This window comes from Pleurodeles waltl, chromosome 3_1, assembly GCF_031143425.1.
Source record: "Pleurodeles waltl isolate 20211129_DDA chromosome 3_1, aPleWal1.hap1.20221129, whole genome shotgun sequence".
NCBI classification, from domain to species: Eukaryota; Metazoa; Chordata; class Amphibia; order Caudata; family Salamandridae; genus Pleurodeles; species Pleurodeles waltl.
This window is the reverse complement of record NC_090440.1, coordinates 537,966,923-538,039,011: the sequence shown is the minus strand read 5'-3', so window position 1 is coordinate 538,039,011 and position 72,089 is coordinate 537,966,923.

The following is a 72,089-nucleotide window of genomic DNA, read 5'->3' as shown; positions in this document are numbered from 1 at the left end:
GGTCCCACAATAAAATTAAGAAAGTGGCCGTTTCCTGAGACATTTTTATGTTCTGTTGTTTGTTTTGGTCCCTGTTTATGTTTTGTGTTGTTGCGTGACAATTTGTGTTCCTCACCCTTTCTGCTCCACTCCAACGTGGGTTTACGTAGGAGTGTGTTAGCAGTGGCCCGATGATGAAGCATGCCACAGTTAGCGAGTGAGGGCAGTTCTTCTCCACACTGGTGGTCACCCACCCTTGGGGGGTAGATGCACTGGTTTTTCTTGTCCTTTAGTGATAATGGTTGATATACTGGGAGGTTGGACAAGGAAGTTTTACCTCTCACACCTCTTTAGATGTTTTGTTGACATGGTATGCAACCTAGCTATGTTACCATATTAAGCAATTACCCTTGAGCTGGATCATGCTGTGTTCCCTGAGCTGGCATTAAGGGGCACCCACTAACTGACACCCACCACCAGGTTCCCATGCCACCTACCAATCACAGTTGTAATGCACACTGTACTCACCCCCTTGTGGCTGCTGTGATGCCCTCAAGCACCCATCCAGCTCTGGGTAGGCCACTGCCAGTCTACAGGCCATCAGCTGGGGCAGGTTCCGACGGGCACCCCGCCCTCTTTGGGAGGCCATCCCCAGCTAGGCCTCTTCGGTCTTCCGGGCCCAGCTTCTCAGGTCCTCTCACCTCTTCCTACAGTGGGTGCTCCGCCTGCTGTAGAGCCCCAGGGTCCGCACGTCCTTGGTGATGGCACGCCACAATCCCTTCTTCTGATGGGCGCTGACCTGCAGAGGAAACACAGACACGAAGACACCATTACACATACAATCCAGCCTGTCACACATATGGCCCACAAATCCCCTTCCATCCCCATTGGCGCACACATTACTCAGCGCCCACCATGTACACTACCACCAGACATACGACCCCCCCAAATGACTCAATGCTTGCACACGCATCTACATGCAGCCCTGTCACACGCCTTGTGTCCAAGGTGTACTCACCTATTGGTCTAGAGGCCCATGCAGCTGTTCATACTGGGGTAGGACCACATCCATCAAACGCTCCAACTCTTCTGATGTGAAGGCATGGGCCCTTTCCCCGGTCACATGGGCCATGGTAGAATCCAGACACAGGTCACAGCAGCACACGTAGTGTGGGTGTTGTCCTGTGGAAAGTCAGGAATGGAGTGAGGTTATGGACAGAAAATGGCGGTCACGTCCGCAGCGGTGTACACCGTCACCGCCGCCAGTAATCCTCATTGGCCACTGTAGTCCATAAAGCCCTATGTTATCCAATGATGATTCGCAACGCTGGCAGAGTTACCTCACTTCCATCTGTCCCTACATACAGGACAGGCAGTCGACATTTTATGGTGGTGGACAGTATTCAGATAATCAAGAACTGCGTCATTTCCATTGTTTGAACATAGGTTGCCATTCCCAATGTCCCACCACGTTCCTGCTCTATGTACACTGAGGTGGTGAATCCATTGTTTAAATTGTGACCGCCTACTGACTCTTGTGTCCCTTAGATACCTACCACTGTGGAGGAATCGGAGGACGAGATAAGCCCCCGTGTATAGACCCCTTGTTGACTTGGCTACACCGAAGGAGAGGCATATAATACTGACCTATAGACTGGACAAGGCCACTATCACAGAGCTATGTGCTCAAGTGGAGCCTGATCTGATATCAGCTATCCATCATCCCACTGGGATCCCCCTTCTAGTGCAGGTTCTATCAGTGCTCCATTTCCTGGCAACTGGTTCATTCCAAGTGACAGTGGGCTTGGCAGCAGGAATGTCACAGCCAATGTTCTCAATCGTGCTGGCAAGGGTTTTGTCTGCTCTGGTGAAACACATGTGCAGCTACATTGCTTTCCCCCAGGTGGAAGATTTGGCCATTGTGAAGGCAGAATTCTATGCAAAGGGACATATACCCAACATAAGTGGGGCGATTGGCGCTACGCATGTTGCGTTTGTCTCCCCCCACCAGAATGAACAGGTGTTCAGGAATCAGAAGAGTTTCCACTTACTCAATGCCCAAATGGTGTGCCTTGCTGACCAATACATCTCTCGCTGCCAAGTATCCTAGGTGGGTGCATGACGCCTTGGTCCTGAGGAATAGCAGCGTTCCACATGTGATAGCACAACTACAGAGGCACCGGGTGTGGCTAATTGGTGAAGCTGAGTCCCCACCCAATATATGTCAGTGTATGCCTTCTGGTGTTGACCGCATACCATTGTGTAAGGCTAATGTTTGTCCCTCAATACTTGCAGGTGACTCTGCCTACCCAAACCTATTGTGGCTCCTGACCCCTGTGAGGAATGCCAGGACAGGGGCTGAGAATCGTTATAATGATGCACATGGGCGAACTGTAGGAAGTTGGCTCTGTATGTACTATTTCAAAGTAAGAAATAGCATGCACAGAGTCCAAGGGTTCCCCTTAGAGGTAAGATAGTGGCAAAAAGAGATAATTCTAATACTCTATTTTGTGGTAGTGTGGCCGAGCAGTAGGCTGATCAGAGGGTAGTGTTAAGCATTTGTTGTACATACACACAGGCAATAAGTGAGGAACACACACTCAAAGACAATTCCAGGCCAATAGGTTTTTGTATAGAAAAATATATTTTCTTCGTTTATTTTAAGAACCACAGGTTCAAGATTTACAATCAATACTTCAAATGAAAGGTACTTCACTTAGGTATCATAGGAACTTTGAATCAGCAAAATAGTATGTACAATTGTGGCAAAAATGGCAATAAGCTATTTTAAAAAAAGACAGTGCAAATTTCAACAGTTCCTGGGGGAGGTAAGAATTTGTTAGTTTTGCAGGTAAGTAAACCACCTACAGGGTTCAAAGTTGGGTCCAAGGTACCCCACTGTTGGGGGTTCAGAGCAACCCCAAAGTTACCACACCAGCAGCTCAGGGCCGGTCAGGTGCAGAGTTAAAAGTGGTGCCCAAAACGCATAGGCTTCAATGGAGAAGGGGGTGCCCCGGTTCCAGTCTGCCAGCAGGTAAGTACCCGTGACTTCGGAGGGCAGACCAGGGGGTTTTTGTAGGGCACCGAGGGGGACACAGATCAGCACAGAAAGTACACCCTCAGCGGCACGGGGGCGGCCGGGTGCAGTGTGCAAACAGGCGTCGGGTTCGCAATAGGTTTGAATGGGAGACCCAGGGGTCTCTTCAGAGAATCAGGCAGGCAAGGGGGGGCTCCTTGGGGTGGCCACCACCTGGGCGAGGGAGAGGGCCACCTGGGGGTCGCTTCTGCACTGGAGGTCGGATCCTTCAGGTCCTGGGGGCTGCGGTGCAGTGTCTTTACCAGGCGTCAGGGGGAGCCTCTGGATTCCCTCTGCAGGCGTTGCGGGGGGGGTCAGGGGTGGTCAACTCTGGCTACTCACAGGGTAGTAGTCACCGGGGAGTCCTCCCTGTAGTGTTGGTTCTCCACAGGTCGAGCCGGGGGCGTTGGGTGCAGAGTGGAAAGTCTCATGCTTCCGGCGGGAAACGTGTGGTCTTTAAAAGTTGCTTCTTTGTTGCAAAGTCGCAGTTTCTTTGGAGCAGGGCCGCTGTCCTCTGGAGTTCTTGGTCCTTTTAGATGCAGGGTAGTCCTCTGAGGCTTCAGAGGTCGCTGGACCCTGGGGAACGCGTCGCTGTTGCAGTTTTCTCAAAGTGGGGAGACAGGCCGGTAGGGCTGGGGCCAAAGCAGTTGGTGTCTCCATCTTCTTTGCAGGGCTTCAGGTCAGCAGTCCTTCTTCGTCTTAGGTTGCAGGAATCTAGTTTCCTAGGTTCTGGGGAGCCCCTAAATACTGAATTTAGGAGTGTGTTTAGATCTGGGAGGGCAGTAGCCAATGGCTACTGTCCTTGAGGGTGGCTACACCCTCTCTGTGCCTCCTCCCTGAGGAGAGGGGGGCACATCCCTATTCCTATTGGGGGAATCCTCCAAAATCAAGATGGAGGATTTCTAAAGGCAGGAATCACCTCAGCTCACGACACCTTAGGGGCTATCCTGACTCGTGGGTGACTCCTCCTTGTTTTTCTCATTATCTCCCCTGGACTTGCCGCCAAAAGTGGGGGCTGTGTCCAGGGGGCAGGCATCTCCACTAGCTGGAGTGCCCTGGGGCATTGCAACACGAAGCCTGAGCCTTTGAGGCTCACTGCTAGGTGTTACAGTTCCTGCAGGGGGAGGTGTGAAGCACCTCCACCCAGAGCAGGCTTTGTTTCTGTTCTCAAAGAGCAAAAAAGCTCTAACCACATGGGGTCAGAAACTCGTCTCTCAGCAGCAGGCTGGCACAGACCAGTCAGTCCTGCACTGAACAATTGGGTAAAATACATCGGGCATCTCTAAGATGCCCTCTGTGTGCATTTTTTAATAAATCCAACACTGGCATCAGTGTGGGTTTATTATTCTGAGAAGTTTGATACCAAACTTCCCAGTATTCAGTGTAGCCATTATGGAGCTGTGGAGTTCGTTTTTGACAGACTCCCAGACCATATACTCTTATGGCTACCCTGCACTTACAATGTCTAAGGTTTTGCTTAGACACTGTAGGCGCACAGTGCTCATGCACCTATGCCCTCACCTGTGGTAGAGTGCACCCTGCTTTGGGGCTGTAAGGCCTGCTAGAGGGGTGACTTACCTATGCCACAGGCAGTGTGAGGTTGGCATGGCACTCTGAGGGGAGTGCCATGTCGACGTAGTCATTTTCTCCCCACCAGCACACACAAGCTGGCAAGCAGTGTGTCTGTGCTGAGTGAGGGGTCCCTAGGGTGGCCTAAGACATGCTGCAGCCCTTAGAGACCTTCCCTGGCATCAGGGCCCTTGGTATCAGGGGTACCAGTTACAAGGGACCTACCTGGGTTCCAGGGTTGTGCCAATTGTGGAGACAATGGTATGTTTTAGGCGAAAGAACACTGGTGCTGGGGCCTGGTTAGCAGGGTCCCAGCACACTTCTCAGTCAAGTCAGCATCAGTATCAGGCAAAAAGTGGGGGGTAACTGCAACAAGGAGCCATTTCCTTACACAAGACCCCCCAGCCCACAGGCCAGGAGACTCAGCCAAAGCTGGGAGAGTCTTCCTAGTCTGTCAGGCGAGGAAGAGTAGAGGAAATAGGCTGGTTTGTTGCAGGGCCTGCTCTGCCTTACATCCTCCTGTTCAGGTCATTCCCTCTGGGAAACTGACCCACTTCCATAGTGATAGGACCTAGTCTGAATTGCCTCTTGTCTGTGCTTTTAATGTCTTCACCCATTCTCTCTATTTTGGGGTTAGAGGTATCCACCTCTTCTAATCTTATCTTATCCAGGGTCACCCCTAGTTTACCCAAAGAGGTTACCCAGAGCTGGAGTAACCCCACCATGACCAACATGGCCAGGGTGCCTAACTTGCTATTTGGCATGGAGTCAGACCACCATGCCAAGGATAGTGCAGCCATAAAGGCTAACACCCAGCAGAGGCCACTGACAGCTGTCAGTGCCCAGAACCACACCTTTAGCTCTTCACCTGCAAGGGAAGGAGCTAAGTTACAGACTTCTTTGGGTTCAGGGTACCTGTCTGCTGTGTAAGAGTGGGGTTTACTACATCTTGTAGTAAACACCCTTCCTCCACTTTTTCTTCTGTTTACTGAGGAGCCACCCACTCAGGTTTAACAGTTGCCTGACTAGCCAGGACTTCTTGTGGGCCAGGTTGGGCTTTACCAGTGCCATTTTTGGAGTTCTCCCCTACTGGAGCAGAATCTCCTTGGCTTGCTGGAACCTTGGCTAAAGGTTGTCCACCTTTCCTACTCTTTTTTCCTTTCTTTTTCTTTTGGGGCCTACCTACAGTTACTGCAGGGGTAGCGCCCTCAGAATCCTTGGGAGAGGACTGGCACTGGACCAGTTCCTCTCTTGGGCTCTGACTAACCTCTGGGTAGTCATTTCCAAGGAGACAATCAAGGGGGAGGTCTGTACTGACTACCACCCTTCTCCAGCTAAAAGTCCTGCCCACTTCTATGGGCACAAAGGCCACAGGCCTATCAGTGTCCCTGTCTGGGCTAACTCTTACTCTGGCAGTCTCACCTGGGATGTACTGGTTTGAGAACACCAGCCTGTCATGCACAATAGTGTGACTGGCACAAATGTCTCTCAGGGCAGTGGCTGGGATTCCATTCACCAGTAGGTGGTGGAAGTGTATACTTCCCTCTGGAATCTCCGACTCACCTGTTGGGCCCTTTTTCCAATTGAAGGCTATGAAGACCTCCTCATCTGAGGAGTCATCCCCAATGGCTACACTGGTCACCCCTGGGATTTTGCTAGGGGTTTGTTTTTGGGACAAGAAGTGTCCTTGGTGTGGTGCCCTGTTTGTCTACAATTTTGGCACCATGCCTTAGTGGCATCCCAGTTCTTACCCTGGTACCCACCTTTGTTTTGGGTTGTGTCTTGGGGCCCACCCACCTGTTCTGGTTTTTGGGGGCCTACAGAGGACTCTTATTCTTTGTTTCTAGTGTCACCCACTTTCTCCTGGGGAGGCTGTGTAACCCCTTTCTTTTGGTCACCCCCAGTGGAAGTTTTGGTTACCCTAGTCTTGACCCAGTGGTCTGCCTTCTTTCCCAATTCTTGGGGAGAAATTGGACCTAGGTCTACCAGATACTGATGCAACTTTTCATTGAAGCAGTTACTTAAAATGTGTTCTTTCATAAACAAATTATAAAGCCCAACATAGTCATGCACTTCATTTCCAGTTACCCAACCATCCAGTGTTTTCACTGAGTAGTCTACAAAATCAACCCAGGTCTGGCTCAAGGATTTTTGAGCCCCCCTGAACCTAATCCTGTACTCCTCAGTGGAGAATCCAAAGCCCTCAATCAGGGTAGCCTTCATGAGGTCATAGGATTCTGCATCTTTACCAGAGAGTGTGAGGAGTCTATCCCTACACTTTCCAGTGAACATTTCCCAAAGGAGAGCTCCCCAGTGAGATCTGTTTACTTTTCTGGTTCCACAAGCCCTCTCAAAAGCTGTAAACCATTTGGTGATGTCATCACCATCTTCATATTTTGTTACAATCCCTTTGGGGATTTTTAGGATGTCAGTATTCTCCCTGACCCTATTTAAGTTGCTGCCACGATTCATGGGAGCTAAACCCATCTCTTTTCTTTCCCTTTCTATGGCTAGGAGCTGTTTCTCCAAAGCAAATCTTTTGGCCATCCTGCCTAACAGGAGGTCATCTTCATTGAGTCTGCTCTCAATGATTCTAGAGCTGTTGGACTCTCCTGTGAGAAAATCAACATCCCTGACTATCACTTGTGGAGTCAGGGTTGGAGAAACCCTGGGTTCCCTATCTAGGACTGGAGGTGGGAAATCCTCCACATCACTAGTGTCCCCCTCTGTGAGGCCATCATCAGAGGGGTTGTTTTTAGAAAACTCTGCCAAAAGCTCCTGGAGCTGTACTTTGGTAGGGTTTGAACCAGTTTTTATCTTTTTGATTTTGCAGAGAGACCTTAGCTCTGACATCCTAAGATGCAGGTAAGGGGTGAGGTTGAGTTCCATCACTATCTCTTCTGCAGCAGACATTTTGTTTCTAAAAGTTGGAATACTTTTTAAGAATCTAAAACTACCTCTAGAACTTAATTCAAACTTTTACAAAACTTTTAAACTCTAAAAGAAATGCTAACAGGGACTAACACAAGGCCCTAGCAGGACTTTTAAGAATTTAGAAAAATAGCTAAAATTTCAAAAATCAGTTTCTAATGACAATTTTTGGAATTTAGTCGTGTGATCAGGTATTGGCTGAGTAGTCCAGCAAATGCAAAGTCTTGTACCCCACCGCTGATCCACCAATGCAGGAAGTTGGCTCTGTATGTACTATTTCAAAGTAAGAAATAGCATGCACAGAGTCCAAGAGTTCCCCTTAGAGGTAAGATAGTGGCAAAAAGAGATAATTCTAATGCTCTATTTTGTGGTAGTGTGGTCGAGCAGCAGGCTTATCAGAGGGTAGTGTTAAGCATTTGTTGTACATACACACAGGCAATAAGTGAGGAACACACACTCAAAGACAATTCCAGGCCAATAGGTATTTGTATTGAAAAATATATTTTCTTAGTTTATCTTAAGAACCACAGGTTCAAGATTTACAATCAATACTTCAAATGAAAGGTACTTCACTTAGGTATCATAGGAACTTTGAATCAGCAAAATAGCATGTACAGTTTTGGCAAAAATGGCAATAAACTATTTTAAAACTAGACAGTGCAAATTTCAACAGTTCCTGGGGGAGGTAAATATTTGTTAGTTTTGCAGGTAAGTAAACCACCTACAGGGTTCAAAGTTGGGTCCAAGGTAGCCCACTGTTGGGGGTTCAGAGCAACCCCAAAGTTACCACACCAGCAGCTCAGGGCCGGTCAGGTGCAGAGTTCAAAGTGGTGCCCAAAACGCATAGGCTTCAATGGAGAAGGGGGTGCAACGGTTCCAGTCTGCCAGCAGGTAAGTACCCACGACTTCGGAGGGCAGACCAGTGGGGTTTTGTAGGGGCTCCGGGGGGGACACAAATCAGCACAGAAAGTACACCCTCAGCGGCACGGGGCGGCCGGGTGCAGTGTGCAAACAGGCGTCGGGTTCGCAATAGGTTTCAATGGGAGACCCAGGGGGTCTCTTCAGCGAAGCAGGCAGGCAAGGGGGGGGGGGGCTCCTCGAGGTAGCCACCACCTGGGCAAGGGAGAGGGCCACCTGGGGGTTGCTTCTGCACTGGAGGTCGGATCCTTCAGGTCCTGGGGGCTGCGGGTGCAGTGTCTTTACCAGGCGTCGGGTTCTTAGAAGCAGGCAGTTGCCGTCAGGGGGAGCCTCTGGATTCCCTCTGCAGGCGTCGCTGGGGGGGGCTCAGGGGGGGTCAACTCTGGCTACTCATGGGTCGTAGTCGCCGGGGAGTCTTCCCTGTAGTGTTGGTTCTCCGCAGGTCGAGCCAGGGGCGTCGGGTGCAGAGTGGAAAGTCTCACGCTTCCGGCGGGAAACGTGTGGTCTTTAAAAGTTGCTTCTTTGTTGCAAAGTCGCAGTTTCTTTGGAACAGGGCCACTGTCCTTGGGAGTTCTTGGTCCTTTTAGATGCAGAGTAGTCCTCTGAGGCTTCAGAGGTCGCTGGACCCTGGGGAACGCGTCGCTGTTGCAGTTTTTCTCAAAGTGGGGAGACCGGCCGGTAGGGCTGGGGCCAAAGCAGTTGGTGTCTCCGTCTTCTCTGCAGGGTTCAGGTCAGCAGTCCTTCTTCGTCTTAGGTTGCAGGAATCTAGTTTCCTAGGTTCTGGGGAGCCCCTAAATACTGAATTTAGGGGTGTGTTTAGGTCTGGGAGGGCAGTAGCCAATGGCTACTGTCCTTGAGGGTGGCTACACCCTCTTTGTGCCTCCTCCCTGAGGGGAGGGGGCACATTCCTATTCCTATTGGGGGAATCCTCCAAAATCAAGATGGAGGATTTCTAAAGGCAGGGGTCACCTCAGCTCAAGACACCTTAGGGGCTATCCTGACTGGTGGGTGACTCCTCCTTGTTTTTCTCACTATCTCCCCTGGACTTGCCGCCAAAAGTGGGGGCTGTGTCCAGGGGGAAGGCATCTCCATTAGCTGGAGTGCCCTGGGGCATTGTAACACGAAGCCTGAGCCTTTGAGGCTCACTGCTAGGTGTTACAGTTCCTGCAGGGGGGGAGGTGTGAAGCACCTCCACCCAGAGCAGGCTTTGTTTCTGTCCTCAAAGAGCACAAAGGCTCTCACCACATGGGGTCAGAAACTCGTCTCTCAGCAGCAGGCTGGCACAGACCAGTCAGTCCTACACTGAACAATTGGGTAAAATACAGGGGGCATCTCTAAGATGCCCTCTGTGTGCATTTTTTAATACATCCAACACTGGCATCGGTGTGGGTTTATTATTCTGAGAAGTTTGATACCAAACTTCCCAGTATTCAGTGTAGCCATTATGGAGCTGTGGAGTTCATTTTTGACAGACTCCCAGGCCATATACTCTTATGGCTACTCTGCACTTACAATGTCTAAGGTTTTGCTTAGACACTGTAGGGGCATAGTGCTCATGCACCTATGCCCTCACCTGTGGTATAGTGCACCCTGCCTTAGGGCTGTAAGGCCTGCTAGAGGGGTGACTTACCTATGCCACAGGCAGTGTGAGGTTGGCATGGCACTCTGAGGTGAGTGCCATGTCGACGTAGTCATTTTCTCCCCTCCAGCACACACAAGCGGGCAAGCAGTGTGTCTGTGCTGAGTGAGGGGTCCCTAGAGTGGCATAAGACATGCTGCAGCCCTTAGAGACCTTCCCTGGCATCAGGGCCCTTGGTACCAGGGGTACCAGTTACAAGGGACTTACCTGGGTGCCAGGGTTGTGCCAATTGTGGAGACAATGGTACATTTTAGGTGAAAGAACACTGGTGCTGGGGCCTGGTTACCAGGTTCCCAGCACACTTCTCAATCAAGTCAGCATCAGTATCAGGCAAAAAGTGGTGGGTAACTGCAACAGGGAGCCATTTCCTTACACAAACCAAGAGAATTATTGATAGGACCTTCGGCCGCCAGAAGGGCAGGTTCAGATGCCTCCATCTAACCAGTGAGTCCCTGTGCTACTCATCTGAGAAGGTCTGCCAGATAGTAGTGGCATGCTGCATGTTGCACAACCTGGCCCTCAGACGACATGTGCCTTATCTGCAGGAGGAGGAGGCTGGAAATGCCCTGGTGGCAGCAGTGGACCCTGAGGACAGTGAGGATGAGGAGGCAGAGGATGAGGATGTAGACAACAGAACATCAGTTATACGCGAATGCTTCCAATGACACACAGGTGAGACATTGGAACTGACCATTCCTCTGATTATTGATGTGTTCTGTGTGGCTGTAGCAGGATGGCATTCACTACCTTTGCATCTTTACTTACTGTCACCTATGGCTTCTCATTTTGCAGATGTTGGTGATATGACAACAGGGTACTGATGTGATGTCTACAGCTTGATACAGGCCTTAAAATGTATGCCATCACAGTGTTCAGATCATCCATATATGCACATTTTCATCACATAAAACACTTTCACTTAGGTTTTGTTCAAGGGTGTTTATTGTAGTGCAAATAATTGAAGTAAAAGTGCAATGGAATGGGGTGATGGTAGAGGTTAGCCAAAGGTATTGCTAGGCTGTTTGTAGCACAGGTCCAGTTTCCAAGGGGCCATAGGAAGGGGAGCAAAGGCGGTTCAAAGTGAACAAGGTAACAAGGTGGGACAAAAGGGGGGACATTCAGGAGAGTCTCATTTCCTGCCGGTGGTCTTGGTCTTGGCAAGTGTCTCTGGCTTCTGTGTGGGTCGCTGGGAATGTTTGAGTGGTGGTTCACCTTCTGCAGGAGGAGGGGTGCTGTTGGCCTGTGGGTCCTGTGGCAGGGCCTCCTGCCCACTAGCTGCAGTGGAAGTGGTGGGCTGGTCAGTAGACTGGCTAGTGGTAGGGGCTCGCTGGTGTGCTGTCCATTCCCTCATGATGTTGGGCATATCTGCCAGCACCACTGCTATGGAGACCATGGTGGTGTTGAGGGCCTGCAAATTCTTCCTAATCTCCTGTTCTCCTGCATGTTGGTAAGGATCTGGACCATCTTGTCCTGGGATTATTGGTAAGACCCTAGGACATTAGCAAGTGTCTCCTGGAGAGTCGGTTCCCTGGCCCTGTCCTCCCCCTGGTGCACAGTGGTCCTCCAAGTATCCCTGTTCCCCTGTGCCTCTGTCCCCTGAACGGTGTGCCCACTGCCACTGACCCCACGTCCTTGATTGTCTTGGGGTGAGGTGTGGACTTGGGTCCCTGTACAGGTGGGCACACTTCTGATTGACAAGTCCTGGGGAGAGAGGTGTGGGGATGTTGGGTGGGTGCTGTGGTATTGGATACTGATGGGGGAGGCTCTGTAGTGGATTGTAAGTGGGCTGGGGTAGCTGACTGACCAGTGGTCCCTGATGGGCCAGGTAGTTCATCCAAATCCTGAAGTCCAGAGTTACTGTCATCACTGGGGGCGTCTTCTGTTGCGGGACTGGTTAGTCGTGGCACCTCCTCGCCGCTGACATTGGCTGGGGCACCTGTGGGGATGTAAGTGATGTATTATACTTCATGTCTGTGACATATTGTACATCCCTTTCTTCCGCTCTATTGTTGCTGTTGCCCTGCCACCTTTGTGTATGTTGTCAACATCAGGACATTGCGCGCTCTGCGTGCAACGTAATGCAAAAAGCCAAGCAGAGTGCGCGATCGTATCTTGGCATTTAAATCTTGATGGTTGAATCGGCAACAGTGTGCACAATTCATTCTTGGCAATTAACCCTTGCAGCACAGATCGGCAGAGTGCGCGATCGTATCTTGGCATTTGAACCTTGATGGTTGAATCAGCAGCGGTGTGCGCGATTCATTTCTGGCATTTAACTCTTGTAGTACAGATCGGCAGAGTGCGCGATCATTTCATGTCATTTAACTCTTGCAGTACAGATCGGCAGAGTGTGCGATCATTTCATGACATTTGAATCTTGATGTATGAATTAGCAACAGAGTGTTATTCAACGTTCATGATATTCTTGAAACCCAGATTCAACAGAGTGTATTTAATGTTCATGGTATGCTTGAAAACCAGATTCAACAGAGTGTTATTCAGTGTTCATGGTATTCTTGAAACCCAAATTCAACAGAGTGTTATTCAATGTTAATGGTATTTTTGAAACCCAGATTCAACAGAGTGTTATTCAATGTTCGTGGTATTCTTGAAACTCAGGTTCAACAGAGTGTTATTCAATGTTCATGGTATTCTTGAAACTCAGGTTCAACAGAGTGTTATTCAATGTTCATGGTATTCTTGAAACTCAGGTTCAACAGAGTGTTATTCAATGTTCATAGTATTCTTGAATCCCAGATTCAGCAGAGTGTTATTCAATGTTCAGATCATAAGATATAATTCTAAAAACTCTCATATGGAAGTTTGCATAATCCTTCTTTATTTTCCAGGTACCCAGAGCTAATAGGTCATGTTATAGAGGTGCTCTTGATCATTCATGTTATCAGTATATAAATATTAGGAACAAAGTTTATGAAAGTCAATGTGCATAATTTTGTTATTGTGTTCTTAACTCTTGCTTCCACAGGTCTCCTTCCCTGCTGTTCCCAACCTAAAACCCCATCCCCCGCTTGGCCATTCATTAACTCTGTGCTATAATAGCAAGTAGAGTTTGGAGCTGCCAGGAGGTGGACATATTGGGAACAGGCGCAAACCCAGAGGATCTGGTCTCCCTGACAATGGTGATGTATTGTGTGCTTGTTAGTTCTCCATGCTGTGCCTACTTTAGTAATTGGTCCATGCAGGACTAGGAGGTCTGTCCATGCATTGGTAGGGCATGCAGGGCTTGGCATTGGGGTTAGTCATATGTGTAGGCGCAATGTGTGGGATGCAGTGGAGTGATGGGTGTTAGTTGAGGGGTGAAATGGCATGCAGTTATGGGGGTGACAACTAGTAAATATTGACTCACCAGTGTCCAGTCCTGCGGCTACTCCAGCGAGTCCCTGAGGATGCAGTATTGCCAAGACTTGCTCCTCCCATGCTGTGAGCTGTGGGGGGAGCTGGGTGTCCACCCCCAGTCCTCTGGATGGCAAGCTGGTGCCATGCTGCCACGGAACGTACCTTCCTCCATGGTCGTTCCACCTCTTCCTTATGTCGTCCCTTGTTCATGGATGCTGTCCCATGGTGTTCAGCCTGTCCATGATTATTTGCTGTACCTGTGCTCCGAACAGCTGTGGCTCTACCCTGACTATTTCCTTGACCATAACCCGCAACTCCTCATCTGTGAAACGAGGGTGCCTTTGGGGGGACATGGTTGTTGTGCGGTGTGTGTTGTGCAGAGGGTGTTAAGTGATGTGGTGGGGCGTGGGAGGTGGGGTGCATGACGGATGTATGGGTGTTTGTGGTATGTGTGTGCAGTTGCCATAGTGGTCTTCGTGTTAGTCTTGTGGCACCTACTGGTATTCATAAAGGGTGGTGTCTGATATGGTTGTGTGTTTTATAGTACAATGGGTGCGTGGTGTGGTGTGTGTACGAGTGTCAGGTGTGCATGTTTAGTTTTGGCCAATGTTGTTTTGTTTTGTATTAGGGTGGCCATTCTGAGCACACCAGTGTGTACCGCCAATGGTTTACTGCCATTGAATGTCCGCAGTGGTGATTCGTGGGTCATAATGTGGTCGGCGTTGTTTTGTTGGCATAACGGTATGGGTGTTCGTACCGCCACTTTAGCACTGACCTTTGGGCTGGCGTATTTGTGTTTGTGGCAGTATTCTTTTGGTTTTGTGTGTATGTTATAATATGGTGAACGGATATTCACCACCGCGACGGTATGTTGGCCGCCGTCACCGAGACAGTAAACAGGATTTACCACCAATGTCATAATGAGGGCCTGAGTCTGGATTATAAGATGCCAAGTGGAATAATATTCTCTAATGCTTTGTAGGGTTAGCAAAACCTTTTACATTCCAAGTTATACCTTTCAATGTTAATGACAACAAATAAATATAAAACTACACGATCAACAATACTGCAAAGAAGGGAAGAGAAGGATAGGCAAGGAGAAGAATAAAATAAAAGCAAAGACAAGACAAGAAAAACAACATCAGCAGACAGTACATGCCAAAACTGATGACTCAAATATGTACCTTGAAAACAAGAAGGAATAGGAAGTGGTGACACACAGATGAAGACGGCTCAACCAACATGGGAGAATACACCACAAAGGAACACCGTATAGAATGAATAGGAAACGGGTATGAGAGGAATCTTGATGATCTGAAGGGGAATTAAAAAAGAGAAATAATTTAAACCATTAAGAAAACTCTTAGCAAGTACCAATCTATGACATATTCAATAAAATTAAAAGGCATAAGAAAATTTCACATAAAGGTCAACTTGAGGAGGAAGGATCAGCATTCTCCACTGAAGCCGTCAAACAAGTTTGAATACATTTCCTCAGGTTTGCAGGATCATCAAAGGTAGAAGTATGGTTCTGAAAAGTAACATTAAAGGTGCACAGATGGAACAAACCATATTGTGTGCCCAAAGCACATAGCACAGGACAAAGTTCAAGGAAGTCCTTCCATCGTTTAGCTGTAACTGTGGAGATATCCTGAAACAAGAACAATTTGGCACCAGACCATACAATTTATTTTTTTGTTTTATTGCATTTAGAACTAGGAAAGATCAGTAACTTTTTAACATAAAATGATCGCACCACGTGGCTTTGTCAGGTTAGATGAAGAAGATAAGTGAGGGCCCAATCTGTGAGCGTGCTGGATGTTTAAGATCGTAGAAGAAAGAAGGTGTAGACGTTTCGAGAGAAAGTTAGTGAAGAAAGGAAACAGGATATTCTCCCTCAATACCTTCTGGAAGACCAAACAGATGGAGATTATTACATCTATTTATGTTTCCGAGGTCCTCCATGGATTTCTTTCACAACAGAACATCTTTCTCCAAGACTGTAGGAAGCATCCTATTTATCACTGATCTAAAGCTCTACCAATGTTATTTGAGACTCCATGGAGGACCATTAATTATCAAGGGTTTGAAGACGGCTTAAAGCACACATTTCCTCTAAAACAGGATCCAGAGACACAGGAGATACAGATTTTCGGTGGAGAAAGGGGATCCTGTTTGAGTCTTTTATTGCCAGAGGAGAGCGAATGTGTTTTGGGTGTTGTAAGCGACACTGCCGCAAACCGAGAAGAACTAGACTGGGCCATATTGCAAGAGGTGCACACATTTTTTATTGAGGACTCAGTAGAGAAGAGGCGAGACACTGACAACATAGTAGAATGTCCTTTACTTGAATTCAACAGTTTCTTAATTCTGTCCATATACCACTTGGCCGCAGTTATCAATTAGGAAAGTTCTGGAAATATTAGTGCGCACAATGAAATAAGCAAGACCCTTCTGGACCATGCCTAAAGCAGAAAAATTAAGAAGCTCTTGTGTATGAGGAAATGATGCTTCAATATACTATCATGAAAGAAGAAAAGAAGCTTATGGGGCAAAAAAGAATGAAGAAAGAAAAAAAATTATATCTGCATTGAACGGCTTAAAAATATCAGGCGGCTGCATAAATGTTGAAAGTCACAAGTATCTCACAAGTGGTGAAGCGCTGAGGTAACACGTTCAGCACGGCAAAATTCAAAATGGTGGCTGCGATGTTGCAGGCGATGTCATCCGCTTGTTGGAAGATGAGAAAGCCAGAAAGAGAAGCAAAGAACTAAAGTTCAGGTCAGGAAAGATTCTGCTGCCTTTAAATGCCCATTGCAGCTCTATGAGATAGTGGATACCACAGATAAAACAACGGCAGTTCCAATGCGGCACGAAGCTCCAGTGCTAGACAGCCATTTTGAGTGGCATCCTAGCCACACCCAGCAATATGTTTCTGCTTCAAAAGAAAATGAAAAAGTTGAGGCCAGTAATAAACCTAAGGGATCTGAAACATATTGGTGGTCATTATGACCCTGGCGGTCAAAGACCGCCAGGGCCAAAACGACGGGAGCACCGCCAACAGGCTGGCGGTGCCTCCCGGCATATTTGGACCGCGGCGGTAGCGCCGCGGTGCAACCGCCGGGGCCGCACCGCCGGGGCCGGCGGTTTCCCGCCATTTTAGCCCCGCCGGTGATAATCCGCCAGGGCAGCGCTGCCCTGGGGATTATGACTCCCCTACCGCCAGCCTGTTTCTGGCGGTTTGCACCGCCAGGAAGAGGCTGGCTGTAAGGGGAGTAGTGGGGCCGCTGGGGGCCCCTGCACTGCCCATGCCACTGGCATGGGCAGTGCAGGGGCCCCCTAACAGGGGGCCCCTGCACTGCATAGCAGACAGTGAAAAGCGTGACGGGTGCAACTGCACCTGTCACACGGCCGCAACACCGCCGGCTCCATTTGGAGCCGGCTCCCATGTTGCGGCCCACATCCCTGCTGGGCCGGCGGGTGGAAACCTGGTTTCCGCCCACCGGCCCAGCGGGGATGTCCAAATGGGCACCGCGGGAGTGCGGCTGCATTGGCGGCCGCCCGGCGGTTAGAGCGGTAGCCGCCCGCCAATGCTGTAATGACCCCCATTGTGTTTTATGGACATTTCAAGTTGGAAACAGTGGTTTGTTTAAGAGATATTTTACTTTCAGGTTATTGGATGGTGTGCTTAAATTTAAAAGATGCAGATGTAAAATTTCCTATCTGTAAAAGGCACAGGAAGTTCATGTAAGAACGAGAGCTATTCAGGTTCACGTCCCTTCTATACGGTCTGTATTCAGCACCTTGGTGTTTCACCAAGCTGTTGTAGCTGGTGGTAGCATTCAGCAGATCGCAGGTACTGACGACAATAGTTTATTTAGATGACATGATTTTCTTCAATTAAGAACAGACTCTCCTGTTAAGTTCGGGAGTTACTGAGACCACAGTTCATATGAAACAAAGAGAAATCTGATCTTATTTGATCAAAAAGAATGGTTTACTTGAGTTTACTAGTAGATTCAGAAAAAGGGGTATTAATGATCCCAACAGGGAAGTTGAGAGTAATCAGAAAGGAGGTCAGGGGAGTGTTAGACCAGACCCAATTTTCTTTGAGAATTCTCTCAAGGTTGGTAGGTCTATTTTCCTTGTCATTCCAAGTGATATTCGCTGTGCCCCTTTAATAGTGAGCGCTCCACAGATTGAAAATCTATAAAGAAGGCTATGTTACTCTCAAATACTCCCATTGGATGAGGAGACAAATACAGAAGTGTCTTGGTGGCTCCTACATATGGATGCTTGAAGCTGATCGGCAATTTTTCTTTTTTTCCAGATTTTGTATTGGAGTCAGATGCAAGGCTATGGGAATAGGGTGCATGGTGTGGTACCTTCTGAAATGGAGGAAGATGGTCCTGGAAGGAGTCATCCATGCACATAAATTATTTAGAGCGTCTTGTAGGTTCCTTTGCAGTACAAAATCTGGTACATGGCAATGTAAAGTGTGTGGTGCTTCTTCACATGGACAGTCTGACTGCAGTCATCTACATTAACAAGTTTGGAGGAACGAAGTTAAAACCACTGGTAGACTTAGAGAAGGCCCTGTGGGATTTTTTTTTTCTGAAGCACAAAATAGAATTAGTGGCAGAGTATCTGCCAGGGTGAAGCAGCATGGTACAAAATATGTTAGACAACAGTGAGTTGAGCTTAGATTTCTAGGTTTTCAAGGCTTTTGAAACAGCATGGGGACCTTTTGGTATAGATCCCTTTGCTTCCAGACTGACAGAACTGTTAATGGGTACAGGTCTGCAATATCAGCTGGACCTCAGAAGCCTGATGAGAAGCCAGTGTGGGAAACATCCATTGGTATGTAGGTTGTTGAAAGGGATAAGGAATAGGAATCTTCCCAAACCAAAGTATTCCATTATGTGGGAAGTCAACCTATTTTTAAAAATGTTTTAATCCTGGGTAGACAATGATCACCTGTCATTGCAGCTGCTATCTACTAAGCTAGTAATTCTGTTATGTTAGGTTTCTTTCAGAAGAGTGTGAAGGCATTTTATGTGACTGCCAAGCAGTTCACCTGGGGGGCTAAATTTCATGTTACAAGGAGAACTATGGCTGCATCTATATATGTAGTGTTCCCAAGCTTCTTTTAACACCCAAATATTTGTGTAGTGAGTTGCCTCAAACAGTATATTCATATAACATAGGAAGTGAGGACATCTGCATCTCAGCTATTGATAATTCTAAGGAAACCTTTTGCCCTGGTAACATCAAGTGCTTTGAGCAGATGGGTTAAGGAAGTAATGTCCATTGAAGATTTGGGGTGCACTCAGTCAGGGGGGGCATGGCTTCCAAGGCACTGGGTGTATTGTAAGCCTGTTGATCACACAGCAATAACAGTTAATATACTTTGAACATGTATAAAATGAGGCTCTGTTCTTTTAATACAAGTGCAGGTTCTCTGAGCCAATTTTGAAGAAGAGTCCTGATTTTATTAAATGCAACAGAGATGAGTATTATCCCATCTATATATTACATTGTGCCAAAGAGTGATTGATTATGATTATATTTCTTTGGTTATTTTAGCTTCTGGAACAGCCAATCAAGGGGCATTTAAGGTTTTGGGCAATGAATGGACCCAGAGAGTGGGCCAACTTGACTCTAAGTTTGTGTTGTGAGAGAAAATCTACAAAGGCCAAGAAGACTTAGGGGGTCATTCTGACCCTGGCGGTCATTGACCGCCAGGGCCAACGACCACGGAAGCACCGCCAACAGGCTGGCGGTGCTTCCTGGCCAATTCTGACCGCGGCGGTAAAGCCGCGGTCAGAAAAGGGAAACCGGCGGTTTCCCGCCGGTTTTCCCCTGGCCAAAGGAATCCTCCATGGCGGCGCTGCAAGCAGCGCCGCCATGGGGATTCCGACCCCCTTCCCGCCAGCCTGTTGCTGGCGGTTTACACCGCCAGGAAGAGGCTGGCGGGAACGGGTGTCATGGGGCCCCTGGGGGCCCCTGCAGTGCCCATGCCACTGGCATGGGCAGTGCAGGGGCCCCCTAATAGGGCCCCAGCAAGATTTTCAGTGTCTGCTTGGCAGACACTAAAAATCGCGACTGGTGCCACTGCACCCGTCGCACCCCTGCAACTCCGCCGGCTCCATTCGGAGCCGGCTTCATCGTTGCTGGGCCTTTCCCGCTGGGCCGGCGTCAGAATGACCGCCGCGGTCATTTGACCGCGGTGCGGTCTTCTGGCGGGCGGCGCCCGCCGCCCGCCGGGGTCGGAATGACCCCCTTAATGTGCCTTTTATTGTGCTTCGTGTACTGTGGCCTTACGCATGAACTTTAAAACATTATCACAAATTCATCAAGAAAAAAGGACGAGATTTGAGGATTGGTGCTATTTATACCATGTTTTGAATGGTTATGTTTTCGACACTTCCTGCTGGGCTTGTAGGATTGTGGGTGTTGTAGTGTGTTTAAGTGCTGTGCATAATAAATAGTAAGAAAATAGGCTGCATAATACTTGCCTCTGTTGTCTTTAATAAAATCAGGACCCTCCTTCACAAAAGGTTACGAGAATCTGCAATTTGTAGAAGAATACTTGCTGAAGGCCAATGTTTTGCTCAGAAGTCTGCAGCTGGCGCTATTAAATATCAGTGTGCTGAATACCAGTGCTACATATTCTTGATTACTCCTTGTTCTTCTTTTATCCACCACCAAAATCTACCTGCCCCTTTATCTCAGGCTTGCGGGTACCCATTCTATGCCTTTCTCATGGTTTTTCATCATTTTCTTCTACCTCCTTTCCCCCTTTGAGTGTTTTTCCCGCTCTTGCTCTGTTTCAAAGTCTTGTGAGGAGAAATAAAGTGTTGGATCTCAAGAATGAGTGCTGGTGGCCTCAGATTAAGCACTGGTGCTGTCTCTCACTTAATAAAAGAGAGAGAGTCCTGACTTGGCTTTTCATGTAAGTTATCTTGGTAAGTTAGAGGACTGTCAAGCATTATAGTTTGAGCATCATTCTGGCCCCAAACCCATGAAACCCTCAAAGCCCCTGGAGGAAAGAAAGTTCCTTCGTCTACAGGAAGGAGAGATAAATTCCATGCAAGTGAAGACTTCATAGCCTGAATTCATCCTAAGCATTTGTTAACTAGAATTAAAACTCTGCTTGGGGTACTTCTTGTATTGGTTTTGGTTCTGGCTATTTTGTGTGTGGTGGCTGACTCTTCAGGGTGTTCCTTTTCCGCTCTTGAGTTTCAATCAGGAGGACTTTTAGTGGGCTGGATTCCTCCAGATCTCAGACCCGGTAGCAATTAAAAAACAACATTGAATTGGGTCCCTATTGGACCCTACATTAATGCTCTTAACTTTACAGGTAAAGATACTGATCAATTTCTGAATGATAAATGTAAAAAACTGTAAGCTAATTCATGTCAGCAAGTTAGGTCTTGTTCACATTTTAAATTACTTTATATGCCCTAAGCCAACCGTCTTCAATGGCCTGAAGCAGTAAAGGTCATTTGGGCTGAAATTGCCCAATTGGGATGGGCGGACATATCGCCATTTTTTTACTGTCCATCACAGCCATGCAACCCCTGGGGGTGAGGGACAGTAAAAAAAGAATAATGCCCATGGGAGATGATGCTCTTGGCAAGATAGGCATTATCGTGGCAAGATGGGCATTATCTTTTTGAAAAGAAAAACAAAGACTGTTTGGTGCAGGGCTCCGTCATGAAGCCGGAGCCTTGCCTCAAACAGCAAAGAGCATTGACAGGAACCGTCACAATGGCAGTTCCTGTGAATGGTTTATAAATGGTTTATAAATGACTGCCAGCTTGGCAGTCATTTATAAACTCGGTGGGAGGTCTCTCCACGAGGGGGATGGAGTAGTCTACTTCGTCCCCCTGGCGGAACAACAGACTGTCTGCCTACATATAGATCAGGCCCAAAGTCAGAAGGTGAAATCTTTGACCAGGACAGACCTAGTTAGTGTATCCAAACTGTGCTCCATTGTGGTTATCCTCAAATTGCACTTAGGTCTCAGTGAACTGCAACCATAGACTATCATTGGTGCTTTGCACACTTTGGTGCTATTTCTGCTTAAAACCTTCATATTTCCGATTCCCTTCATTGAATGTTTATCATGTTGGTATTTTGTTTATTACATTTTAGTGGATTCTTTCGATTCAGTTTAAGATTTTAGCTTTTCGACTTTACAAATGTTTTGGTACCATATAAATACTTTACACATTGCCCTAAAGTAAGCCTGTCTTCTCATTGCCATAGCTACCAGGTAGTTGAGCTCAGGTTAATTTAGTGGCTATTAGGGTTCACACTAACAAGGGTTGTGATTATTCCTTGAGGTGGGCGGTCACATACTCCAAATAATAATCCTATTTTTATTAAGGAGGTAATGGATTTTTAGGGCCACAAAGCCAGTAGAGGTAAATGAAGATAATTGTTTTTTAGGTTAAAACAAAGCCCTTTTAGGCTTAGAATGTCACATAAAGTATGCAAAAAAGAACAGGGATCTAAGTTCCCAAGTTTTATGAGGAAATCATCTCCTTTGAATGTAACACTCTACAGCATCACAAACTCTCCAAATCGGCTCCTCTCAAATGTCTGTTTTTCAAGCAGAGTTTTTAAACATAGGATTAGCACAGTGCCATCCACAGCAAAGTCTTTAGGCACAGAATTACCAAGTGTCATCCATGCTGAGCTGAAGAGTGACAAAAGCCTTTTACCACTCCAGGCACAGTATTATAGCTTTGGATTGGTAAAATACCATCCAAGACAACCTGGAATGAATAAAATCAACCCCTGTCACAATTTCACTCACTCTGAATATTGCTCATCAGAGAGGGATAGCTTTCTCCAGACACAAAGGAGCAACCAGTATAAGTCAAAACAATTCCCTTTCTGGCTTGGAGTGCTGTATAGACTATGCAAAAAAGAGCCAGGAACCCTAGGTAGCTCAGAAGTTTGAAGTGGAGAGCAATTTCATAGTATGGAACACCCTACAAGACCACAGACACTCCAAACTTGTTCACCTTAAATGTCTGTTTTTCTAGTAGAGTTTTCAAGCATAGGCTTAGCATAGTACCATTCGCGCTGAGTCTTTAGGCATAGAACGAGCAAGTGGCATCCACACCGAGATGAAAAATGACAAAGGCCTTTTACCACTCCAGGCACAGTACTACAGCTTGGATTGGTAAAATACCATCTAAACCAACCTGGAATTAACAAAATCAAACCCTGACACTTTTTTTAAAGTTCATCAGAGAGGTATACCTTTGCCAAGACACAAGGGAGTCACCAGTGTAAGTCAAAACAATGCCCTTTCAGACTTAGGGGGTCATTACAACCCTGGCGGACGGTGTTAAAGGTGCGGCAATACCGCAAACAGGCCGGCGGCCAATAAATGGGAATTATGACCCTGGCGAAAACCGCCAACAAAGACAGCCACTTTAACACACCGCCCGCCACGGCGGTACAGACAAGCAGCGCGGCTGTCACCGCCAACAGACAGGTGGAAGACAATGTACCACCCATAGTATCACAACCTACCAATCCGCCACCTTTTCCGGGGCGGATTCACTGTGGCTAAAAACACGGCGGAAACAGTTACTGCAATGGGAAAACGCTCACCTGAACACATCCCACAAGGAAGGAGGACTCCATGGAGCCAGAATTACAAATTCTAGCGGCCCTTGTATTCCTACTCATCTACAAAGAGCAACGCCGGCGCGGGCGAAGACAACGGTGAGTACTGCACCTACGACATAGGGGAGGGGGAGGCAAAAGTTAGGGGGCCACACACGAAACACCCCCACCCTCGCATATTACAACACACACACCAATGCATTTACAAAAATCACAGTAACAAACCACAATCCCCCCGGAAGAATGCAAAGACAAAACTAAATCAGTTCAAACATTGTAATGTATCAATATACATGTTTCAGAAATATACAGATATATTAAAAAATCATTAAAAAATATATACATTACGAGAAGTAGTGCAGATATGCACATATCAATGTCCGTGCACCACTAGTCCAAAAATGCATGGGCGAGGCCCACAAAAGATACCTGTCCACAATCGGAGAGAACACTGCTGGGGCATCAGATAGAAATACAAGAGGCACCTCAGGGGGAAGGGAAGGGGGGGGCACCTCAGCCGGATGAGTGCAAAGCCAGATCCATGACGGGGCTCCATGCCCATTGATGTATCCTGGGGAGTGCAAAGCCACAGTCTCTCAAGTCTCTACAGTGGGTGGGTTGCCCACTGTACCATCCTGGGGAGTGCAAAGCCACAGTCTCTCAAGTCTCTACAGTGGGTGGGTTGCCCACAGGACCATCCTGGGGAGTGCAAAGCCACAGTTTCGCAAGTAGATCCACTGGCTCTGGAGGGGGACTGGTGCCCAGACTGGATTAGTCTCCCCGTGAAAGTTCCTGTCCCGTCACTATCCCAGCTGCACATGGGATGACGATGCTTGATGTGGCGGTCTTTTCATTCTTCCCCGGTGCATGCCCTGTTCAGCGGTGCTTTGCCATGGCGGTCTCTGGACTGTTCAGCGGTGCTTTGCCATGGCGGTTCTGGACTGTTCAGCTGTGCTTTGCCATGGTGGTTCTGGACTGTTCAGCGGTGCTTTGCCATAGCGGTCTCTGGACTGTTCAGCGGTGCTTTGCCATGGCGGTTCTGGACTGTTCAGCGGTGCTTTGCCATGGCAGTTCTGGACTGTTCAGCAGTGCTTTGCCATGGCGGGCTCTGGACTGTTCAGCGGTGCTTTGCCATGGCGGTTCTGGACTGTTCAGCGGTGCTTTGCCATGGCGGTTCTGGACTGTTCAGCGGTGCTTTGCCATGGCGGTCTCTGGACTGTTCAGCGGTGCTTTGCCATGGCGGTTCTGGAATGGGCATTGGTGTGTGGCATGACGTTCCCTGGACTGGGCATTGGTGTGTGGCATGACGTTCCCTGGACTGGGCATTGGTGTGTGGCATGACGTTCCCTCATTGCCCAGCGGGCTGTGGCAGCCAGGGCCCTCCTGGGCACTGACTCCGGCGGGTTCTCCTGACCAGTGACGGGACTTGGGCCCTCCTGGGCACTGACTCCGGCGGTGGTCTCCTGACCAGTGACGATACTTGGGCCCTCCTGGGCACTGACTCTGGCGGTGGTCTCCTGACCAGTGACGATACTTGGGCCCTCCTGGGCAATGACTCCGGCAGTGGCGGTGGTCTCCTGACCAGTGACGATACTTGGGCCCTCCTGGGCAATGACTCTGGCGGTGGTCTCCTGACCAGTGACGATACTTGGGCACTCCTGGGCAATGACTCCGGCGGTGGCGGTGGTCTCCTGACCAGTGACGATACTTGGGCCCTCCTGGGCAATGACTCTGGCGGTGGTCTCCTGACCAGTGATGATACATGGGCCCTCCTGGGCAATGACTCTGGCGGTGGTCTCCTGACCAGTGACAATACTTGGGCCCTCCTGGGCAATGACTCTGGTGGTGGTCTCCTGACCAGTGACGATACTTTGGCCCTCCTGGGCAATGACTCTGGCGGTGGTCTCCGGACCAGTGATGACGGTTCTGGCGGTGGCGTCCCGACCGCCGGGAAGAATGCCACCCTTCTCCGCCGTGATGCTCACACCAGGCTGTGCAGACTTCCTCTGGCCCTTCCCCACCTTTGGAGGAGTCACAGCTGACTCTGCAATCCCCCTGGAACCCCTGTGAGTTGTTTTGCCTCCAGGAGTCTTCACAGGGTCCCGTCGGCCACTTTCCAATTTCAGAGCCTTTACAGGGGGTGGGCTGCCAGTGCCTTGGCTCCGGGTCACACTGCCTGCCCTGGTGGCTGGTGCACTCCACACACCTTGAACAGGCACCACTGGTATTGGAGGCTTTTTGGCTGAGGCGCTACGACGGGACTGATGAATTGGAGGGGGGTGGGTGGGGGCAAAAAGGTCAACTTTACAGAGGGACAGTTTCTGACGAACACTGGGATGGGTAGTTTGAGGGGGTCTGGGAGTGGAGGAAGAGGAGGTGGTTGTAGGAGGTGTCACTTTAGGTGTTTTGGTTGCAGGTGCAGGTACTGGAGGCTGTCGTGAGGTGGATGGATGTTGGGTGCCCGCGTTTGTGTACTTTGGGAGGGGGCGTCACAGACACACTGGGAGAGGACACAGGGGACGTGTAAATGGGAGTGGAGGTGGTGAGTGCAGGTGAGCGGGTTGTGGTGCTGGGTGTTCTGGTGCGAGTCCTGGTGCCTGTAGATGTAGTGCATGCAGGTGAGAGTGTAGACGACACTGGGAGGGAGGAGGGAGAAGAGGAGGAGGGGGACACAGTGGAGGCAGTGGATGTTGCTGTGTCTGCATGTGGGTGATGCTTGTGCGTGTGCCTGTGGGTTGTGTGGTGCCTATGTTTGCCTGAGCTTACATTGTGTGTTGACTTATGTGCATGCTGGTCTGTAGGTGTGCTTGGGATGGGCTGGGGTACAGGGGATTGGGTCTGGGTGGAGGAGGTTGGAGGGGGGAGGCTAGACACAGGGACAATGGCTGCCATCAGTGCTGAGGCCAGAGATTGCAGGGTTTGCTGAAGGACAGCCTGACCAGAATGAATGCCCTCCAGGAATGCATTACCGTGTTGCAACTCCCTTTCTACACCCTGGATGGCATTCACAATGGTAGACTGCCCAACAGTGAGTGACCTGAGGAGGTCAATGGCCTCCTCACTGAGGGCAGCAGGGGTGACTGGGGCAGGGCCTGAGGTGCCTGGGGCGAAGGTGATGCCCACCCTCCTGGGTGAGCGGGCACGGGGCGAACGCTGAGGGGCTGCTGGGAGGGCGGTGCTGGTAGGGGAGGTGCCGGCTGTACCTGTAGAAGGTGCGCACAGATGGTGCCGCCACCACAAGGGAGCTCACATCGGCGGACGAGTCCGTGTCGCTGCTTGGTGATCCGGTGGCCGACGTGAAGCTCCCCTCGCCCTCCGTCCCACTAGTGCATTCTGAGTCCGTGGTGTGGCCCTCCATGGCCATGTGGGATGCAGCTCCCTCGTGCTCCGGTGCCACTGTACCTCCGCCTGATGATGCTGATGCACAAAAGAACAGGGAGACCACAAAAAGGGGGGGGGAGACAGAAGATAGACAGGTTGAGTGCATGGCATACCGCTACCGTTGGCGGACAATACAGACACAGCAGCCCCCTGCACTACGCCGTGTTCCTGGCCTCTGTAGATGCAATTTCTGGGATCTGGCCTACATGGCTATGGTGGGCATCTGCACACATGGATGCCACAGGGGCATCTATACCTGTACTTGGCACTCTACTGCGGTGGGGTGGAGTGCCACATGGCCTGCATTACGGAGGGGCCTAGTCTACGTTTTTCTGCCTGGCCTAGGTACACCCACAGGCCTCCTCCCCCTCCCAGACCCCTCCACTGCGCGCAAAGTCCACAGATTGAGAGTGTACTCACCCCCATGTGTCTGCTGTGATGCCCTCAAGCGCCCATCCAACTCAGGGTATGCCACCGCCAGGATCCTGAACATCAGGGGGGTCATAGTGCGACGGGCACCCCTCCCACGTTGGGAGGTCATCCCCAGCTGAGCCTCCGCCGTCTTCTTGCTCCAACGGCGAATGTCCTCCCATCTTTTCCGGCAGTGGGTGCCCCGTCTCTGGTGGACCCCCAGGGTCCGGACGTCCTTGGCGATGGCACGACAAATGTCCTTCTTCTGGTGGGCGCTGACCTACATGACATGCACAAGGGAAGAAGAGAAGTCATTACCAACTGCACCGTCGATGTGAGTGGCCCCCCTCCCTATTCTAGCCATGTGGCCCATTCATTCACATGCATTCATATTCCCTGAACTCTGCCCCCTTCCCTCTTACAACCAGCCCTATCCACCCAGGCCTAGCCCATACAATGTGCTCCCTGTGTATTAGCCTGTTGGTCTGGAGGACCGTAGAGTAGCGTGTACTGGGGGAGGACCCCGTCTACCAGTTTCTCCAACTCCTGAGCAGTGAAGGCAGGGGCCCTTTCCCCAGACGCAGCAGCCATTGTCTCTTCCAGACCGAGGTCACAGCAGCACTTGCAGTGTAGGTCCTCTCCTGTCGAAGATCAGGTATCTAGTGATTGAACAGATAGAAAATGAAGGTGACGTCCGCGGTGGTGCGTATCATCACCGCCGGCGCACCTGTTCATTGGCTCCTGGGACCCATAGAGTCCTATGTTAACCAATGCAGCATTGCGCCACGGTCTACGACCGCCTACCGCAACGGTGTGCAACGCCAACGCAGTTACCCCACAATCCCATTGTCCAGTTTAGAGGTCAGGCAGCCGCCATTTCAGGGGCCCACATGGCTTCATTTACTTCTGCGTCACACATAGCTAGGCCTACACTCAACACACATACAGGAAGGGTTTTGTGTTTGGTCTCGTCTTCTGTGTAACTGTGGGTACATACCTGGAAAAAAATTGACTTGATCGTCGCTGTTGTCCTTCCTAGGCGCCGTCAGCTGGGACATTTGAGAAGTTGGCGGAATCCTCTGGTGTACCGTCCGCTGGTTTACCAGTTGACAATGGAGGAGCGACATTTAATCGTCACCTACAGGTTTGACCGTGCCACAATCCAGGAACTATGTACCCAGTTGGCGCCAGACCTGATGTCACCAATCAGCCATCCCACTGGAATCCCCCCTGACGTGCAGGTGCTGTCAGTGCTCCATTTCCTTGCAAGTGGGTCAACAGTGGCCATGGCATCAGGGATGTCCCAGCCTATGTTTTCCAACGTGTTGTCCAGAGTGTTATCTGCCCTGCTGAAACACGTAAGGAGATACATCATTTTCCCTGAGGTGGAAGATTTGCCTACAGTGAAAGGTGACTTCTATGCCCTTGGACATATCCCCAACGTCATAGGTGCCATTGATGGCACCCATGTAGCACTGGTCCCCCACCCACAGGAGTGAACAGGCGTACAGGAACAGGAAGAGTTATCATTCCATGAATGTACAGATGGTCTGTTTGGCAGACCAGTACATCTCCCAGGTTAATGCTATGTTCCCTGGCTCAGTGCATGACGCCTACATCCTGCGGAATAGCAGCATCCCTGATATGATGGGTCAACTCCAGAGGCACCGTGTGTGGCTATTAGGGGACTCTGGTTACCCCAACCTGTTCTGGCTATTGACCCCAGTGAGGAATCCCAGGACCAGGGCAGAGGAATGCTACAATGAGGCCCATGGGCGGACTAGGAGGGTGATCGAACGCACCTTTGGCCTCCTTAAGGCCAGGTTCAGGTGCCTCCATATGACAGGTGGTTCCCTATTCTACTCACCGAAGAAGGTGTGCCAGATCATCATCGCCTGCTCGATGCTTCACAATCTTGCTTTGTGACGCCAGGTGCCTTTTCTGCAGGAGGATGGTCCAGATGACGGTGTTGTGGCAGCTGTGGAGCCTGTGGAGCCTGTGGACAGTGATGAGGAGGAAGCTGAGGAAGAAGACAACGACAACAGGGAGTCAGTCATACAGCAATATTTCCAGTGACACACAGGTGAGGACATTTTCATTTTTACCATTACATTCACTGTCACACGTCCTCCTCTATCCTGTGTGTAATTTCATGGGATTATTTGGTAACTGAGTTGTTTCTTTCCATTACGGTTTCACAGGTGTGGTTACCAACGTGTGTCATCTGCATGCATCCTTCAAGGACTTGTGATGTGTGACATTGGTATGTTGCCTTTACAACTAATAACGCATTTTGACACTGTCATAGATATTACATTTTACCAATTTTACATTTTACCAATTCATAGACTGACTCCAGATTGTTTTGTGTTTCAAGGGTGTTTATTGAAGTGCTAAAAAATGGAGGGGGGTTGTAAAATGGTGATGGGTGATGGCGGAGGAATGTCCATGGCAGAGTCCAGTCTATTAGTCTCACAGGTGCACTGCCCATATGGGCATAGGAAGTGGAGCTGGGGCAGTTTAAGTATGGACAGGGTAACAAAGTGGGACAGTGGGGGGACAATCAGGGTGGTCTCATTTCCTGGCGGGGTCTTGCCATCTTGCTCTGTCCTGTTCCTGGATCTCAGGGACCGCTTGCGTGGTGGTTGTCTGTCTGCAGGGGGTGGGGTGCTGGTGTGGTGGTCTTGTGGCGGGGCGTCCTGTCCACTAGCGCCGGCGGAGGTGGTGGGCAGTTCATCGTCCATGCTAGTGTCAGGGGCCCCTTGGAGTGCCACGGTGTCCCTCATGGTCTGCTGTATGTCCTTCAGCACCCCTACGATGGTGCCCAAGGCGGAGCTGATGGTCCTGAGCTCCTCCCTGAACCCCAAATACTGGTCCTCCTGCAGGCGCTGGGTCTCCTGAAACTTGACCAGGGCCGTCGCCATCGTCTCCTGGGAGTGGTGGTATGCTCCCATGATGGGGGATAAGGCCTCGTGGAGAGTAGGTTCCCTTGGCCTGTCCGCCCCCTGTCGCACGGCAGCCCTCCCAGTTCCCCTGTGCTCCTGTGCCTCTGTCCCCTGGACCGTGTGCCCACTACCACTGCCCCCAGGTCGCTGTTGTTGTTGGGGTGGTGGGTTATCCTGGGTTCCCTGTAGTGGTGGACACACAGCTGATTGACCTTTCCTGGGTACGGAGGTTTGGGCCAGCTGGTTGGGTGCTGTGCTGGTGTTACCAGAGGGTGGAAGGTCAGTGTTGGGCTGTGCCTGTGCAAGGGGAACCGACTGTCCCGAGGCCCACGATGGTTCGGGCTGGTCATCAGGCTCCAGTAGGGCAGAGCTGCTATCGTGGGCCTCTTCTGTGGGTGGAGTGGAGTTGTCTGGACCCTCCAGTGTGGTGACGGTCCTTCGTGATCCTGCAGGGGCATAAGAGCATGATTATTGCATGTGTGATGGTGTGCAATGGGTGGGTGTGCGTGTACCCCAGTGCAAGCATTCCTGTGTGGGGGCTTGTGTGATGATGGTTAGGGGGTTGTTATGGGTATGTGCAGTGGGCATGCTTTAGTGCTGGATGTCCATGCTTAGTTGTGTCATGCAGGGCTTGGTGTTGGGATGTGTAGTTTGTGTTATTAGTACATTAGTGAGGAGTTGGGGTGATAGGGGAGGGTGTGAGGGTAGGGTGTGTGAGAGCATGCAGGTAGGGTGGGGGATATGATAGTTAAGATTTGACTTACCAGTGTCCATTCCTCCACCGACTCCTCCGAGGCCCTCTGGATGCATGATGGTCAAGACTTGCTCCTCCCATGTTAGTTGTGGGGGAGGAGGTGGGGGTCCGCCGCCAGTCCGCTGAACCGCGATGTTGTGCCTGGAGACCGTTGAACACACCTTCCCCCGTAGGTCGTTCCACCTCTTCCTGATGTCCTCCCGATTTCTTGGGTGCTGTCCCACTATTTTGCGCCATAGCTCCATCTTCCTGGCTATGGATGTGTGCTGCACCTGTGAGCCAAATAGCTGTGGCTCTACCCGGACAATTTCCTCCACCATGACCCAGAGCTCCTCCTCGGAAAAGCGGGGGTGTCTTTGGCGTGCCATGGGGTGGTGTGTGTGATGTGTGGGGCGGTGTGAGTGTTGATGTGTGTGGTGATGTGTAGTGGTGTGTGGTGTTTTGTGCGTGGATGTTGTGTGGGTGATGGTGTTGTGTGCCTCTGTATGGTGGTGTTGTCTTTGCTGTGCTGTCTCTCTGGCCTTCGTCTAAATTTCTGGTCGTAAGGGTTTGTGGGTGATGTGGCGTGTGTTTTATATTGTGTTGGGTGTGTGGGAGTGTTGTTTGAATGTGAATCAGGTGTGTGTATTTGGAATTGTCCAATGTGGCGGTGTTTTGGAGATGTGTGTGTATTTTGAGCGCGGCGGTGTGTACCACCAATGGAATACCGCGTTTGAAAGACTGCCGCGTGGATTCGTGGGTCGTAATAGCATGGGCGTGTTTCTGTTGGCGTGGAGGTGGAGGAATTGTTTTCGCCAGTTTATCACTGACCTTTGGTGTGGCGGAGTTGTGTGGGTGTCTGAATTTCGGCGGATTCCGAGATGTGTGTCATAATACCTGTGGCGGGATTCCACGGCCGCAGCGGAGTATTGGCGGTCTTCTGCACAGTGGTAAGCTCCTTTTACCGCCAATGTTGTGATGACCCCCTTAGAGTGCTGCATAAAGTATGCAAAAAAGAGTAGGGCATCTTGGGTAGTTCTCAAGATTTTCAGCTCCTTTGTATGGAATATTCTACAACATGATCGACACTCCAAATCTCAAATTTTACAGCAAAGTCTTTAGGCATAAAATCAGCAAGTGACCTTTTCCCATTAATGTGAGTGTGCTGCAGTATCTATGACTTTGTTGACGCTGGTTTTTGGATATATAGATATATCTGTATTCTCTGAATAAAACAAACTTTAAAGTACTGTAGTACTGTTATAGTCAGTCACAACAATTACTTTTTGAACTACAAAAGACACAGAAATTCACCAGCAGAGCTAACTATAACTTGCGCCCCCCACAGGCACTGTTTTGACCTCACATATTACATTGCTCATGACCTGTTCGACATCATTTATGACATCACTGATGACATCTCAAATGGCATCATTGATGACATCACTGATGACATCACCCAATGTGCTAGTTTGTTTTATAGTTACATAGTGGTGGGTAACTACCATAACACTTTTCAACCTAATTTTGGCTGTATGTAAAGTGTGCACAGCAGTAGGAAGGCTGCAGATAGTATGATACTTAGCACCTTCGGACGTTGGTTATTTGAAGTCAATAGTCACTATTTGGACAATTTTTGAATAGAGTGTACATTGTTCTTAGTAGATACTTTTTAATACTTTTTAATACTCTGTAGTGTATTTTACATGAGAGTTTCAATGTCAGCAAACAGTGTGGGACAGCGTAATCTCTCTCCATGGAGTAAACAGTGTTAACAGTACCCACGCTTCTACTTATATCCACTTCTCTTCTCGATGTAGGTTCAGTGACTGTCAGGGGTTTAATACAGGTAAAGACTGCCTGTAGTAGGGCACTAGTTATGTAACAGGAGGAACCTGGTTTTCCCTGAACAGTTGTATGCAATTTGAACATTGTGTGCAGGATTGGTTATTCTTTCATCTATAGTTCATAGTCAACATAAATTTGGATACCTATGAAGTGTATGGTATGGGGGCTTGATATACCTATGGGGGTTGTATGAATGATAGCAGTAACGATGCTTCATAATATTCCAATCTATTTTCCACTTAGTTTCATAGCCCTAATGTTACACCTGTTCATAGAGCAATGTGCACAAAATAAGCTTCAATGATGATATCAGTGATGTAATTTGAGATGTCATGAGTGATGTCATAAATGATGTTATAGAACATGTCATGAGTGATGTAATATGTGAGGACATAAGCAATGCATGGCCCAAGTTATAGTTAGCACTGCCAACTATGACTGGTGAATTTCTGTGTTTTATTTATGTCAAAACATTTATGTTGTCACTGACACATTCACCTAACTAAAATGTTACTTTAACCTTTTTTTTTTTCAGTGAATTTCTAGTTTTTTCTTAATGTAAAGTAATATTGCATTACCATACATAAAGCCAAGTCTCCCTGCTGTTGGCCACAGGATCTCATGTTTTTTAAAGGGGAGGTGTCCACGTGGCCCCCTCTCCGAGCTTTATTAGGCCCTATACAAAAGGTCCTTTTTTTATGATGAGGGAGGCCAAGTGCCCATCCTCCCTGAGCCTTATTAGGCTCTGGGGACACCATTTCCCAGGGCCACTATTATAATTAAAGAGGATGAGGATGGCCGTGTGTCCCCGCACTCCCTGTGCCTTGTTAGGCCCTAGGGACCCCATCCCCCAGTGATTTATTTTTTAAAGGGACAGGGGCTGCATTACCACCCTTCCTGAGCCTTCTTAGGTCCTAGAGACCCCATCTCTCAGGGCCACTAGTAAAAATGAAGGGGAGGGGTGGCCATGCAGACCCCACTTGGCCAAGCCTTGTAAGGCCCTCGGGACCCCATTCCCAAGGGCTACTAGTAACAATAAAGGGGAGAGATGGCCACGTGCACCCCCCTCCCAAACCTTCATAAGCCCTGGGGACCCATGTCCCAGGGCAACTAGTAAAAATAAAGGGGAAGGGGGGCAGCACAGTCTCCCTCCCCATGCCTTGTTAGGCCAGTGGCGTAACAAAACTTGAGGGTCCCCCCTGCAAAGTACAGGTAGGTGGCCCCTGACCCAGTCAGAAGCTCTCGGGCCAGGCTTCCGCTGCCCAGGCCCTATGTAGTGTGCTGAGGGGGCCCCCAACCACCAGGGGCTGCGGGGGTATTGTTATGCTAGTGTGTTAGGCCCTGGGGACCCCATCCCCCAAGGCCACTAATAACAATAAAGGGGAGGGGGCTGCATGGCCTCCCTCTCCAAGCTGTTATCATCCCAGGAGACTCATCCCCTATGGTCAAGACTATAAAAGGTTTGTGCTCTGGTGCCCAACCAGGGCACCCATCATACACTTGCTGGGGGCTGCGCAAGGAGCACCAGGGCATTGCTCCCCCCCAGAGGAAGTAGCTACTAAAGCTGCTCCGTTCAGGTTTGAGTAATATTTTGATCTGTTTCCCGGCCCAAAACAGATTAACAGTCTGCTCTCAGCTGGCAGAAGCATTTTCAAAGCTCCTGCTAGCTGGGAGAAACTTTCTGTTTGCTTCCGCTTAGCAGGTGATTTAAAAAAACATACAAAAAGCAGGAGCAGACACGTTTCCCCACCTGTGCCAGTGTGGGCCAGTGAAACCTCTACTGGGTGGACACCCCGGGACACAGCATGTGAGCTGATCCCCAGAGATTTGGTCCCCGAGGCCATTAATGGCTCAATGAGCGGGACAGGCACTGCTCCCCTCCCTTAAGGTAATCGGCCCATGGGGTGGGCACCAAAGGCCTTTAATGGCTAGAGGAGGGGGCAGCACATGGCCCCTCTCCCCATTTTAAATATTTTGGCCCCAAGGTGAGTTCCCAGAGGCCTTTAGACGCTAGGGGAGGGGCGCTGTGCAGCCCAACTTTCCTTATTTTCAAATTGTGGCCCCAGAGTTGGGCTCCCCAGGGCCTCTAATGGCTCAGGGATGGAGGCCACGTGCCCCTCTCCCCTTATTGAATAAGGCCCTGGGTTGGGCTCCCCAAAGCTTATAATTAACAAATGTAGCCCAGATGCCATTTTCAGTTTTTTTTTACCCTGCAGGAGTCCCGCGGGATCGTCACATTTTATTTTGCATGTCAGGGCAAGAGGACTAAGGGCCAGATGTAGCAAATAATTGCGAGTCGCAAATGGGCCGATTCGCTATTTGCGACAATGCAAAATCGGAAATGGGATTCAAAAACCCCATTTCCGACTTGCAAAAAGCGATGGGAGCAGTTTGTGAGTCACAACAGTTGCGACCCCATTTTGCGACCCGCAAATAGCAAGCCGCAATTTGCGAGTCGCAAAGCTTATGCAATTGCAACTCGCAAATTGCGACTAGTCGCAAAAAGCCCAGTTTGCATTTCCCATTTACCACTAACTCAGAGCAGGTGGTAACCATAACCAAAGCATAAAAGGAGACCCAGAAAGCATCTGGGTTACTCAAGATGGCGGAGATATACCTGATAGCAGTGAGGAGGAGAGTCCACGCCGCACAGCAGAGGAGGAGGAGGGGCCACAGACAGGAGAAGATATATAGAACAAGGCAGACTCTTTTCCAGCAAACTGAGGAGGAGATATACGATAAATACCGCCTTAGCAGCGCAGCCATACTAGAATTAATTGATTTACTGAAACCACAGCTAGAACACCAGACTCTGCGTGGCTGCGCCATCCCTACGCACGTGCAAGTGCTATGCTCACCGCACCTCTTGGCCTCAGGGAGCTATCAGGGGGTCATTGCTGTGGCAGGTGGGGTATCCCAAAGTGCAGTGTCAAGGTTCCTCAGGGCCTTCCTAGATGCCTTAGTCACACACATGTCTCACTTCATATACCTACCAAGGAATGAGGCAGAAATTAACAGCACCAAGCTGGACTTTTACCGCATTGCCACCTTTCCCCATGTCATAGGATGTGTAGATGGGACACACATTCAAATATGCCCCCCTGGAAACCTGGAACATATTTTCTGCAACAGAAAGTGTACCCACTCACTGAATATTCAGGCAGTTTGTGACGCCCATTATGTCATCACTGACATTGTAGCTAAGTTTCCAGGCATTACCCATGACTCATACATTTTTAGGCATAGTGGGATACATCAACGCCTGGAACGTGGGGAGTTTGGAGATGGATACCTCCTAGGTAGAGCTACATACACCTTGCAGACATACACACAGGTCACTCTGCACAACAATCAGGACTTCCTAACAGTGTACATTTTGTGCCCAACAGGTGACAGTGCATATGTCCTAAGGCCATGGATTCTGACTCCGTTTTTAACACCCAGCAATGAATGTGAGAGGCGATACAACAATGCACATAAGAGGACCAGGACCATGATAAAGCGCACCTTCGGACTCCTGAAAGCAAGATTCAGATGCCTCCACCGCAGTGGAGGTGCCCTCCAGTATACCCCCAGTACAGCATTCAAAATTGTGGTCGCATGCGCCATCCTCCACAACATAGCCACCCGACGTGGGCTACCTCTCACCCCTGCAGACCCAGATCCTGATGATGAAGAGCAAGAACAACCACATCGCCATCATGGGGATCGGAGTATAGCTAATCAAGGCAGACTGAGACGGGAACACATCGCAAACCAATACTTTGGAAGGTACGTGTCACCTCCAACCATACTCACCTATTGACCAAAAACACCATTCGTTAAGTGGAACAAAAATAACTATTTTATTAGTGCAGAAATTGAACTATATACAAGTAAAGAATGTCCATGGGCATGAAAATGCAAACCAGGCATGTGGCACATTGACGTCATGTGCCACTTCTACAGGACCAGGGTAATGTCTATGACCTTCTGCCCCTCCTGCCAGCCTGGCTGGTCCCTGGTGCTTCTGCTGTGCTCTGCCTGGTACTCCTGAGCATCCTACTGTCAGTGGCAGAGACACTGCTCACTGTGAAGCCCTCCTCACTGTCCTGGGGTGTTTCCCCTGTGCCCCTAGACAGATGCCGTGCCTCCATCAAGTCAATGATGTGGGTGAGACGTCCCAGGCCCATAGCCACATCCCCAGCGAAATGGCCCATTTCCACCTGCAGCCCAACTGTCCTCCTCGACAGGCCTGTGGTGTTCATGGCGAGCCTGCCGATGGATGTGGTTATCATGTCTAGTCTGTGCAGGAGCTGATGGTCCCTGCGCCGCCCACCCTCGCCTGGGCCAGTAGTCCTCCCGCCAGTTCCCTCATGGCTAGGGCAAGGTCCCCAGTGTTCGTGCATATCATGTCCATCCTGGAGTTCAGTTGCTGCATGCTGGCCTGGTTATTGAGCACGAAGCGGTGCAGCACACCACTAATCCTCCCTAAAATTCTATTTTGTAGGCGCTGACCATGCAGCAGCTGTGACTCACTGGTGCTGGGAGGTTGTTGGCCGGACTGCAGCCTTGATGTCCTGGACCTACGTCGCCTGCGCAGCGGTGGCTGCCCTGTGAGTTCCACTGTCTCACTCCTGCCTGTTGCTGGCGCAGCCTCTTGGGATACAGTTGCAGCAGGTGTGGATACTGCAGGGATGCTGTTGGCCGTGCAGGTGGGAGTGCTGGCGGGTCCTGAGGTGTCCTCATGGGGCTGGCTGATTGGAGTAGTGGTGGTGTCTTGTTGGAGACCTGTGGGACATGGGGAACAGACTGTCAGTGTCTACTATCTGTTGCACACTTCCTAATAAACATTTGACTATGAACTGCCTACTTGACTACATTTCCCATAATGCATCATTCTGGCGTTTGCTACCCTGAAATGGAGCTATCTTGGTTGAGCATGCCCCTGTGTACATGGTGGGTGGGGGTATGGCATTGATAGGGGTACAGGCATGTCACATGGTACTCACCGGTTGATGTGCTGGGCTGTGAGGTGTCCAGGTCCCCAAATCCAGAGACTGCCTCCTGCTCCAGGGTTTCCTCCACCCTTTCTTCCAGGGGTGTGGGTGGTGGCACAGACGATGGTCCCCCTCCTGTGCCTCTCATCTCCCGGAGCCTTTCTGCCACCCTCTCCTTGGTCCGGGAGCGGAGGTCATACCACCTTTTTTTTATGTCATCAATGCTCCTTTGGCTCACCCCCAGGGAATTAATTTTGTCCTGGATGTCCTGCCACAGCTGTTTCTTGGTGGCTTCAGGCACATTTAGGGCTGATTTCCCAAACAAATCGTCAGCATTCGTCTGTCAGCACCTCCAGCTCCCTCTCAGAGAACTTCAGCTTTCTCTTCCTTGGAGTTCCTTCCATGGCAGCTGCTGTTTCTCCTGTGTGCAGTTCAGCAGTTATAAAAGGGTGTGGTCCTCCCTCCTCCCAGATGTATTAGTAAACTTCCTGGCTGTGATGTCATCATCATGTGCCAGGAAGTGTTTCCAGAGTGTTCTGGAGTGGTTTCTGGAGTGTTCTGCAGCACCTGTAATCAATTAACAAGCTAATCGCAATTTGCGACTAGCACTCGCTAATTGCGAGTTCGTTTTTTGCACAGTCGCAAAAAGCGACCTCGCAATCGGCGGACTCGCACACTGCGTTGTGAGTCCGGGTGCGAGTCGCAATTTCAGCACTGTTTTTTTGCCTGCATCTCGTTTTGCGACTAGCATTTTGCGAGTCGCACGAACTCGCAAAATGCGAGTCGCAGTTTTTTTATTTTCTACATCTGGCCCTGAGTCATGTGATGGCAGCCAGCAACATTTTTCTGATGTTGCTGGCAACTAATCAGAGAGCTCACTCCTGTAAGAATCTCTCACAGGTGCGAGATGGCCCAAGGGAAATAAAGCTCCTTGGGATAATCAGAACGCACTAATTTTAAATTGGTCTCTTAAGCCTATCGCGGAGCCAACTGTCCAGATATGCAATTATTTTTTAACTTAAATTTCTCAAAAACGACTGAACAGATTTACACCAAATGACAAAACCCACAATCTGCGGACCAAGATCGAGCTTCCTGCCAGATCTGGTGTAATTCTGTTCAGCAGTTTTTGTGGTACCTCGTCTAAAAGAAGTCTATGGAAAATACATGGGGATTTTGTGTTCTGGGCGGCCCCTCTTTTCTCGGTCCCCACTATACAGACCACCCTGTAGCTTTCCATCCACAAACTAGTCAGAAAGTAGCACCTTTATGGAAAGTATCGTGGAGATTCCTCAAACTGAGACAAAGTTATTAGCAACACAAAAAATGCATCAAAAGGAACAGTTGTGCACCATCAATAATGTAGTTATCTCTAGATTCCCTGTATACCTACCCAAGCCACCATCCTTTCTTGCTTCCCCGCAAGTACCAAATGGTTTATTGTGGTGGACCTTTGTTCTTCCTTCCCCATACATGAAGAGAGTCAGTTTGTTTGAGTCACCAGATCCTCGGGGTCTGCGCACGTTCCCAGCACGTCCACCACTGAACAGCTCCAAGACTCTGATAGATAAATCACAGAGGCTAAGAGTTCAAGAGGGGAAGAGGGGATTAGGAAGGGAACAGCAGGGAAGGAGACCTGTAGTAAGAAAAAGGTTAGAACACACAATATGAAAATTATATCTCCTGAAATCAATACTAGACTATGATTCTAAGCCTAGTCATTTTGAAAACATGAACAATCTAAGAATTATGCTTAAAATGACTTAGTTTCAAAATGGTTGGATACCTGTAAGGGGATCAAGATGGATTAAATGAAAACTTTCTTATTCAAGTACTTTCCTTTACATGAGAATCAGAAAAACATTCTGACTAAATTTTAAACCAGTCATATAAATCCCTTTTTAAGAATGCATACTAGGACCATACAATATTGCGTCTAGAAACTCTGGCCTTCTGTATACTCTTAAAATGTTTCAACACAAATTGCAAATATTGCAGATTTATATGTATATATAGTAAGCACCATAAAAGGATTGTGCACCTTGAATAACACAATATGGATTCAGGAAACAAATCATATAACTTGTCAATTCTAATATTACATAATAAATATCTTAGAATAGTGGCATACAATAAACAACATGAATTAAACTCGAGGAGATAATTGTGCGTCTTGCCAATTCGAGTGTCACCATGTAAAATGTCAAGAAATGGTAGCACGCAATGAATATCAAAATCAAATCATCATTAAACAAATCGTGTGTCTTGCCGATTCGTAAACCACGATGTTTATGCCAAGAAATAACAGCTCACAATGAATAACAAGATCAAAGTACAATGAAGCGAATCGCGCGTCTTTTTCCGATTCTTAAGCTACCATGTAAATGTCAAGAAATGGTAGCGTGCAATGAACAACAAAGTTAAATCCTCATTAAACAAATTGCGCGTCTTGCCGATTCGTAAGACATCATGTAAATACCAAGAAATACCAAGAAATGGTAGCGCGCAATGAATAACTAAGTTAAACCTTTATGAAAAAATCACGCGTCTTGCCGATTTGTAAACCACCATATAAATGTCAAGAATGGTAGCGCGCAAGTAATTTGTTAATCATTACAGAATTAAACCAAGAATATGAAAATTCTCGATAACGGTGTCGGAACAGTCCAACCACCGTCTTACCGCCTGGAACAATGATCACCAATGAAGGATGAAGGGCAGAAGCCTAGAAGATCCAATAAGCCGCCGGGACATGAGCTCAGGAAGAAGCTGCTGCTCTGCACCGGGACCTCTGAATAGTGAGCATTGGGAGTTGGGCTGGCTCTCTTTTATAGAGTCTTGGCCCAGCCCACAACCACCCCCAGGCATGTTGCAGGGAAAGTCTCTGGAAGGCCCTGGAAAGGGGCCACACCCTAACACACTCTGAAAACCTGAAGCAATACATTGCAAAGGAACAGTATTTGTAAGCATATTAAAAATAAGTTTTCAGGATTGAACTCTGCAGTGCAAAAGGTTAAACCACAACATATCAGCACAATGCATAAATTACGTTGTTTTGAGAGTGCTTGGTTTTTGCATTCTAGTCGTCAATAGAGCGCATACTGCTCTGGTGTTGACACAGTTCCTCTTTGTGTTCTCAATCGAGGTGTCACAACTTTCTTGCTGATTTTCAAATTCTCTATCAATCTTTTTCTAAACTTTAAAGAAAGATCTTGACACTTTGGTTTTCCCAGTGGGGCATATTGTTGTTTGATATACTGACGACCTTCTTTTGGCATCTATTACTTTAGATGACTGCATGGTAAATTCACTCTATCTACTTGCAAAATTGATCTAAAGGTGCACAAGGCTTCAAAGGATGAATACAGTTTTGCTTCCCTTGAGTGTCATAAATTGGTCACAAAATCTCAGCCGGCGAGTACCACCTGTCACCCGAACAAAATCAAAACTGTTTGTAAATTGCCACATCCAGTGACCATTTCCCAGGTACAAAGCCTCTCCAAGATTATGACAAAAAAGATACCCCTGAATCCTTGTAGTGGTCCAAAGAGGCTGAAAATGCATTTGCAGACATACACAAGCAATGACTCCTGCACCTGCTTCGGGGTCCCTGATTACACTAAACCTTTTACTGTGTATTATCATGATCGCAATGTTTTTGCCCTTGGGGTACTGATCCAAGATCATGGGAGTCAGAAAATCCTGCAACCTATTATTTCTCAGCTTTGGACCAGTTGTGACTGAGATCCCACTGTCTCTCTGCTCTGTAGCTGCTGCCTATTTTGCTGAAGCCTCTTAAAACATTGTACTGAGCACCATTTTGATTGTTGCTGTTAACTGTGTTCTTCTCCACACTACCGAAAAACAACATGCTTCCAATATCATATTGTCTACGTACAAGATATTGTAACTTTCTGCTGCTCATATTACTCTTGTCTTCTGCCCCACATTGAGCCCCACATCTGATACCCACCCTTGAAGACTTTGTCACGGTCTTTCAAATATATCCGCCCTAGCTGGATTCCTGTGTTGACGGAGATCCAGTCCTTGTTTTTTGTTTTGTTTTCTGCTTCTTTTTTTTTTTTTCTTAGCATGGCTTTGTCCTTGCCTGGGCCCTCATTCTCATTTTTTGATTTGAGATGTGGTTTAATGGATCACTGACCTGAAGTATCATAACCCAGAGAGGTGTAAACTTGTGAAATAATTTTTGGAAATTTTCTTTCACTATCCTGGAGGGGAACCACTGTCAGTCGCTGGTGCACCTTCTCTGTGAACATTACTAAGAATTATTGAGGAGACTGTCTCCAAATTTCCCATTAATTTCTTCCCTAAATCAAGAGCAAGTGCAGATCCAAGCTAATTTTGTGCCTGTTTCTACACCTCCGGCAGCACCGCCAGCGAGGGTGTGCTATGTGTAGTGGTATAAATACTCACAATTACACTTCCCCACATCTTGCACTCTTCTACAGGTGGCACCATCCCATAAAGGAGACAAATGTGGACAGACTGCTCCCAATTGATTGGTCGTGTGAGAATTCCAGAATGGTCTTTAACTGGCTTTGTGGGTGCTTTGCCCATTATAGTGTTAATAGTCTCTGAATTCACCTCCTGTATTGTGGCATACGCGTGATTTGCAGGTCCAGGAGCAACTGCTCCTGTAGCAGTCAGTTGTAAGAGATACTCTCAAAGTTGTTTATAAACAGCCATCATCTGATGTAGTAAACGTCTTACTTCTGCAACTGGTACATTTGCTACAATAGGATATGGTGTATACCAAGCCAATATGTGCCAGATGGCCACATCATTACTTAGGGGAACCATCCTAATGCTCTGCACTGCTTGGGGTAATTGACCACCAAACTGTGCTTGGTGCTCTTGATATCTTTATGGGATTCTAATTCACAGTAGGGTACACAATTAGGTGATACTGCAGCATGCTTATATTTATGAAAGTGCACATTATTACCATCAACAGCATTATACTCCACCAATGAGTAAAATATTTCAAATAGGTATGCAGCATATGCATTTATGACAAATGTTACTTCACTCCTGTGTTAGAGGCACCTCTAGCAAAGAGATATTATGTGACTGGTGGCCTGAAGTTTACCGCTATAGGAAACGGAGCTTAAACCATTTCCAACACACAGATTCAGTAAACATGAGACAAAAAAAAAACAGAATATAGGTATCCTCGTCACAGTCACTGTTTTTTATTTTATGTCTTGGTGATTTTCTTTGTTTCTTCTTTTGCAGGGTTCCCGGTGGTAGATGTTAATTCTCCCAGCAGATGGTGTTGTCAGGTCGACCGGAAAAGGAATGAAAGGTAAGTAAGTGGGATGTCTGGGTGATGGGGTTTTTATTTTCTTAGTGCTGGGAGGGGGTATAAAGAGAGAGAGAGAGAGAGAGTGAGACAGTGGGTGTGAGGGAGTGGTGGTGGTCTGGGTTATGATTCCACCCCGAGAAAGAGAAAGAAAGGATGGGTGTAGTGGTAGGGCCCGTACCGTCACCTCTGTGGTACCAATAAAAACTTTCCCACCTCTGTTCTGCCTTAAGTGCCTTGTGCTCCCTTCAAGTCGGTGCTTTCCCCCCTAAATATCCCTTCCCTCCCTCTCTTCTCGCCTTCTCCACCCTCCTCCCTTCCCACTATAGCCCTTATTTTATGTTTTAGGCAGGACTGTACCTGCTGGAGCCACGCCCCTCCAGGGATGTGGCGGAGTTGTTGCTTTTCGGGACTTCCCTGTCCCTCCATGGGGTCTCCTCCAGAGTTCCCGAGTCCCTCGTCCTGGGCCTCTTCTTCCCTGACGACCGAATTTCTTTCTCCTGCCTCTTCTCCTTGCGCGATCTCCTCCTCCGTCTCGGCGTCTTCTTCCTCTTCATCCTCCTGTGCGTTGGCGCTCCGCGCGCGCTGTCCTTCTTCTGTTTTCATCATTTTGGAAACCTGGATATCCGGGTTTCCGGCTTCTGGGATTTCCTCTCCTGCAGGACCCCCAGGGCACTTGCTGGACGGGGAACCCGCGTCGTATGTAGCCGGGATTTCGGCCACCCGGCTACAAACATTACTTAGCTTACCACTTTTAGAGTAGGATTAGGGAAATACTGCTGACAAATTGTGCAGCTATGTAAATACATGGTTATTGTGTCTTGCAAATTGGGGACAGCCCAGTCTTTATTTGGGTTGCCAAATGGTTTCTGGAAGTGTGAGCTGGTAAATTAATCTGATCCAGGGCAATCACAAATAAAGCTTGTGGCATAACTGGCTTTCCTGTAGATAGCTGTCTATACACTAGGTCGCTCCCAGACTGGAACCACGCTCTATTTTCCCATAACTTCTTTTTGTGTTGTGATGCAGCTTCCTGCAGTTTCCTCAAGTTTAACCTTGCTGACTCATTGAAGTGGGGTGTGTCCTTATCTATAGTAGTGTTTGCTTCGGCCTCTACTGGTGGGGCAGTTTGAGCTACCAGGACAGGGGAAGGTTGTAAGTCTGATGGTACCTTTAAGGGTGTACGTCTTGCTTCGTCCCTAGTTGCCTGATCCGCCAGCATGTTACCCCAGGACACTAAGGGGGTCATTATGACCCTGGCGGAAGGCGGAGAAGCGGCAGTAAGACCGCCAACAGGCTGGCGGTCTCTTTTTTTTTATTATGACCATGGCGGTTACCGCCATGGTCATCCCCCGGTTCTCCGTTCCGCACGCCGGGCTGGAGACCAGGGTCTCCAGCCCGGCGGCCGTCACTATACCGCCAGCGGTATTTGGACCCGGCTGACTGCCATGGATTTCATGCGGTTTGAAACCCCCATGAAATCCATGGCGGTAAGCACTATCAGTGCCAGGGAATTCCTTCCCTGGCACTGATAGGGGTCTCCCCCACCCCCCACTCCCACCCCGACTCCCTCCCCTACATCCCCCACCACCCCTGCCACTCCCCAAAGGTGGCAGGACCCCCCTCCCCACCCGACCCCCAACATGACAGCACTCATGCACACACAACATGCATGCAGGCACCACCAACACACATACACGCACACACACCGACATACATGCCAACATCCACACACACAGTCAGACACGCACACCCACATTCAAACATACACGCACACATCCATACAGACATACCTACAGACATACACGCACTCATTCCCAAACACACAACACCCCCGCAAGCATACACGCACTCACACACCCCCTCTACACGCACACCCCCATGCACGCGCACAACACACAACACCCCCCTGCCCCCTCCCCTCACGGACGATCGACTTACCTGGTCCGAGGATCCTCCAGGATGGGACGGGAGCCATGGGGCTGCTCCGCCGACACCACACCGTCAACAGAACACCGCCACGGCGAATCACAGGATGTGATTTGCTGGGCGGTGTTCTGTTGGCGTGGCGGTGGAGCAACCTCCACTTCCCTGCCGCCCGCCAGTATGGCTGTTGGCGGTTTTACGGACGGAGAGCTGCCAACGGTCATAATAGGCCGAGCTGCAAACCGCCACCACTGGCAGTCTGGAGCAATCTCCACTTCCCTGCCGCCCGCCAGTATGGCTGTTGGCGGTTTTACGGACGGAGAGCTGCCAACGGTCATAATAGGCCGAGCGGCAAACCGCCACCACTGGCAGTCTTCCGCACGGCGCTCCCTCGGCGGTCTTGGAAAAAGACCGCCGAGGTCAAAATGACCCCCTAAATCCTGTCCCTTTGTGTGCGCTGCACATTTCACAACTGCCATTGCCTATTGTGGCGCCAGTGCCCTTATTAGGGCTTCTTAGAGTTATCTGTGCACCACAGGACTACCATCCGATTTACTGAACCCTCGTCTACTCCAACTCATGATACTGGAGTGTAAGGTGGTTGTTACGTATGCTGAGTCTGAGTATATTCTGACTATTTCTCCCGCTCCTGACTTAAAGGACACTGTTAATGCTGTTAGCTCTGCTGCCTGTGCCAAATATTCTGCGGACAGGGGTAATTGTTCTATGGCCTGTAGTGAATCCAGAGAGCTGTGTCGCTGAGCCCTGACTTCCACTGCCCCTGCGTGTCTCATCCCTGTTTCTTGGTCGATCGTGGAGGAACCGTCCACAAAATAGACAACGCTGTCTTGTATAGGGTCCTCTATGACTTGATTGCATCACTGAGACTATGGGGGGCATTCTGACCCTGGCGGTCCGAGACCGCCAGGGAAAAATGACTAAAGCACCGCCAACAGGCTGGCGGTGCTTTATTCCCTATTCTGACCGCCGCGGTCGCACCGCCGGGGCCGGCGGTTTCCTGCCGTTTATGCCCCGGCGGTGAGAATCCGCCTGGGCAGCGCTGCAAGCAGCGCTGCCCTGGGGATTATGACCCCCTTACCGCCAGCCTGTTTCTGGCGGTTTGCACCGCCAGGAAGAGGCTGGCGGTAAGGGGTGTCCTGGGGCCCCTGGGGGCCCCTGCACTGCCCATGCCACTGGCATAACAGGACCCCGGCCAGCTTTTCACTGTCTGCATAGCAGACAGTGAAAAGCGCGACGGGTGCATCTGCACCCGTCGCAAGGCCGCAACACCGCCGGCTCCCAGCGGGAATGTCGGAATGGGGGCTGCGTGAATGCGGCCGCATTGGCGGCCACATGGCGGTTTCCGCCTGGCGGGCAGCGGTAGCCGCCCGCCAAGGTCGGAATGACCCCCTATATGTTGTGCAGTCGTGTTCGTCCTCCTCGAGGTTTAATACTGAGTGGTCAAAGAATGTTGTAGATTGACTGTATGACACTTCACAACTGTAGTGACAGTATCACCTCATATCCTGACACTCTCTGCGCAGTCACAGCAGTCTTGACCTTTTAAATTATAGCAAACACTGCATGTTCTACAGAGGGCGTCATTGGGGCCCCCATGACTATGTGGGTGGTCTTCTGTATTGAAAATGCTGCAGTGGCCAGGGCTTGTTCACAAGTATGATGTCCCTTCATAACGGAGTCCATCAGCCCACTGAAATACGAGATTGGTTTGTGTCCTAGTAGGTACTTCTGAGTGATGACGGCTGTCATCACCTGACAATTGCAGTGGCACAATAGGTAAAACTCCTTGGTGTAATCTGGAGTTCCCAGGACAGAAGCATTTGTTATCTCATCCTTCAGTTTTTTAAATGTTTCCCTCATCTCTGGTATCCAAATTATCTTGCCCTCCCTGTCTCTTGCCTGCTTGACAGCCATCAACAATGGGACTATTAGCAACTATAATCAAATACCCAATGTCTCACATAGTTACAGAGGCCCAAAAACTTCTGCAGTCCTCTGACCCTTTCTGGCTCTGACTTTGTATCCTCTCTGGGCAAGAGTGCTTAGAGGATGTATAGGGGGTCATTACGAGTCTGGCAGTCACTAGACCGCCAGACTCGCAGATGGCTGTCGGACCGCAGCCAATGTGGTCAGGCCGCCAGGATCAGAGAACTCAGTGGTCTGGAGGTGGTGGCGGTCCTAATCCGCCAGGGCAGCACTGCAAGCAGCGTTGCCCTGGGGATTACGACCCCTTTCTCCGCCAGCGGTTTCATGGCAATACCACCCCCATGAAAATGCTGGCAGAAAACAGGTGCAGTGAGCCCCGGGGGTGGGGCCTGCACTGCCCATGCACTCGGCATGGGCAGTGCAAAGGTCCCCATGGCCAGCACCATGTTTGTAGACAATGAACATTGCGAGGGTGCTGGTGCACTCTGCGGGCTACAGCACTGCCTCCTGCTCTTTTACGAGCCAGTGACAATGCTGTAGCATGTTTCCTGCTAGGCTGGTGGGTGGAAACTCTTAATGGGGCCAGCGGGGAGGTAGCCTGTGTGGCAGCAACCTCCCCATCGGAAGTTTGGTGGATGGTAAAAACCGTCTGCCAAACTCATAATGAACCCAAGTGTCCCTTCTATACTGTTTCTTGTTGGACTATAAACCACTGTGTCATCGACATATTGCAACAGAGTACTGCCACATTGAAAATTTGATAGATCATTTTTTATTGCTCTGCTGAACACATTGGGGGATTCACAATATCCTTGGGGCAAACAAGAGTACAAATACCGGGACCGGCAATATGAGAACGATATCAGATAGTGACTATCTGGATGGAGAAGAAGGTTGAAGAAGACCAGGTCAGTCACATCAGCTTTATTCGGTAACTTAAAACATACAAGCAGAAACAATATACAATATGCAAGTATAAAAAGTTAAAAAGTATATACAAATAAAACAATTGCATCATAACATCATCCTTCCAGTAAATTCAGCAAGAACCTATACCATGCAAAAAAATAACCAGGTTAAAATAATATTACCCACAACAACCCTCTTGAGGATAATCTTAAAACCCTGGCCCTTTGCTGCATCTCATCATGGCCACTACAAAACCTAGCAATGTGCCAAAGTTCCTGAATAAACCTCTTCCCCATTAGGAATGGATCAATAAACCATTGGTGTGGAGCAGTGCCTACACAACAAAACAAAATGAAGGGTATCTTGCACTGACTGGTCGTCGCCGGAGCATGGACCCATCTCCATCAAATTGTAAATCCCCAGAGGACTGACTACAAGCCAATGCAAAAGATTTAACCTGAACCTTGTCAGGAGAAATCTATGATGGTTTTTTTTGGTCTCAACTAGGTAAGGCTCAATTGTGAAACCAGTTTTAGGCAGAATATAAGACCACACAGAGGGCTTGGCTAACTCCCTGGCTTAATGCTCCACATTTACCATTAGCGTGAATTGCCTTTGCGCCCATTTCAGATCCTTTTTGGTAAATTCAGCTGGAGACTCAAACATCTCTGGGCATCCCAGTTTCTGAGGCAGGCTTTTTATATGTTTCAACCAGCCATACTGGTCACCTTCTCCAGGGCCAAACAATCCTTAAAAATCTTCTGATTTAATTCAAGAGCAGGATTTGTCCAGATCCTAATGCAGAGTGCCAAAGGAGCTCATCAGAGAGATACCCCATCCCCAGCTCCTCGTGCACTATGTAAGTGGCTGCAGAGTGAGGTACCAACAACAGCCGGCGCAGACATTTTTTTCAACAGTTTGTATGGCCCTGCAGTCCTTATATACCCATACCTTACTGCCATAACATGCACTGGTAACACATTTAGCTTTATATACATTTAACAAGGCCTGCATCGGTCTTGCCCTCAACCTTTTAGCAAAATCAAAAACTGCCCCTCCAGCTCTAGTCACAGCATATCCTTTCGCTTTCCGAAGAGGAACCCAAGACCCATTCTCATCAAACATGACGCCCAAGAAAGAAAAACTTGGGACTCTCACGATCTCATTGGTTACCCCAAAACATTTTTTCTGAGATTCTCCATCCAGAACTCAGAGCCATTGTGTGAAAGTTAGCAAAGTTAGTACTCAGGTTCAGTGATTCTATAAACTCTATGTACCCCTTGACTAAGCATTGCAGATCAACAGCTGTCCTGGCCCGCAGAACAGCATTGTCTGTGTACAGGAACACTGGTATATACTGGTCACCCAGCTGTGGGACATCCCTGCACGTAGTACTCGGTGCGGGGCCCAAGATATTGACATAAAGCATGATTAAAATGGGGGTTAGAATACAACCTTGCTTCACTCCCCGCTGAGCACTGAATGCTCCTGTTTTGATGATATTTTATCACTGCTGAAGAAGGCATTCTTAAGATCGATAACTGAAAAGTACCTGGCGTCCTGCAGAGTGTTTGTGAGGATGATGGAGGGGTCCGAGACAATTGGGAATTTGGGTAACACAATATTGTTCAACGGGTGATGGTCTTGAACCATGTGCCAAGTATTGTCTTTGGCTTTCTTAACTGGGTATATAGAGGTGTTACAAGGTGACACTCCAGGGTAAATTACTCCTTGTTCCAGTAACACCTGTATAGTGGGGGTGATGTCCTACTCTGCCTCCTTGGACAAAGGGTATTGTTTTACTCTGGGTAAAATGGCAACTTACTTCAATGTAATCCAAAATGGTGCAGCAGTGCGGATGAAGCCAAAATCGTGAGGGCCCTTAGTCCACGGGATGTCTGGCACTTGCAAAAGATCAGCTTCTTCTACTAGAGTCCAAAGCTCTGCTTTGTGTGGGTGTTCTAATTTCTAACACAGTTCTTGGAAAATTATAATCCTTTTCCTGGAGCTATGATCAAATAGCTTGTCATCCAGTATCTCCCTAATCGTCATTCCTGGCTCAAGGAAGATGACACATGCCCACAAAGCACCATTATGGTTTCTGGCTGTCAATGCACCATAGGTGGGGGTTAATTCCAAGGCCTCTATCTGCAATATAATCTCTGCTTCTGATAATCCAGGATCCTGCTTAAAAAGGAGGTTTTTGGGCAATTGAACCTCCCTCCTCAATAGATCTGGTGTCTCTGCTATGATGGTGTATACTGCTGCCGTAAATGTCTCCACATCAGCGGGTAATGCCCCAGTCTGGTCTCTGCTAGAGGAGTCTACTGTTAGTATCAGACTCTGGAGGGTAGAACTCCAGGTGTGGAGCAAACCATTCTACCCTCTTGCTCAAAATGAATGGTCATATTCAATGTTACTATCAAGTCTCTGCCTAACAAATTCGCTGGGGCAGCTGGTGAGAACAGTAAGCAGCTATCAATGTCACCCCCTACTTCCATTTCTACTGGTTTGGTAAAAGAAACACTTATATTTTTCCCAGAGAATCCCTTTGTGTCCATGGATCTGTTGGAAATTGGGAGTCCTCACTCTTTAATACAGGATTTTGTTGCTCCTGTATCTATAAGGAATACATATCTCTTGGCATTTATGGACAGCGTCACAGTGGGTTTCTCATCTGACCTGTGTGTCACTGACAGGCCTGGACACTCAGAAATCCTGTGTGGGCATCCTCATTGAGTGTATCCTTCTGCAGGGTTCACCTGGAAAGGATTTCCCCCCCTCACTGCCATCCCTCCTTGTCCACGTTTGGGTGGAATTTCCGTGGAGGGTACTTGATAGCTCTGCTGAGGCATACCCTGCTGTGCTTGGGGCATTCCTGGTGACTGCACAATTTGGGGAGAGGCTATATATGGGATCTGTGAATTATGTTGTGTCTCACTGTCATATTTCCGGATGGACCATAATTTCTATTTCTTCCATTTTGCTCATCTCATCTCCTCACGTTACAGTTTCTAATAAGATACCAAAACCTCTGACAAGATGAACATGCTTGATCCCTTCTTGGAGCACCCATCGTACCTCTTCCTACTCTTCCTCATCCCCCTCTATTATTTCTTTGTGTCCTTACATCATCCTGCTGCTGCAGGTACTGTGTTTGGGTGACTCCTGGGACCATACCCACAGGTATTTCAGTCATTTGAGTGGCCGCTGCCACTACAGCATCTTCGATTGCTCCCTTTTTCACTAACTTCTGCTGCACCAACTTGGCTGCTGCTGTCTCTGCTGCTTCCTGTTTATGTTTCTCCTTTTCCTGCTTCTTCTTGCACAAATGGATGTTGTGAGCTTGAATTTTAGTCTGGGGCTTGACTTCCAATGCCACTATAATATCAAAGCAGCCATGAAGGTCAGAAGGTAATCTCTTCTTAACTACATTATAGAACAGCACTGCATTACCTCCTGTTACTTTCCAGCCCTGACCGACTTCCTGGGTCCTTTTCTTCTATCTTAATGATGATAGACTGAGCCTTGAGTGATCCGATGTCTGGTCTGTCGGGTACATTTTCCTCAGCTGATCCCACACCACAGATCTGACAAGATTAATGGTGAATTATCCCACCTGGTCTCAGTGAGGGTCACATTTCTAACTCAAGCCATTTGTAATACTGTGTCTGTTTTATCGTCTTCAGCATTTGCCATATCATGTGGGTCAAAAGACCCCTCTTTCTGGCCAGGGGCTCATCTGTGGAGCTAGCTGTCTACTAGGGTTTCTACAAATGGAATGATGAAATGCCAGCTATCTTCTCCCTTAGCAATGGCCTCACTGGGGTGGTGCCTGTGCTGCGTGAATTTGCTTGTGCACTCATTTGCTGGGTGGGTCTGTTGTGGATAGTCATCTGTCCCCTTACCTCGCTTGATCCCATTCCGGGGTCCGGATAGTCATGTGTACTTTGAAATTGTAGCCACTCAAGCTCTGTAGCTCTGGGCTTTCCACTTCTAAGGGGCACATCTTGTTCTCTTCCCCTTGTATCAATTGAGTTAGGCGGTCTGTTGGTGCCCCTTGTGCAATCTATATCACTGAGTGGCCTTTCTTCGAGACTGTAAACACGGTGACTTGCTTCTTGGGTTTGGAGACGTTCACCCATGCTTTCAACACACTAGCATATGGATTCTATCCTGACTGTTAATTTCCCAAGGTTCCTCTGAGTTTGCTCTGTACAGTCATCATGCCCTTCTCTCCTGGACATAATCTGGTGTGACTATTACGACCTTCCCCTCCTTCTGCCATGTTGGCTTTCAGTCTTTTTTTTTACCTGTTTCCTTCCTTGGGATGCAAGCTGTCCTGTCGTCTCTACAGTCCCATGCACATGGTTGCTCCACCCTGCAATCCCTGCATCCATTTGTTGTGAAGGTGGACACTTATTTCCTAAGTATCCTCCCTTAAATGTCCATTTTCTCAAGAAACTGTAACATTGCTGATGAAATATATGATTGGACCTCGCTGTCCCCTGAACTCTGCTCTCTGCTTTTCTCCTCTTGGGGGAAAGGTTGGGTCTTACCACCCTACTTATTCACAAAGACATATTTCTGTTGATTGCGCAACACATGTTTCATCTTTCAACAATAAAAAACACAAATAGCACGCAAGTTGCATGCGTTACCCTTATGGCCTTGCTGATTCACAAAGAACCACAAATTGCACGCAAGTCACATGTTTTATTCATACTGCCTTACTAATGCACAAAGAAAAATGGCATGCAAGTCACAGGCGTTATTCTTACTGCCGTATTACTTCACAAAGAAAAAAAAACAGATTGCACGCAAGTCGCATGCGTTACCATTACAGCCTCACTGATTCACAAAAGAAAAAATGCAAATCACACACAAGTAGCATGCTTTACCCTTACAGCCCTGATTCACAAAAAAACCCACAAATCGCATGCAAGTCACATCCGTTAATCTTCCGGCCTTACTGATTCACAACCCCACCCCCACAATTTGCACGCAAGTCGCATGCATTACCCCTACAGCCTTACTGATTTACAAAGAAAAAACACAAATTGCACCCAAGTTGCACGCATTCCCCTTACGGCCCTACTGATTCAGTAGTTACCTTTGTGTTTAGTATTGCCAGGAAGAGTGTGCTTATTCAAAAGGAGGATTGTGGTTCGCTTTGTTCGCACTTTTAACTTTTAAGGGGACAGAGGTCCCTGGAGCCTTTCCAACACTTGTGCACAGGCAGAGAACTTCAAGTAACATGGCCTCTGCTCACCTCATCAGGTTTGTGTGCACTGGTCTCTCTGCAGATGGTCTTCTGGTGCCTGCCGTCAGGTTGGGGCACAAAGTAACCTCCTGGCTGGATCACCGACTGTTGCGGGGTGAATGAATACGCTCTCTAGACACATTAAGGGCTGTGTAGATAAATTAAATGAGATTCAACTTGGCTTTAATTTCAACTTGAGTTGCATCTGGTCTTGTTTGTCAGAGATATTTAGGAACTGGGGGATGAAGATTTTTATAATCATGACTGCAGTTATTCCTACATAATAATGTGTGTGCTGAATAAATTGATTATCTGCACCATCCAACTTGCCTGCAGTTATAAAAGTGCAGACCATGCTTATCCGCTTAGTACATTTGAGGATGATGAAGAATGTGATTGTAACAGGTTGGTCGAACGGATACACCAAACTGCCCGATTTGGTTGCTACGTAAAGTGTTTTTATTATTCTTTATACAAGTTCAAATGGGGTTGTGGGTGATTGTCTTGTAGGTGAGTATTGGTGATTCTCTTTACTCTTCTTCCCAATGATCTCGTCTTCTTCTCTCTTCCTCTTTCAGGGGCCTCGCGGGAAGCGTATGGGAATAAAAGAAGAGATAGGTGTGGTAAGTATTTGTTTGCCCTTCTTTTATTCCTTTCCTCTCTCTACTACTTCTCTCCACTCTTCTGTCTTTAACACGTGGACTTCTCTATTTGTGGGCTCTTCCTCTCTCTCTCTCTTCAGCCTTTTGGTGATGCCCGTGATCCCTTAGTTTTCCCTTTATTATCTCTCTGCCCTGGGTTGGTGGGCTTCTTTCTTTTCGTTCTCTATTTCTTTTCCCTCCTATACGTCTTCTTTCCTTTCCTTTTCTTTTCTTTGTCTACTCTATTCGTGGTATATATGTCTCGCTACTGTTCTTTCCTTCCTTCCTTGTAGGTTGATTCCTTGTCTCGCCTCTTCCCATTATTTCCTAAGTTCAGCTCCGTGACTCCCTGTGCGTCTTGTTCCCGTACTCCTGTTTATTTTATTTTATTTTATTCTTCACGCCCTTCCCCCCACCCCTGTTTGTGCAGTACCCGTGGTTTCCTTCCCTCACCCCCTTTTGTGCAGTGCCCGTGATTTCCTTCCCCGTCCTCCTCCCTCTTCCCGCTCCGTTCTCCCCGTCCCGAGTTGCCGTACCTGGCTTGGCCACGCTTCTCCTGAAGCATGGCAGGCTCATTCGTATGCTCCCCGGGGCCAGTGATCCTCTTCACGTTGTCGAATCCACACGACTCCGGACTCCCGCTGCTCTCCAGATTGTCGGAGACAGGTCCTGGCGTTTTCCGGATCGTCTTCGTTCCTCGTCCTCCGCTGTTCTTCTCTTGATTCCCTCTCTGTCTCCTTCGGACTTCACCACGTAATTCTTCCTCTCTCTCTCTCTGAGTGGGCGGTCCCGCTCCTTTAACCGTCTCCGAGTCGCGCGGTTATGGCCGGGAGCCAATCGAGAGCACCGCTCTCTGGGATGCTTCCGTGCCGTTCATGGCAGCGGCAGCACAAGTCCTCCTGGTGTGCGGGTCGGGCTGGTCCGACCCGTCACAGTGATAATGAAGAATTTCAACCTGAATTAATGCACTTCTTTGCTATTGGGAAGTTTGAAGGATTTTGCCTCCTGGTGAATTAGGGGGAAAGTAAATTTACCAAAAAAGGTGCCTTAATGTTTACATGTTATTATTTGCAAAGCGCACTATAACCTGAAGGTATTCTGGCTCATGTTTACTATGATAATGCAAACGTTCATGCGTGTCTTAAAATGCGCTGCTACATTTTATTGCTCAACTGCAGTTTCATTTTTCCACCTGTTTGAAGACTACTGAGACCTTAGCATTGCTGCACTCTTACAGACTTGATAAAACAATTATTGTATTGTTATTTTATGTTGTACACTGCACATTTTTGCTGAACCATCCTTTCAAAGCATAGCCTTGTTCTGAAATTGAAACAAGTTTGGATTTTAGGAGAAAGAGTATGCTTTTGTAAGTGTTAGTCGTATTAGTTAGTCACATTCCTCACACAAAAAGATCCTGACACCTGCTTGTTAGCACCGGTCTACAAGTTTCATTTCTATCATATGTTTTCACTTTTTTTCACTGCATTCGGTAAAGTATAAATGTAGTCCCCAATGTATGAAATTTAGCATTACATAGTCAACTAATTAAAGGTGAAGCTCTGGCCCCATGAAATGGCAATTGCCTTGCTTATTTTAAATGCTTGTAGGTTATTTTTGCATGAAATACTCTGTTATACATATGTGTGCTATCCTGAGTGCTGTGTTCCCTATTTATTTATATTATATTGGTACGCTGCACCTGATAGGGGTCATATTGTGATGTGTATGCCATAGATATTTCCAATAGTGTTTGGAAATCATGTAGTTTTGTTCAATTACTTTGTGGTTGCCTGCAAATCACCTACAGTATTGATCATCATGGCAAACAGTACATTTCTTAATATGACACTCTGTGATATGTGACTTGCTGTGCATTAGTCCCTTAGTAACTCCCTGATGCTAACTGCTGCAGAGAGCTTAAAATCTGAACATGTATATAAATAACCTGGCTGCCTTGAGTGTATCTAGCTACTGTAGCCCCCAACTCATCCATTAAGTCAAGTTTGACTATCTTTTTTTCAGCATGTATTCTATATAAACCTCAACCACTGTCTGGTCAAGTAGGGTGGCTCTTCATCTAAAAATCTGCTACCGTCATCTCCTTCTCCAATGCAGGGTTCCCAGTGCATGCCTCTTCCAACACTTCTGCAAAGACTGCAGCCACTGTGGATTTTCATATGCATTTTTGGTGGCCATTTATCTTTTGTACCTTGCTCCTGAATACCACTTCTGCTTCCCCTTCATAGTATTTTGCACGGTTAATTTGGTCATTTTGCAACTCATTTGTATAAGTTTTGCAAATCACTATGATTCGCTTTTTGGGATTCACAATATTGAGTCGTATTCTATGATTGATTATTGTGTTGCAGTGCTGTGCACTTTTAAGGAATCACCATTTTCAGCCCTTTTGTACATTGTTACGATCTTTTTTGCTGTCACAGATAGGTTTGCGATTTATCAAGAAGTTTCATACATGAGGACCTTAGTCCTAATGAGGATAAATCCTGTCTAGAGAGACATGTAAGTCTCTCTTTTTGAAGTAATGAATAAGTGGTGTGACCTACTGTGCAAAAACTGGTTTTATAACATTTTGAATCAGAAAATATATACATCGTCTTTTCAGTGGTTTGCAGTGATGATTTGGGTACCGATTCCAGCACCTCCCCACTTAATAAAAAATGTCATGATGTGCTACATGTGTAAGTTTGGTTACCTTTGAGTGCCATCTTCTAGATTTTTTCTTTTCACTCTTAAGTATACGTTATTGCCTGAATATGAATGTCCTAATACTGGCTCTGATGCGAGACGTAGTGGTTAATTTGATGTAGAAGATTTGCTCTATACCCGTTTAATATGCACTTTAAAAAAGAGAGGGCATTATATGGTGAATTGGAGATCAGCAATACTGGTGCATAAGTACCAGGTAATTCACCTATTGCAACATTATTGCAGCTTATGCAATGCGCCACAACATTGTTATGTACAGAAGGTACTTGTAGTGAGACAGTCACAACCTCTGGTATAAGAGGAATGACCAAAGTGCCTCATCAACACCAAGTGCTCTGAGATTTTTTGTATATTTCAGATACAAGACCTTTCCTCTGTGGTACTTCTTAGACCAGCTAAAGTAAAAACTAGTGGCTAGTTACCATTGTATCCCATGCCTTGCAACATGGTACTTTTCTTGAAGTAGGTACTATGGTGTAAATGGTGCAAGAGGCTCCTCCTCCTGAATGGGCATTAGAAAGTACAGGAATAGGTGATGTGACCTTCATGGCACTACCAATAGGCAATGCTAACGCACTGACTACTCAAATGCTGAATCCGTCTTACAAAGATCCAGCAGCTTATTTGCCAGTACAAAGTCCTGGGTCTACTTCTCTTCTGGTCTCTTCTTGAGCTTCATTAGAAGGTTTCTCGTTGGCCCTGGCTGAACTTCAGTGCAGAAGACAGTGTAACTTAACAAATACCAGTTCCCCAGACAGGGTGCACAAGCATTATGGGGGTCAGCTGCCGAGAACATTCTGTCTCACGAAATACACCTTTTAAATCTATCAATCTATGCAGAGGAAATGGAGGCAAACTCTTTGAAGATTCAGTCAAAGTCAAAATGCAATCAGAAACATCATTCACAAATAACACACTGGTGCTGCTCGAAAAGGGAAATTCTGCATCTTGCTCGATACGAAGAAAAACAGGAGCTTGAAGTAAGGTTTTAGGAACACTTGGTGAAAGGGGATGGAGCTCAAGTGTGGAGGGACTTCTCCAAATGGAGGACTCCAGAGTTCTTTTAATTGATAACATTCTTTTCAGACATGCTTTTTTCAGGTCTTGGGGCTGCTGCAGAAAATTCTCCCACAGAGGAAACGCAGGGAGAGCAGGACAACAGAGTAACCAATTGATAACACGTTTTTACACACCTAATACCATGGTGTAAATCAAATATGGGAGTTATAATCCAAAAATGTACCGACGTATTTTACTACATACCTGTTGTTGATACTGTCAACGCTCTGATGCATGTTATTGAGGACCTAATACTAATGTTTTAATTCCCAGTAGCGCATGTTTTATCGTAGCAATCCCCTAAGTCCTATTATCATATGCCTAACACCAGTACACTAAAGCCTATTGCAGCATCCCAAATGCTAGTCTCTCAAACCTCTTAGTACATAACATCACCACTGCCCTAAACTCCATTAGCAACCGTAATATCAATGCCGTAAAGCTCATTCGTACATCGCAAGTATCCATATACTAATGGCTCGCCCCTAGTAGACCCGTGAGATGACAGCCAATCACATGTCGGGTTTATCGCCCAGCTAGCACACAGCCAGCCAGTCCATCACTGCTCTGCGTGGAGGATATTTGGGGCGCACTCTGCCATGGATGGGTCCAAAGAATGAGTCATGAGTAAAGTCAATATTTACGGCTGCTACTGCTTCTCACCTTTCCCTCTCGCACTCTCCAGTGCCTTCCTTCCAGAGATGATGTACACGTACAATCAGGCAGCTAGAGTTCAAGGTTCACATTTGGCACTGCTGGCCCAGGGGATGACAAAGTGGCTGGTAGGAACTACAAGCCTCTCTAGCCCCAATGTTGGGCCGGGCGGGGGGTTGGGGAGATGACAACGCACCAGCTGCAGCCGAGTGGGTCCCTGATTTCCGAGCATCATTTCTTTGTGTGACTTCTCTGGGGAGGGGGAAGGGGGGCGGTGGGAGGCTGGTATTAAAATCAGGGGAGAGCGTAGCTGGTGATATATGTATGCACTCCTAGACCGTTCCACCTTTTCTCCTCACCGTGAACGTTTGACTTTTGTCTCTGTAGTGGAATTGATGTTCTCTTTTTTCCCATACCTCGCTTGTGAGGCTCCCTTTCCTTCTCATTTAACACTGTCTTAATCTCGGATCGCGGTGCCGAGCCAGGAACAACGACGGCTTAATTGCTCGAGTTAGCTCATTTCTCCCCCCCACTATCCCTTTAGCAGTTAAGGTCTTGCAGGCGCTGTTTTAACCTAATCAATAAAGCCTTGTCTATTGATCGTGTAAATTTCATTTTGCAACATCATTTACCAGCAAACAACATCCACAATTGATAGAAATTAGGCAGATTTAGAGCTACTGTGCAGAGCTGGGGGTGGCTGCTTAAGAAAATATTGTGTCAGTGGCAGGCTTGCTGCTGGAGGTGTGTTTCGCTCTGCTTTAGATCTCGGAACTCAGAATTACAGCTCCAGATTGACTTTATGAGCCCCAGGGAGGGTTGTAAATGCACCAAGGCCAGCAATGCCAGAATAATGAAATGCTTTCACGAAGTCATTGGCCTGCCAGCTGGAGTAGAAAAGAAGACAAACATCTAGACAATGTTATATTGTACTTGATTGTTATGTTATATGTTGTGAAATGCAAAAAAAATGACTGACGTATCAGAAATGTGTTCTCTTCTGTGTGTTAACGTGCTTACTGGTACAGTGGTGCTATGTGGGCATTAGCAGTAGGGAAAGTGGATGGTGGTGATATTTTTTGATGCCACTTGCATATACCGATTTCTTGCCCTTCATGACTTTCATGAAGAAAGTAGCGTAGAAGGAAGAGCAGGTCCTAAAGGCACTAAAGACTCAGAATAGAAGAAAGGCACCAGGTCATGACGTGGTCTCCATGGATTTTTTAAGTATGGTTCACTTGTTTGCATTGTGCCACTGACTTGATTTGTTAACCACATGCACACATTTCTGAGTCTTGGAGGACTGTCTTCGTTATTCACATTTTCAAAAGAAAAGGGGGTAAAATGTCTCCTAAGAACTGTAGACCCATTGCATTGCTTGATGGAATCAGTAAAATTTTGGGAAACTGTTTTGTGGTTGTCATCTTACCTGGAGTGTATTAGTGCCTTTAATGACTGTTAAGCAGGTTTCTTCCATCTTATTGGTAGTGATTAGGAACGAAAACTTTATCTTTTGATCATCAAGTATCTTGGGATGAGGAGAGGAAAGCTATTTCAGCCTTTTTTGGACTTTGAAGCAGCTTTTGGTAACACCAACAGGTTGATGCTTACAGCCGCTATGAAATCCCTGTCTGCCCCAGAACCTTTAATAGCAGCAATCTTTGATTTGGCTTGGGGTGAGAGAGCACAAATAGATTTGGTGTTAAGCAGGGCATGACTCTCAAAAATCTTTATAATGGAATTGCCAGTGGACTTCTTGGTCCTAAATGGTGCAAAACCTACTACAAATTCTGAATCATGCTGCAAAGATAAACTTTTAAATCCCATTGTGAAGAAATGCAAGGGTCTGGTAATATGAAAACCTTTTCATCGAATGGTATTCCTCTGGCGTCTGTTTCATATTTTTGATGGCTTAGATTTAATAAAAGAGGGAACGTGTTGGCTCAAACAGAAAAGAGCCAATAGGGCCTAAGTAGTACTCCCATATTTTATCAGTTTATAACTTCAGGATGGAGTGTGTCCATTATGTGCTCCTCTCACATCATTTCAAGTGGAGCTGCGGGTTTCATGCCACTTAAACTTATTACAGCTCTGTTAAAATGATTTTTGGTGTAAGATCCAAGTGTACTCAAATATGCTCCTCTACTACCACCAAGAAAAGACTTGGATGCAACAAGTAATAGGTTTTTAGCTGCCCTGAGGTCTTTGACGTACTGCCCTGAGATCTTTGGCGTGCTAACCTAACCTGTAGAAGAACCCTAAGGTGTAAGTACATCAAGATGGTCTTCAGGAGATAATATGATGCAAAAATATCCCAAGCATTCATGATTCCAGAATCTACATTAAAAGGCAATACGGCTAGGTTTAAACCCTTAATGGGAAATACCAGAAAAACTGAATAGGTTCTCCAAGGGCATATAATAATGCGAGCACATTGTGAGCCTGCTGCCGGTAACAATCTGTTGAGTCCTGCTTGGGTCATATGTATTTGCTTAACGGAAGAGGAGTGGGTAGAGATGATTATTTAGATTAGCAAAGCTCTCTGTTCAATTTTTTTAAAAAGTTCTGCTTAGGGATCGTGCACATAAACGGTCCAAACTGTTCCAGGAGATCAATGTCTATTTCAAATCATGTGACTACTTACTTTTTCTCTACCCTCTACCCCCATATTCAGCTATCAGGCAGTGACAGGAGGAGCAAATACCGCCTGAATATGGGACACAACCCAGGATAGAATAATGTGCTATTTGTAAAGATACAAAGTGGAATCATTTACAATGTAGTGTTGCAAATTATTTTTGTCAGGCTTAGTATGTGAGAAAGTGAACTGTCTGCATTTGAATGTCCTCGATGGGTTGTTTTATAATAATTGGATCTAGCTATATGAATAGGAGGTTTAAATATGTAAACTGTAATGTAAATCACACAATTAATTTTCCATATTTTAATTATATTTTAAACCTGTGCACGTATAAACTGTTGATGTTTTATACGTGTTTAGATTTTCAATATTGAACATTTCTGAAGTAAATCTTAATGAGTGACTGAAACCACAGTTCCGTGGTATCAGCCAGTTTTACCTTCCCATCGCAATGTATTAAAAGGCTTCCTAGGTCAGGACTCTTCATCCTCATGGACTCACCTCTTCTGCCATAATGTTTCCTTCTGGCATAAAGTTCCCCTTGATGATAAAGCATGTTGTACTGTTGACATTCAGTCCTATTCTCCTGACTCTTATTGACCTTAACACAATTCTCACCGGCAACCAGCTTGAAGTGCAGCTCTAACAGCAGAAAGAGTTAATTGTTTTAGGCCAACACTCTTGTGTGGACAAAGCTTTTTACGGCCACGGGTTTCATTTGATGGTATGAATATTCAATTCAAACCTCTCAAACCTTGTATATAGCCCTTGGTCGTTCATTTTGTGGTACTTGTATAGATCTACAGTAACTCCCATGGGGGGCCCCTATGCTATTGAAAATAACATTATTAACACCCCGAGTGCCGATTGGCACAATGCTAGCAGTTGAAAAACTCATTAATTATTGTGCAGTTATTGCTTACATATGAAGTAAACCTGGTCCAATGCAGCCATTAATAGTCTCACATTAGATGATCATTGGGAGATTAAATGAGGACACATACCTTCTACACCATGTGCACATTTGAGGTCGTAAGAAGGGGGCAAAAGTAAAATGTATTTTGGCGTGCTGAAAATAAACTCTCACCTGTGAACGAGCAGTCGCTGTGCCGGATTCCCTGAGAAAAGAGGAACCATAATGGCTTTTTTTAATTCATTATTTCAAAGATTTGTACTTGTGAAATGCTGAACACACTGACAAAAATGCTGCAGTCTTCTATTGGATACCGAAAATCCTGCTCGTCTGTTTCAAATTCTATGCATTTAAACATGAAAAAATGGAGAATGGACATAACGTGCATGTGTTCAATCCAAATTGTTTGGAAGTCATCATTTGATGAGAGTTTTGCATCTGTCAGCAACTCCCATAATAGAGGCCAAAATCATTCTTTCTATTTCACAAATGCCTTTAAAAATACCCTAACAATCATTCCTCTCATGAGATCCCGAGGAATATAACTCCAGCAATTCTGCACAGCTTTACATAAATCTGTGAGGTGATCAAACCACACACCGCCCAGCCTCTTCCCTTATGCATTAAAAGAAACCTTTTACACAACCCTGCGGCCCTGCATTCAGGAAAGAAATAGGCCTGGAATGCACAATAGTGTGGGGAATCAATCCCATTCCTCAATAAGGCTTTGAAATGATGAGTTTATCCACTGAGCCCTGGCGCAGGGTTGGTAAAAAGACCACAGGCCTTAACATATTCAGAGGGCCCTAACAGGCTCCCAACAACAGGCCTGACCCTGGGGTCAAATCTCCTCACAGTGTCTGTAAGTCTATTTGGCTGAATCGGTGACCTCTGCCAAGCTATCCAAGTTGATTAGCACATCAGGTCAGACAAAGTGTGCCAGGCCTGTAAACAGCCATTACCAGGATTCTTTTATCAATGTCCAGTAATTAAAATGTCACCATTTAATTTTCTGGCCACCCTGATGCTCTTCGGAGCAATCTTTTCCTAATAAAGGGCCTAATCGAAATGCTATTTCCAGCCAAGGCAGAGCACTGTGAGAGTCCCTAAATGCACACAGCCAGCTCGGATCGATACAAAGAGACGGGATTGATCTGCCTCTAAAATTAAATTTATTGGGGTCATGCTTTTATATGGTTGCTGATACAACTGTTAAATGGAGAACATTCATTTTCAATAGGAGCGTTTATTAAACTTCCACTGAATTAGACTGCCGTGATTTATGTGCTAATCTAGTTCCCAAACCCCTCCAGCGCAGAAAGGGGTTTGGCTTTTCTTTTATATGACACGGCTCTGTAAGTTTTAACCTAAAAAATTACTCGCTGCTCTGCTCAAGAAGTAAACTGCTGATTTTTTATTTTCTTTCTTCTGCGGGCCTTCTGTGTTTTGGGAACTGAGAAATGCAATGTATTTCTCCAAGATAAGATCTGAACAGAGGTAAAAGGGTAAATTCTGTTTTCGCTCGAAGGACAAGTTTTTTTTTGTTTAAATAAGCTATTCCACGATCAGCAAACATGGTTTAAGTAAAATCAACTTCGAGGTTTAGTGGACTGCTTTCGATGCCTTTGCTCTTATTTTTTACCTTAAATATTATTGGTAGACAAATTCAAGAATCTTCCTTCCGTAGTGCAGGCTGGCATAATAGCTATTTCCTTCTGGCATAATAGCTATTATCTTTCCTCAATAATGATTCATTGTGCAGTGTAAATTTTAAATAAATGTGAACATATATTTGAAAAGTCACAGGAGTGGGTTCCTGGTGTTTCTTTAGTCAAGGCAAATTTATCTTTTCTTTTGGTAGACTGATACGGGTTTTTAGTAGATCTCTAGGCAGTCACAACCCATACTATAAATTGCACAAGAGGCAAGGTTCTAAATATGATATCAGGCACTAAGTGTTCTACTGGGTTTAGCCCCTCTACCCAATAAGTGATACTGAGTTGGAAGGAACTAAATGCGTTTACATATGTATGATGCACTGTAACATATTAAGTTGAGCTGAGATTTAATATTTTGTGCTGTGATCAGAAACAAATTCTTCATATATGTTCAATGCAAAACTCAGCTGACACGTGTTTTGCTGACACCAGTTGGCCTCCAAAACGTTTCAACTCAAACATTTTCAGTGTAACGATTTGTACTTTTCAAGCATGTGAGTTTTAAAAGGTTTTGCGGGCTGTTACACTGTTCTATGGTGACGCTCCATAACCACAATGGTGTTATGCTATGTTATTTATTTATTTAATCATTTATAAAGCACAAACCATCACCCATACCTGTGTATTTAGGTGGCGAGGATATAAGATGATTAAGGCCTAACATTACTGAAAAAAATGAAAAAAACAAACTACAAGGCCAGAAATCTCAGTTTTAGATAATAACTCCACATTCTATAAATATTAAGACGCCGGAAAAAAACTGTCCGTAACAAAACAGAGAGATTTTGAGCCTTTTCCTGAACAGTTGACATTCAGTATGATTTAGGGCCCACAACTCGCAGTGCTCTACCTCCAGTTCTCTGTTTATGGAGTATACTTATTCCAAAATATTTAGAGTCCATAGATTTTAAAGTTGTTTTCACGTTATACTTAAAAAGTCTTAGCTAGAGAAGACTTTTCTAGATCAGTAGTTCCCAACCTTTTGACTTCTGCAGACCTCCGCTTTATTCCTAATGGAACTTGGGAACACCCAAAATAATTATTGGAATCTGGGGATCCCCCAGTGAGTCATCACTGAAAGCTGTGGACCTAATCTGTTATTATTATTTAATATTCTAAGCAGTCGCGGACCCCCTGAGGAGGATTTGCAGACCCCCAACCACTGTTCTAGATCATAAAAAGTCCTATGCATTAGGCACAGAACTTTATATACAATCCTCTGCTTGACAGAGAGCCAGTACAGAGTTTTTTTTTTACCTTCACAAACACTTTTAGTCCTTTTCATATTGAATATAATCCTCACTGCATTATTCTGTATAGATTGGAGGGGCCGTATAGTAGTTTCAGGACATAGTAGGTTAAAATAATCCAGCCTGGACAGAGTATGTAAAGTCATTATTGGAATATGGAAAACTTTGGGCAAAAAATGTAGAGCTTTAAAAATAATGTTCAGCTTGATGATACACGTGGAGAAGAAAAAATTTACTTTATGTTTCAGAGACACTTGATCATCTATCCAAAAGCCCAGTGATTTTACAACTTTTCAATCTAAATTTGAATGTCGGAGACAGTTTGTTAAATTAGATTAATTCCTAACTTGACCTTGTTCTAGCCTAAAGATGAGCCGTATGTCATCTATTTAGGAGATTACAGTACATCCTAGAACCCTGATTAGTTGCATCAGTGCCTGTATGTAGATATTAAACAGAATGGGGGACAGGTTCGATCTCTGTGAGACATCACAAACATTATCATAGGTCTTGGAGTGTATCAATCTGATACATTAATAAGGTCCAGTAGTTTTCTATGTATGCCATATTATGATGTCAGTCCGAGTCCATAAAGTGGTATTATGGTATGTCTTATAATATAAAGTAAGGGGCAAACCACTATACAGACATGATCAGCCTGCATAGACCTTTTTACGTTAATTGGCATGACAAGGTCAAATTCTTTGATTATATTTCCCTGGAAAAAGCTCAGATGCCAACTGGCCTGAGTGAAGCGCTTATCAGGCGTGCCTCACATTCACCATTTATAAATAAATTTGTTTCTAGTAACATTTGCAAAAGAGAATTAAATCTCAACACAACTTGATATCTGATATTGTGTCACATGTATTCTTGAATTTGAGTGCATTAAGCTCCTATTAACTCCTGTCTTTTCTAGTGCATGTTACAGTGAGCCTATCTTTTCCTGGTTTAAATCTGCCTTGTCATCGGAATAGATCGGCATGTCTGTGTGCATGGACACACAAGCACACACACACACATATACACAGAGAGTAAGGATACATAACCGATAATCGAGAATTATGATTGTGTATGGTCATCTTGGGGTTTTGGTCGCATAATAATAAAATAAGGAAAAGGCTGAGTGATTTGAAATTGCCACCAGAACTTGGAGATAGCATTGTTGGACCATAATACAGTGTGGCCATAAGGGATATTTTTTACATTACATGGATTAGTTTACAAAAGAGGTTTATTAGAAGCAGTTGAATACTGTATTGCATTGAAGTACTTCCAATGATTTCTCATTGATTGAAATCCATAATTCCTGGATTCAAACCATTGCCTCACATTATGAGTTTTTAAAGCATTGATTATGTACAGTTTCTTTAGCCAAAGGCGTCATCTTAAATGGAGAGGGTATACGGACAATTGTCTTTGTGACACCTTCAAAGTGGATTCTAATATCACTTTCTCCACTTGAACACATGGTAGGACCCCAAGCAGAATTCACTTCTAATCCATGTGCCCCTGTTCCGATAGGTTCAATATAATAAAACTCACAATGCGCTGCTCAGACTTTGAACGCGCTACAGTGCCGCAAATGGTAGAAATGCGCTATATAAATGGGGATAGCTTTACACAAAATGTACAATCAACCTAAATGTTAGTTTTTAGAGCTATGTGAATTGATGGGCATTTATATTCACAAACTACACATGCATTCACTAGCTAGGTAGAACTCACAGATGTTTGACTACATCCTTTTCATTTTTATATAGTTATTATATTTTAAATGAAAATTAGAGACACTCCCAGCCTCTCCTCTGCTAACATTCCACTGGGGGTGCGTTATTCAGATAGTGGCATAATGAGTATGTTTTTAATTGACGCATACATTGTGCACAACCATTGCTGCACTTTATTGATGTGGCCTAAACGAGCATCTCAGATAACCCGTTGTAAGAGTGTTTCGTGCGGCGACACGAAATGGGATTTAGCAAGCAGCGATTCAGGACCCTAATATGCTTGTCAGCGCCCTCCCCCCTTTTTCTGTTTCCAGCCTGGTCTGATGCATTGAGTCGGATTTGAGGCAGACTTTCGGCTTCATGACGTTAAAAGAAGCCAGTAAACCAATTTGAGGCCCTTTTGCCCTCTCCTCCTAGAATTATGAAGTGACAGGTTCCGTCTGCTAATCCGCTGCCTTCAACAAAGCAAAGGTTATGAGCCCCTCCCCTAACGACAGACCCCACAAACTATACAAGAAACCAGCCATTTTTCAAAATGTCCCTAGGACAGGCTGACAGCTAGTTCTGTACGTGGGACAGGCTAGTCTGGAGAGGCCGCGGGAGCTCACAGCAGCGACAACATCATTGACGCCACATTCAAAACAGAGGAACCGGGCTCCTGAACCGTTTTCAGCCGTACGTTCTGACTTTCTGCGTAAAAGTCCATTCCTTTCTCTCAGTCGAGTCTCACCTCCGTCTGAGGAGAAATCAGCGTTGCGACTCAAATCTTCTCTGCTATAAATAGCACCTGTCTTCTTTTTATCGGATAAATGTCGCCATGGTAATATATAAGCAATCGTACAAGTGAAAGCTATCACACTGTACACAGCACTTTGTTATTTATGTTACACTGTCCGTGAACGATAAGTTCATTCTTCATTGAGGACAAATTGAGACATAATATATTTCTGGGGTGAAAGTACAATAACATTATTTGTGTGAAAAAATTGTAGACCTCTCCGGAGTTTCGGCATTTATTGTTCTGCTTTCGCTACACCCAAGTCTCCAAGCAGCTCATCTGCGCCAAGTCTAAATGAAGACCTTTCAACTCAGACAGTGCCACGGTTTGGAGGGGGCAGGTAAAAGTGCTTAAATGCTACGCTCTGACCCTCCTCTCACATGGTGAGAACTTTAAACAAGTTGGCCAAGCCTACAATCGGCCGTAGTTTTGGAGCAAAACCTTACCCCAAATTTCGGACACCCCAAAAATGTACCTCATTCTCACAAGTTGATTTGTGCATTAAGGCACCCCTTAAATATAAATTAGCAGAATAAAACAGTCCAAATAAATAATGGGCCTTCTCAATAATTGAGTTCCAAACAAGTAAAACGTTAAAGGGTTTTACTACAAAACGCAAAATAAGTCATGCAAGATAAATGCCATAAAGGCACTCAGATGCAAAGTTACACAAAGTATGCAAAATCAGAAAATAGTAATCCCAAATGAGCAGCAACATAAACAAAAGTCAGGCAGAATCCCTAGTAGAACAAGAAAGTCTTCTGGCTCACCCCCAAAATCCAAACCTATTCAGCACCTTCTATGCTAATACTATCCAGAGATGTTCTAACAAATATGAAACATTCAAACAATGGAACTGTCATTTAGATGGTCCTCAGGGGTCACAGCTGTGCCCCCTGGATTGCCTCTTGCGACCCCTGGCACTGTCTTTGCCATCCCTGGCTTCAGAGGTGGCAAAATCAGTGCCAGGAGCATAATGGCAGTGTGTCCTTACAGACATCAGGTGAGCCTCTCGTTGTTTTCTCGCATTTGTTTATTACACTAATAGTAAATAATGTTTAACTAATCTCTATTAGTGTAATACAATACAATTAGTTGGACTATGGCCCTTCCTGGCAGCTGAGGTACATACAAAAATTATTTTAAATGCATGTTGTGCATGTGCTTAAGGGTGAGTGTGTGTTTGCGTGAGAGGGAGTGTGTGTAAGTGTGAATGTGTGTATGTGTAAGCATGTGTGTGTGAATGAAATTGAAGGCCAAAGAATGTGTGATGTCACTTCCTAGACTAGGGGGATATAGTTGAGAGTTACAGTGATGCCATTCATCTTGTCTAAGATGGCATTCAACAGGAAAATGTGGCATGACTAAAACACAATAAGAAGCACACTTTTATACATCATATAAAATTAGTTTCAACTGTAATATTCATATAGTCTATATATGCAAAATCAATTATGAAAAGTAAAATTACATGCAATTATTAATACACAAAATATAAACCCCATAAAAACAGTCTAACAATTTCTCCTCTGATAATTCTATAATCACTGAAAAAGTTAATAAACGTTATTATTCAGGAACTCCTTTTGGTTGGCATCACTTTTTACTTTTTTAAAAATTTTCTACCACCATTTTTATCTGGTTGTAGAGAAAATCCTTGATATTCTCTATCTTGAAGTTTTCAGACCTTTTTCTCTAATGATTTTGATTTACTCTTATGTTTGCTATTTTTAACTAGAAATCAAGAAAAGTTTAACAAAAGAAACAAAATAATTGGACAAATCATTATCATTATTACTGGGGTTAGTATTAGGAAAGAGTCCCTCCTCCAAAGCTATCAATCCATTCACCATCCTTGCTAAAGCCCTTCCCTATCTCACTAACACGTGATCCTACAGCTACATTCTCTTCAAAAGATTGACATCCACAAGAAATATTAGTTAGATTCATGATATAAGTGTTAATGATAGGATTGTTATCGAGTATAAAAGCACAGCACCTTTTAATTTTTAGTTCTTTGCAAACACTGCCTTCCTTTACAAGAAGGATTTCTAGTGCTAAGCTGTCCTGCATTATCATAGCCCTAACAGCCATTAGGCAGGATTTATTTAAGTTAATGCTCCTGTAGTACCCAAGGCAAGTTTATAGACGGTGGTGGATAACCATCTTATTTTCACATCATTCACTGCCACATATATAGGAGAAATAATAGCACTTAATATATCTAAAACTATCTGCCCAAAACTTTTTTTCTCTCTCTTCAAACCAACTGCCTCAGACATTTCACTCATTTGATAGGCTCAAGGAACTATCAGATTAAGATAACAAGATCCAACCCAATTGTGTGGCAGATTAAAATATGCAGTCTCACCACACACATAATAAATCCTTGTCAGAATCGGTTCTCCACGAATTAAATAATCCCCACTCACAACATAACTTCCTTCACACACACTTTCTCCCACTAATTTAGCCTTGCCATCTTTCAGAGGGTCACAATGCACAATACACATTTCACCTTTTCTCTCTTGTTCCACTCTTAATCTAGGATGTAAATTCAACATTCTAAATTCTTCCTGTTCCTTAATTTGCTCTCTTATAGCCTCTTCATTTCTCCAATCTCTCACAATCTTCACTTGTCTCTCATTGTATTCCCTAACAAGTTTGTGCTTTTCTGCACTCGGTCTTCACACATACCCCCATTAAATGACTTTAGTTTCATGCCAAATTTGTGTAATTTTTGTTTTTAACAAGGACCATATTTAATACTGTGCTTGGGATCTCCATTCCATGAAATATGCAAATAATCTAATGACACACTGGAATCCAACAGGTTAGAGACAAAAATGTGTTATTATCAAATATGCTAACAAACGGTGAATGACAGGCCATATGAGATTGGAAGCTGAGAGTAGGCGATGCCTTTACCAGCAGAAAAAGAAAGAAAAGTATATGCAGGACAATTCTTAACCCTCATTATGTTGGAATAATCAAGTACCATTTTACCACTTGAGTACCACTAACTAAACTTTCCCTATGTTTAATCATGTTAAGTTTCACTTAATTATGGAGTGTAGTTTATTCAACTTTTGTGGAGGCATATCGCACTGGAGACAGCAATCACAGCAGTAGGCTAACTAAAATATGTAATGATGTTCCTAGCACAATACAACCACTAACTTCACATTGTTTGCTGTACTCCATTTTCTACTAAGACAAAAATATGTTTCTTTAAAACAAAAACAAATTTCATCTTTTCTTCTGACTTCTTTTAAATACTTAACACGAATTTTCAAATAGTCTCTTCCTTTCTTTGAAAAACACTTTCAGTTCAAGCTCTCAACATTTTTTTTCCTTCATTTTACTTAAGCAAAAATTCAGATTTCACAGCCTCAATGTGGTTCTTCCTCTGATTCAGTTTCAACCTCACTTCTAAAACTGTAGTGACAAAGTTCACCGGGCTGTAGATCTCTGTCTCGGATTCTTCTTGTTCTGACACTGTAGCTAGGTTTACCCATTTAGGTGATGCATACTTTTTGTATGGTGCTCTCTTCCACACTGGTCATTTAGCAACAGGTGATTCACATCCACTATTTTCTAAGTCTATTTCAATTATTTCAGGATCTTGATTGATTGACTTTAGTATTTGAGTATTTTCATTGATTGCCTTTAGTATCTCTGTTTTTTCTGGCTGACAGTTTTCTTTCTTTTGCAAGTTCTTTTCAATGACTTTTCTTCTGTTTTTTCTCTTTCACCTGCTTTTTTGCTGAATGACAAATTTGAACCTTGAGAAAACTCAACTGTACGGTGCACTGCGAATTGTTTACTTCCTCTGGGGGTTCTTTTGACTTTAATTTTTAAATGAAACTTTTCATTGTTTGGATAAGAGATGTCTTCTTCCTGCCACTTATGCCTTTAACATGCAACAGCTATTCATTCTTATCCCTGCTTTGAAACTGGACTATATCACTGGTAGAGGTACCAGGGTCACCACTAGGACTTTCACTTTCATGGCTCAGATCTTTTATGACTTCATTTTCACAAGTTTCAACACTTTCAAAATGTTCATCCCCCTGGATTCACGCTGCAAACTTGAGCTCCACTGCAGGACTCCTGCACACTTTACCACAGTGCTTGCATCAATATCACCTCATACGGTCTGACGTTTCCTGGTGTGTTTTCATACCACTATCCAGTCTCCTGTGTTCAGTCCGTGGCAGAATATGTCTTTCGTTACTTTTGTTGCCCCATTCACCTGATGGGGACAGATTTCTCCATAGCAGCCAGTCCTCTGCCGGAATCTAGCACAATATCATAAGTTATTGACACTAAAGCAGCTGAAGGAATATAAGTTAATCTCATTGCTCTACCCATGATTACATCATTTGGGGGGGAAAGACAGACACGTCTATTTGTCAGGTGTACATCTGATGTTCATTAAAACAAGAGGGAGTGTGTCAGACCACTTTAACCCAGTTGAAGAACAGACTTTGGCCAATTTATTCCTGAGGGTTCCATTTACCCGTTCTACCGCACCGAAGGATTGAGGACAATAACTCCAATAAAACTTCAGATTTTTTTTAAAGTAGTGCAAATCATTTGCAAACCTTCATTCCTAAAGTGTGAGTCACAATCGGTTTCAATAGAAGTTGGAAGGCTAAATCTAGGAATCAACTCCCTCAACAAAAGTTTAACAACTGTAAGGCGATCTCGCCTTCTGGTAGGGTGTGCCTCGACCCATATGTACAAAACAAGCAGACAATGATGAAGATATAATTCAGGCCAGAGCAAACTGCCATCTCTACAAAGTCTGCTTGGAATCTTATAAAAGGACCTTTTGATTTGCAAATATGATTTATCATAGATAAAGTGTTCTTTCTCTGATTATTAACCTGGCATGTCAAAAACCTGGAACACAGATCTTCAGTATCAATTCTAAAATGTGTTTTCCAAGCACTTTCTAAATATACGAATCATACAGTCTCAGTCGAGTGTGAAATAGTGTATATATTATATAAGTATTGTCTAACAGAATACAGCATGGCATCACAAAAATATATTTATTCTCAGAAGTAACGTAAACATCTTGATGATTTTTCTTCTAACCCAATTTCTCCCATTTTACTTTCTCATTTATTGTAGGGTCCTTCTGAAGATCTTGAAGCTAACTTAAAGATGTCTTTAAAAGAC